A 72,089-nucleotide genomic window follows, 5' to 3' on the forward strand; every position below is an offset into this window, starting at 1 on the left:
ATTTCTCGGTGTACATGCCGCGTCAAATCAGGATAAATCTCCGAGCTTTCGACCACTACCTCCATGGTCGTCGTCAGGGCTAAAACTGACTGTCGTGAACTAGCGAGGTTCCCACTTTTATATCCAAAGGACGGCTTCTTATTGGCTGAAATACGTCAGCGATATGGCGCGTAGCGAAGTGGTGCCCTCTACTTCCATAGATGTAGTTGCTATCCCGCGTTGCTTGCAGCGCCATCCCTTAAATCAGGAGGTAAAGTGCGAGAAGTTTTTCTCAGCGATTTTTCTTTATCCAGTGCACTCTTCCAAGTGTTGCTAAGTGCGTAGCCATTGTCTCTATTAAAGTTATTATCGCTAAGCCTAATTTCGACTGCTTCCCGGATCACAGAGTCCCAGTAATTCGGTGTGTGGGCTATTACTCTGGTTTCTTCAAATAAAATCTTATGCTTGTTAAGCAGGCTATGTTCAGCCACCGCTGATTTTTCCAAATACCTGTATTTCAGGTGACGCTGGTGCTCGATGCAGCGGTCGGCAACGGTTCTTACAGACTGGCCCACGTAATTCTTGCCGCATTCGCAAGGAATAGTATAAATTCCCGGCACTCTTAAGCCGAGACTATCTTTGACTGGTCTCAACATTTCCTTAATTTTCCTAGGTGGTCGGAAAACTGGTTTTATTCCTTGCCTCTTCAGGACTCTGGCTATCTTGCTCGTTGTAGCACCGCAAAAAGGAAGCCGCGCTAAGTGTTGGTCCTCTTCTTGTATGTGGCCGGCATCGTGTCTTACTTTCTTGGACAATACTGATTTAATTTCACCGGCAGAATAACCATTCCTCTTGAAAACAGTCGTCAAATGGTTGATCTCGGGACCGAGGTGGTCCTTGTCGGAAATAGTCCTGGCTCTGTGTACTAAAGTATTCAGCATAGCTCTCTTCTGAGACGGATGATGGAAGCTATGGCTATGCAGATATAAGTCTGTATGAGTTGGCTTCCTGTACACAGAATGGCCCAGTCGTCCATCCGGCTTTCGCTCTACCAACACATCTAAAAAAGGTAACTTCCCTTCCTTCTCTACCTCCAATGTAAATTTTATGTTTGGATGTACACCATTCAGATGTTCGACGAACTGCTGCAGCGTGTCGCTGCCGTGTGGCCAGATTAAAAAAGTATCGTCGACGTATCTGTAGAAGCATGATGGGCGGAGGTGTGCACTGCTCAGGGCTCGTTCTTCAAAGTCCTCCATGAAAAAATTCGCTATTGCTGGTGACAGTGGCGAACCCATGGCTGTTCCATCCGTCATTTCATAATAATTTCCACTGTATAAAAAATAAGTGGTCGTCAAGGTATGCCGGAACAACTTCAAAATTTCTGAGGAGAAATGAGCAGACAACAATTGTAATGTGTCATCCACAGGTACTTTGGTGAACAGAGAAACCACGTCGAGGCTGACCATGATATCACTTGGGCCTATCTTCATCTGTTTTATGATATCAACAAACATTTTTGAATTTTTAATATGATGTGGGCAGTGACCAACTATAGGCGCCAACAGTTTAGTTAAGTGCTTTGCAAGCTTGTACGTAGGAGAGCCAATAGCGCTAACAATCGGTCTCAACGGGACGTTCTCCTTATGAATCTTTGGCAAACCGTACAGTCTTGGTGGCCTAGGTGCTCTCGGCCGTAAGTTCTTCACCAGTTCGTCGGAGAGGCCAGAGTTTTTTAGTAGCTCCCTTGTCTTCCTGCTGAGCGCCGATGTGGGATCCCGTCTGAGAACCCGGTATGTGCTGTCCTCCAGTAATAATCCAACTTTCTTATGGTAATCTGTAGCATTGAGGATTACCGTGGCGTTCCCCTTGTCAGCAGGTAAAACAACTAGATCTTCATCCTTCTGCAACAATTTCAGTCCTTGTCTCTCCTCTCTGCTGATGTTTGACTTAGGCGGCTTGGATGTCGCTAAAATCCGGCTAGTAGCAAGCCTTACGTCATCCGCTGCTTCTTGAGGAAGATGACGAACTGCTTGTTCCACTCCACTAATGATCTCAACCACCGGTAACTTACGTGGAGCTGGGGCAAAGTTCAATCCCTTACTGAGAGCCGAGATGGTAGCTTCATCAAGTTCCTTGTCAGAGAAGTTGATAACAGTGCGGTGAATGCCGTTGGACCCAGTAGTTCCTTGATCACGGTTAAGCCGCTCAAATTTATCGGCCTGTTTCGCCGTAGTCCTGCTTAAATTGGCTCGTTGGTGTGCCGCCAAAGTCATATCCACCCATTCCCAGTCCAATGGTGAGAGGGCTTCGGCCAGAAATAAATGGCAACTAAATAACAGGCGAGCGTTCATGTCTAGTTCATACCTGGTATGACGTATCCTCTCCTTCACAATAGCATGGCTGGTCTTTCGTAAAATTCTGTTTACTGCAGCGCTTCTGATGTGGTGTTTGACGACTGCAAACTTCGGTACTACCTCCTTGTCACAACAGCGTTGTAAAAAAGCCAGATTGCTCAGCAACTGAGACTGTTTCAGGCGCAGCTTCTCCAGGTGACGAACGCTGCGCGCTATGTCCTCCCCGTAGAGGAAACTAATATGGCTACGAAGTCTTTCGCGACGTATTTCCTGAGTAAAAATTTCTCGGTGTACATGCCGCGTCAAATCAGGATAAATCTCCGAGCTTTCGACCACTACCTCCATGGTCGTCGTCAGGGCTAAAACTGACTGTCGTGAACTAGCGAGGTTCCCACTTTTATATCCAAAGGATACAGTGGAAATTATTATGAAATGACGGATGGAACAGCCATGGGTTCGCCACTGTCACCAGCAATAGCGAATTTTTTCATGGAGGGCTTTGAAGAACGAGCCCTGAGCAGTGCACACCTCCGCCCATCATGCTTCTACAGATACGTCAACGATACTTTTTTAATCTGGCCACACGGCAGCGACACGCTGCAGCAGTTCGTCGAACATCTGAATGGTGTACATCCAAACATAAAATTTACATTGGAGGTAGAGAAGGAAGGGAAGTTACCTTTTTTAGATGTGTTGGTAGAGCGAAAGCCGGATGGACGACTGGGCCATTCTGTGTACAGGAAGCCAACTCATACAGACTTATATCTGCATAGCCATAGCTTCCATCATCCGTCTCAGAAGAGAGCTATGCTGAATACTTTAGTACACAGAGCCAGGACTATTTCCGACAAGGACCACCTCGGTCCCGAGATCAACCATTTGACGACTGTTTTCAAGAGGAATGGTTATTCTGCCGGTGAAATTAAATCAGTATTGTCCAAGAAAGTAAGACACGATGCCGGCCACATACAAGAAGAGGACCAACACTTAGCGCGGCTTCCTTTTTGCGGTGCTACAACGAGCAAGATAGCCAGAGTCCTGAAGAGGCAAGGAATAAAACCAGTTTTCCGACCACCTAGGAAAATTAAGGAAATGTTGAGACCAGTCAAAGATAGTCTCGGCTTAAGAGTGCCGGGAATTTATACTATTCCTTGCGAATGCGGCAAGAATTACGTGGGCCAGTCTGTAAGAACCGTTGCCGACCGCTGCATCGAGCACCAGCGTCACCTGAAATACAGGTATTTGGAAAAATCAGCGGTGGCTGAACATAGCCTGCTTAACAAGCATAAGATTTTATTTGAAGAAACCAGAGTAATAGCCCACACACCGAATTACTGGGACTCTGTGATCCGGGAAGCAGTCGAAATTAGGCTTAGCGATAATAACTTTAATAGAGACAATGGCTACGCACTTAGCAACACTTGGAAGAGTGCACTGGATAAAGAAAAATCGCTGAGAAAAACTTCTCGCACTTTACCTCCTGATTTAAGGGATGGCGCTGCAAGCAACGCGGGATAGCAACTACATCTATGGAAGTAGAGGGCACCACTTCGCTACGCGCCATATCGCTGACGTATTTCAGCCAATAAGAAGCCGTCCTTTGGATATAAAAGTGGGAACCTCGCTAGTTCACGACACATCTAGAGGGTTGGATCCCCTCCTTCGAAAGCGTCAGATTGCAAAGCCTGGGCTACTCTCAGGGTGGAATCTCCGTCTTCGAAGATTGTGTGTGTTTGTTTATTTGTTTGTCTGTCTGTCTGTCTGTCTGTGTGTCTGCCCGCTGCTGTCGCTGTCCGTTCGTTCGTTCGGTCCGTCCGTCCGTCCGCCTGCTGGCTGTCCATCGCCGTCGTCGTAACCGTTGCCGCCGCCGCCGCCGCCGCCGCCTGCTGTTCGTCAGTCTGTTCGCCGCCGACGCCGACACCGCCTGCTGTTCGTCCGACGCTGCCCATCGCCGACGCCGACGCCGCCTGCTGCACGTCCGTCTGTCCGTCGCCGTTCGTCTGCAATGAGTACTCCCACCTCCACCGTCATCTACACCTCCCCCTCCCCCTCTCCCACAGTCACTTCCTGGAGTGCCGCCTCTGGCCTCCCTCCTTCCCCCTCCCCCCTCCCCCTCCCTTCCCCCACTTACACACCCCCCTATCTCCTCCCCTGCTGTATACCCACACCTCTACTCCCTTCCCCCAGCCTCCGCACCCTCAACAGCTCCCACTCCTACCCCCGCCCTCACGTACGCATCTGTTGCCGCCTCTGCTGCCGCCCCTCAGGTGGTTGGCTTCCCCTCTCTCACCGACCCCGTCGCTTCGTCTTCTGCATCTCCCGCACGCATCACGTTGCGCCGAGCCACCATCGCCGCCACTGAACCAGCTGCTTCTCCCGGTGCCTCCACTACGCCACAGGGATCTGCCACCCGCCACCTCCCTCTCCTCCCCGTCCCTCTCCCCTCCTCCCAGCCTCCAGTCTCCAAAAAACCCCAAAAGCGCGTCCTCACCGACTCTGCTCCCGCCACTTCCCACAAGAAATCAACGCCACCTCCCCCTCCCCCTGCCGTCACCATGGACACCACCCCTCCTCCTGCCACCCTTACCTTGGCCCCCACCCTCCACACCTTTGTCCTGTCCACTCCCGATCCTAAGTTCCTCGACGCTCGTACCCTCACCAAGGAAATACGAAAGTACTTACCTGGTGCTCCCATCTCCCAACTCATTCCCCGCAGGGACTCAGTCCTTATCAAGTCCCCGTCCCCATCATTTCACACAGACCTCCTGCGAAAACTCCCACGAGTTATGTTTGGCCCCCACGCCTCTCTGACACCCTTCCTTTCCGCTTCCACTCCTCGTCAGCCCCAGCCTCCCCGTCGCCCCTCCACCTACACCGCTGTGATCACCAAGCTCAGCCCGGTGATCACAGAGGATGAAGTGTTGGTAGAACTGAACTCCCACCCGGACTTGGAAATCCGCTCTGCCCGCCGTATCCACAATGCCTCTGGTCCCACCTACCTCATGCGGGTATTCTCCGAGTCTGCCCCGTCCATAGACCATCTCCTCACCCAGGGTGCCCTGATATACCACCGTCGCCACCCTGTTGAATCCTCCAAATCCCCTCCCCAATCCTACCGTTGCCAACGGTGCCTGATGTACAATGACCACCTGACTCCCAACTGCAAAAACCCCCCCACCTGTCCCCATTGCAAGGCCTCCCACTTTCTCAAGAACTGCCCCAACCTCGCTGCTCCTCCTTCCTGTAATACCTGCAATGGCCCCCATCCCACATACTCCCACAAGTGTAAAGCTAAACCCCCTCCAGCCACCCCTGAACTTACAGTCCCAGTTCGTCCCGTCGATCCTCCTGTCCATCCTAACAATTCCCTCCGTCCACCCCCCACGGCCGAGGACATCATCCGGTTCATTACCGTTGTACTCCAAAACATTCACCCTTTTCAGCGCCCGCACACCTTCCAACAAATATCCCTTGCTGCTCGCTCTGTTTTCCACCTGAACACTTTCGCCACTTACTCCCACAACCAAGCCCACTTCACCTTCACCCGCCTCGACACCCTAGTTTAAGTCTCTTCCCTTCCCTCTCTTCCCCCCCCCTCCTTCCCTTCATGGCGCGGCACGAGTCTCGCATCCTCTTCCAGAACATTCGCTCCTTCCGCTCCAACAAATACCTCCTCATGCACACCCTCTCCCACCACCAGGTCGACACCTTCCTCTTGAACGAAACCTTTCTCCAGCCCCACCATTCTATCCGCACCTCCCCCTATATCCTCCACCGCACTGATGCTCCTGGTCCTCGTGCGCAGGGTGGAGTCGCGATTGGCCACCTTAAGCATATCCCCGTCCGGCCACAACCTCTCCTCAATGACCCCACTGAACACCTTATCCTTAGCGTCTTCTTCCCCTCCATCACCATTACCTGTGCCACCATCTATGTCCGCTCCACTGCTCCTCTTCCTTATGACTTCATCTCACACATTGACCGCACCTTCTCCACCTATGTGATTGCCGCCGACCTCAACGTCCATAGCCGCACTCCTGCTGCCCTTCGGCGGTGGCATCAGTTCCTCTCCACAATCCAGGGTGACCTTGTTCCCATTCCCCAGCACACCCGACCCGAAAGTAACACCACCCCCGATGTTGTCATTGCCTCCGCCAACCTCCTTGGGCGTATCACTGTTGCCGTCCTTGACCCCACAGGTAGCGATCACCTCCCTGTCCTTCTCACCATAACGTCTGCCAACCGCCCCCCTCCGGCTCCGCAACCTGCACCCCCTCCCAAGGTCGTCCATGACTATCGCCGTGCCAACTGGGATGCCTACCGGGACTCCATCTCCACCCAGGTCGAAAGCCACCCTCTTACCTATCGCCATCCTGATGACATCGTCCACGCCTCGTCCTTCCTTCAGCAGGTAATTACTGACGCCGTGGAGGCCCATGTTCCTACTAAAACCATCCACCCACACCGTCCCACTCTCCCTCCGCGGGCTGTCCTCCTCCTCCGTGAATCCCGCCGCCTCTATCGCTCCTTCCTCCGCACTCGTGACAGGGATACACTCCAACGCCACCGGCAAATACAGCGACACGTACGGAACCTTATTACAGCAACGAAACGCCGGGACTGGCGCCAGACCTGCACACGACTCAATGCCACCCTCCCTATCAACTCCTCCAAGTACTGGTCTGCCTTCCATCGTCTTACTGGTTCCCTTTCCGCTCCCCACTACCCCCTTCTCCATAACGATCGCCCCCTTCCAGACAACCTCAGTAAGGCCAACCACTTCGCTTCCCACCTTTCCGAGGTCTTCTCCATCCCCGATGATCCCCACTTTGATTATTCTCTTTTCCCCACCGTCATGGCACGTGCTGATACCTCAGTCGCTCCACTTGCTCCTAGTCTCCTGTACTTGGGGCAGTTGCCCCCCTCCGACGTCAACACTCCCATCACAGCACAAGACATTAAACTTCTCCTCCAGTCCAAACGCAACACGGCCCCTGGTCACGACTGTGTCACCTACCGTCACCTTCGAGAAAGCCCCTATTCATTCCTAACTGTCCTCGCCCATCTCTATAATGTCATCCTCTCTACTGGCTTCTACCCTGACCTGTGGAAGACCTCCCGCGTCCTCCTCTTCCTCAAACCCAACAAACCCCCTTCTGCCGCCTCTTCCTATCGTCCCATCTGCCTCACCTCCGTCTTCAGTAAGGTCCTTGAATCCATCCTCTCCCACCGTATCCATCGGCACCTTGCTCAACACCACCTCCTCCCCCTTACCCAGTGTGGCTTCCGACCCTCCTTCTCTGCTGACGACCAACTCCTCAACCTTGTTCACCTTCTATCCCTCCAGCTCAACTCACGTCGCTCCGCCATTTTTGTTTCCCTTGACCTCCAAAATGCCTATGACCGTGTATGGCATCCCGGTCTCCTCTTTAAACTCCAAACCTACGCCCTGCCTATCAATTTTGTCCGTCTGGTCGCTTCCTTCCTCTCGCACCGTCCTTCCTATGTCACCCTCCACAACACCAACTCCCGTATCTTTTATCCCACGGCTGGCGTCCCCCAGGGTTCTGTCCTCTCCCCTCTCCTTTATCTCTTGTATACAGCTGATATGCCCAAGCCACCCCCACCAGTTCACCTTCTCCAATATGCTGATGACACCGCCTTCCTGGCTCTCTATCCTACCCTTCAACGGTCTCAACGTACCCTCCAAACCCACCTTAACCAGTTCACCACTTGGTGTAATCAGTGGCTCCTCCGTCTCAACCCCTCCAAAACCCAGGCAATCATCATAGGCCGTACCACTCGCTCCTTTCGCCTCCAAGATTTCTACCTCACCCTTTATGGTCGTCCTATCCAACTCACCCCCACCCTGAAATACCTTGGCCTCACCCTTGACCGACACCTCACCTGGACCCCTCATCTCCTGACCATCCAGCAGAAAGCCCATTCCCGCCTCCGCCTGCTGAAACTCCTGTCCGGCCGGACATGGGGATTGCATCCTTCTACCATCCTCCACACCTACAAATCCCTCATCCGTCCTATCCTCTGTTATGCCAGCGTCGCCTGGATCTCCGCCCCCACCCGCTTTTACAAGGCTCTCCAAATCCTTGAACGCCATGCGCTCCGCCTTGCCTTCCGTATCCGCCTTCCTTCCCCCACACGGCTCCTGTATGAACTGATCCCCTTCCCCCACCTCCTCTTGTTCCTCCAACATCTCCGCATCCTTTACATTGTTCGCAGGCTTGATCCCCCCCACCCTCTGGTTTCCTCCTTCCTCTCCACCCCCCGCCCGTTGCCGCGCCTCTATCGCTGTATCTCTCCCTCTCTCCACCTCCACACCCTCCATCTCCTTCATCAGGGCAATTTCCAACGCCTTCCCCTCCCGGATGACGAACTTCGCCGTGACATATACCCTTCCTTCCAACTATAACCCGGCCTTGTTCCCCCCCCCCCTCCCCAGGGCCCCCTTCTCCTCCTTCTTCCTTCTCCCAGAGCGGATTTTCCTCCATCCCCCCCCTCCCCTGAGACCCTGCCCCCCATACTTGCCTCTCTCCTTCCCACATCCCTCCCTACCTGGCCCTCTTCCGAGCGCCCCCCATTCCCCTCCCCCATCTCTTCCCCTCCCTCCCTTCTTCAGGTCTCCCTCATCTCCTTGAACCTGGCAGATCCTCTGTATTGCTCATCAACAGTGTGCCACGTCAGTGTTGTGTTTCGTGCTGTTTCCCGTGTGCGTCAAGAGGTGTGATTTTAATTGTGTACTGCCTTGAGGTTCGCCGTCAGTGTTACGCTGTGTGCTATGCCATCCGTCAACACCTTTATGCTCCAGTCATACTGTGCCTTGTGTTCTTTTAATCGTCGCAGTGTGTGGCTTTTTTGTGTGTGCTACTTTTAAACAGTTTTTTATCTCCATTTTACAGTCACCCCGTTTTTTTGTATATTGCCTTCCATGATGTTCTCCCTTTTTATATCTATGTTCGCCTTCTTCTCTCCTTTGCTGTTTTTAAATGTCTTCTCTTGTTTTGTTCTATGTCTTTCGGCTGAAGAGCAGCGCATATGCTGCTGCCAGCCCGCCCCGATGGGGAATTGAAATACAATAAAGAAAAAAAAAAAAAAAAAAATAGTTCACGACAGTCAGTTTTAGCCCTGACGACGACCATGGAGGTAGTGGTCGAAAGCTCGGAGATTTATCCTGATTTGACGCGGCATGTACACCGAGAAATTTTTACTCAGGAAATACGTCGCGAAAGACTTCGTAGCCATATTAGTTTCCTCTACGGGGAGGACATAGCGCGCAGCGTTCGTCACCTGGAGAAGCTGCGCCTGAAACAGTCTCAGTTGCTGAGCAATCTGGCTTTTTTACAACGCTGTCGTGACAAGGAGGTAGTACCGAAGTTTGCAGTCGTCAAACACCACATCAGAAGCGCTGCAGTAAACAGAATTTTACGAAAGACCAGCCATGCTATTGTGAAGGAGAGGATACGTCATACCAGGTATGAACTAGACATGAACGCTCGCCTGTTATTTAGTTGCCATTTATTTCTGGCCGAAGCCCTCTCACCATTGGACTGGGAATGGGTGGATATGACTTTGGCGGCACACCAACGAGCCAATTTAAGCAGGACTACGGCGAAACAGGCCGATAAATTTGAGCGGCTTAACCGTGATCAAGGAACTACTGGGTCCAACGGCATTCACCGCACTGTTATCAACTTCTCTGACAAGGAACTTGATGAAGCTACCATCTCGGCTCTCAGTAAGGGATTGAACTTTGCCCCAGCTCCACGTAAGTTACCGGTGGTTGAGATCATTAGTGGAGTGGAACAAGCAGTTCGTCATCTTCCTCAAGAAGCAGCGGATGACGTAAGGCTTGCTACTAGCCGGATTTTAGCGACATCCAAGCCGCCTAAGTCAAACATCAGCAGAGAGGAGAGACAAGGACTGAAATTGTTGCAGAAGGATGAAGATCTAGTTGTTTTACCTGCTGACAAGGGGAACGCCACGGTAATCCTCAATGCTACAGATTACCATAAGAAAGTTGGATTATTACTGGAGGACAGCACATACCGGGTTCTCAGACGGGATCCCACATCGGCGCTCAGCAGGAAGACAAGGGAGCTACTAAAAAACTCTGGCCTCTCCGACGAACTGGTGAAGAACTTACGGCCGAGAGCACCTAGGCCACCAAGACTGTACGGTTTGCCAAAGATTCATAAGGAGAACGTCCCGTTGAGACCGATTGTTAGCGCTATTGGCTCTCCTACGTACAAGCTTGCAAAGCACTTAACTAAACTGTTGGCGCCTATAGTTGGTCACTGCCCACATCATATTAAAAATTCAAAAATGTTTGTTGATATCATAAAACAGATGAAGATAGGCCCAAGTGATATCATGGTCAGCCTCGACGTGGTTTCTCTGTTCACCAAAGTACCTGTGGATGACACATTACATTTGTTGTCTGCTCATTTCTCCTCAGAAATTTTGAAGTTGTTCCGGCATACCTTGACGACCACTTATTTTTTATACAGTGGAAATTATTATGAAATGACGGATGGAACAGCCATGGGTTCGCCACTGTCACCAGCAATAGCGAATTTTTTCATGGAGGACTTTGAAGAACGAGCCCTGAGCAGTGCACACCTCCGCCCATCATGCTTCTACAGATACGTCGACGATACTTTTTTAATCTGGCCACACGGCAGCGACACGCTGCAGCAGTTCGTCGAACATCTGAATGGTGTACATCCAAACATAAAATTTACATTGGAGGTAGAGAAGGAAGGGAAGTTACCTTTTTTAGATGTGTTGGTAGAGCGAAAGCCGGATGGACGACTGGGCCATTCTGTGTACAGGAAGCCAACTCATACAGACTTATATCTGCATAGCCATAGCTTCCATCATCCGTCTCAGAAGAGAGCTATGCTGAATACTTTAGTACACAGAGCCAGGACTATTTCCGACAAGGACCACCTCGGTCCCGAGATCAACCATTTGACGACTGTTTTCAAGAGGAATGGTTATTCTGCCGGTGAAATTAAATCAGTATTGTCCAAGAAAGTAAGACACGATGCCGGCCACATACAAGAAGAGGACCAACACTTAGCGCGGCTTCCTTTTTGCGGTGCTACAACGAGCAAGATAGCCAGAGTCCTGAAGAGGCAAGGAATAAAACCAGTTTTCCGACCACCTAGGAAAATTAAGGAAATGTTGAGACCAGTCAAAGATAGTCTCGGCTTAAGAGTGCCGGGAATTTATACTATTCCTTGCGAATGCGGCAAGAATTACGTGGGCCAGTCTGTAAGAACCGTTGCCGACCGCTGCATCGAGCACCAGCGTCACCTGAAATACAGGTATTTGGAAAAATCAGCGGTGGCTGAACATAGCCTGCTTAACAAGCATAAGATTTTATTTGAAGAAACCAGAGTAATAGCCCACACACCGAATTACTGGGACTCTGTGATCCGGGAAGCAGTCGAAATTAGGCTTAGCGATAATAACTTTAATAGAGACAATGGCTACGCACTTAGCAACACTTGGAAGAGTGCACTGGATAAAGAAAAATCGCTGAGAAAAACTTCTCGCACTTTACCTCCTGATTTAAGGGATGGCGCTGCAAGCAACGCGGGATAGCAACTACATCTATGGAAGTAGAGGGCACCACTTCGCTACGCGCCATATCGCTGACGTATTTCAGCCAATAAGAAGCCGTCCTTTGGATATAAAAGTGGGAACCTCGCTAGTTCACGACAGTCAGTTTTAGCCCTGACGACGACCATGGAGGTAGTGGTCGAAAGCTCGGAGATTTATCCTGATTTGACGCGGCATGTACACCGAGAAATTTTTACTCAGGAAATACGTCGCGAAAGACTTCGTAGCCATAAAAGTGTCTAATGACGACAACAATTTTTAACAAGATAAAATAAAATAAAACTTATTATACCCATGGCTTCCTTGGAGGACGGTAGGCGGAGCTCTCCTCAGCTGCTACGAAGTCAACTGATGGCTATGAGTGCTGAGCATCAGCTTCGTAGCAGCTGAGGAGAGCTCCGCCTACCATCCTCCAAGGAAGCCATGGGTATAATAAGTTTTATTTTATTTTATCTTGTTAAAAATTGTTATCGTCATTAGACACTTTTCATTTTATTTTAAGACTGGTCTTTAGTATTTTCTAAAATTAATTCACAGGTCTGAAGATGGTTATATAAATATAACCGAAACCGGTCACCTACGTTATTGAGACATAAGTGTTGTGATCAAGACTGAACTTAAGTTGAAATATAACAAATTATGTGACGTATCTTTTGTGCAGAATACTCACTCGTTGGAGGGTCACACAAAATTTTGTTCACAACTGTACGTTGCGTCTGGGTGATAAGTAATAATACATCATACATTAATGTATTGCTGGTAGCATAATTGGTGGAGTGTGGTATGTCCCACCGGTGGTACACACCGGCCTACGAGAGAATCTAGCGTGAGCTACCGATTGTACACACCGGCGTGCAGGTGTTAATCACAGTGCAATGTTACACCACACGTTAAGCAATACCGTAGCACTGAGGAAACCAAACTGAATTCCCACTGAACTCAGATATTTTCTAAGAATTTCATCGATGCTGACAATTGGTTATTAATTAAATCACTTCTGCGGACCTCAACAATCAAACAGAAATCGCTGATTTATACGACGCAGTCCAATCGCAATGCAGGTTGAACAACAAACAGAAACTAAAATGACAAATCGAAGATCTGAATCTAGCGTATCAACACTATCATATTTTACGTAGAATTAAACATAATTCCGTTAATGTGAATAATACTTTTAACAAGCTTTAGATATGAATTTCAACAGCTCAGATGGAAAACCGGTTCTAGTCAAAGAAGGGAAGGCAGAAAGGTGGAAGGAGTATATAGAGGCTCTATACAATGGCGATATACTTGAGGATAATATTATGGAAATGGAAGAGGTCGTAGATGAAGATGAAGTGGGAGATATGATACTGCGTGAAGAGTTTGACAGGGCACTAAACGACCTAAGTTGAAAAAAGGGCACGGGAGTAGACAAAATTCCATTAGAACTACTGATAACTTTGGTAGAGCGAGCACTGACAAAACTCTACCATCTGGTGAGCAAGATGCACGAGACAGGCGAAATACCCTCAGACTTCAAGAAGAATATAATAATTCCAATCCCAAAGAAAGCAAGTGTTCACAGGTGTGAAAATTTTGAACTATCCGTTTAATAAGTCACGGCTGCAAAATACTAACACGAATTCTTTACAGATGAATGGAAAAACTAGTAGAAGCCGACCTCGGGGAAGATCAGTTTGGATTCCGTAGAAATCTTGGAACACGTGACGCAATATTGACCCTATGACTTACCTTGAAGATAGATTAAAGAAAGACAAACCTACATTTCTAGCATTTGTTTGACAATGTTGACTGCAATACTCTCTTTCAAATTCTGAAGGTGACAGGTGTAAAATACAGGGAGCGAAAGTCTGTTTGCAATTCGTACAGAAGCCAGATGGCAGTTATAAGAGTTGAGGGGCACGAAAGGGAAGCAGTGGTTGAGAAGGAGTGAGACAGGGCTGTAGCCTATCTCGAGACAGGGTTGTAGCCTATCTCCAATGTTATTTAATTTGTATATTGAGCAAGCAGTAAAAAAAAAAAAAAAAAAAAAAAAAAAAAAAAAAAAAAAAAAAAAAAAAAAAAAAAAAAAAAACAGAAGAAAAATTTGGAATAGAAATTAATGATGATGAGGTCCCATACTCCGAGAAGCGCAGGGGACGATGTGGGAGAACCGCAACGCTGAACTAGGCAAGCTCCTAGCTGAGGTGGTTTGCCATTGCCTGCCTCCAACCGTAATGGGGATGAATAATGATGATGATGAAGACGACACAACAACACCCACTCATCTCGAGGCAGGGAAAATCCCTGACCTCGCCGGGAATCGAACCCGGGACCCTGTGCGCGTGCAGCGAGAATGCTGCCGCAAGGGATTAAAATCCACGGAGAAGAAATAAAAACTTTGAGGTTTACCGAGGACATTGTAATTGTGTCAGAGACAGCAAAGGACCTGGAAGAGCAGTTGAACGGAATGGACAGTGTCTTGAAAGGAGGATATAAGATGAACATCAAAAAAAGAAAAATGAGGATAATGGAATGTAGGCGAATTAAATCAGGTGATGCTGAGGGAATTAGATTAGGAAATGAGACACTTACAGTAGTAGATGAGTTTTGCTATTTTAGGAGATAAATAACTGATGATGATCGAAGTAGAGAGAATATAAATTGTAGACTGGAAATGGCAAGGAAAGCGTTTCTGAAGAAGAGAAATTTGTTAACATCGAGTATGGATTTAGGTGTCAGGAAGTCTTTTCTGAAAGTATTTGTTTGGAGTGTAGCCGTGTATGGAAGTGAAACTTGGACAATAATTATTTTGGACAAGAAGAGAATAGAAGCTTTCGAAATGTGGTGCTACAGAAGAATGCTGAAGATTAGATGGGTAGATCACATAACTAATGAGGAGGTACTGAATAGAATTGGGGAGAAGAGGAATTTGTGACGCAACTTGACTAGAAGAAGGGATCGGTTGGTAGGACATGTTCTGAGGCATCAAGGGATTTTCAATTTAGTATTGGAGGGAAGCGCGGAGGGTAAAAATCGTAGAGTGAATACACTAAACAGTTTCAGAAGGATGTAGGTTGCAGTAGTTACTCGGAGATGAAGAAGCTTGTGCAGGATTGAATAGCATGGAGACCTGTATCAAACCGTCTCTGGACTAAAGGCCACAACAACAACAACAACAGATAACTGTAAAAGTGACAGCTTTCCAGTAAAAGTGGAGAGTTCGACAACCGTGCAAGTGTCATCTAGCAATGAGAATTACTCTTTGAATAAGGTTGTGTTATAATTAGATAGAAAAGAGATACTTAATTTCATTGATTTTGTACTCAAGACTGAAAAAAACTGTTCCATCGGGAAAACCACCAGGATAATGATTGGGCGCAGTCATCGAAGAAATCTAATTATGTACTACATCCACGTGAAAGAAAAGCAAACCGCGTGATCCGCTGGGTGTGTGTAGGGTGCCCATAAAGTCACCTTGTCAAAATCTTAATTTAGGAACTACTACAGATGATGTGCTTTGTTGTAAAACGTTTAGAATCTCTCAAAGTTTCGTTACTTCGTACTTTGTTGCGGAGTCTACTTAGAATGCATTAAAATGATACCAGGAGAAAGTGCAGTTTGTCATCTGCAAGCTCCATTTCAACACAGCCCCATGAAGTCTGTTCGTTATGCAGCACATGAATTGCAGGAAGCAAGATCAACTGTCCACAAAGTGTTACATAAGCGATTACACCGTTATAGGTTTTTTTATTGAGTCATCAGTTTTCTGACTGGTATCAAGTGGCCTGTACCAACCTTCTCATCTGAAAGTAGCACTTGCAACCTACTTTGTCAATTATTTGGTGGATGTATTCTAGTCTACGTCTTTTTCTACAGTTTTACTCTCTACAGCTCCCTCTAGCACCATAAAGTTATTCCCTGATGCCGTAACAGGTCCTACCACCCTGTCCCTGTTTTCCGTGTATTCCTTTCATCGCCGATTCTCCGTAGAAACTCCTCATTCCTTACCTTATCCGTCCACCTAATTTTAAACACTGTTCTGCATCTTAAATACTTCGGTTCTCTTCTGTTCCGGTTTTCCCATAGTCTGTGTTTTACTGCCATACAATGATGTGTTCCAAACTCACATTCTCAGAAATTTCTTCTTCAAATTAAGGCCTATGTTTGTTGCTAGCATACTCCTCTTCGCCAGGAATGCCCTTTTAGCAGTCGTAGTCTACTTTTGATGTCCTCCATGCTCCAAATGTAAAGGATTATTTTGCTTCTTAGGTTGTAAGATTCCATAGCCTCACCTGCTTTGTGATAAGTTCTGATGTTCAGTTTCTCACCTCGTTTCTGCCGCTTCTCATAACTTTCGCCTTCGATTTACTCCTAGTCCATATTCTGTAATCATTAGATTGTTCAGTCAATTCACCAAATCCTGTAATTCTTCTTCACTTTCACTCAGGATAGCAATATTGTCAGCGAATCTTATCATTGATATCCTCTCACCTTGAATTTTAATTCCACTCTTGAACCTTTCTTTTATTTCCGTAATTGCTTCTACGATGTGAAGATTGAACGATAAGGGAGAAAGACTACATACCAGTCTTATACCCTTTTTAACGCGCGCAGTTTGTTCTTCATCTTTCACTCTTATTGTTCCCTGGTGGGTCTTGTACATATTGTATATTGCCCGTCTTTCTAAGCTTTTCCCACTTTTCTCAGAATTTCAAACATCTTGCACCATTTTACATTGCCGAACTCTTTTTAAAGGTTGACGAATCAAATGGATGTGTCTTGATTTTTCTTCTGTCTTGCTTCCATTGTCAACCGTAATGTGAATACAAATTTGTGTGAGCCTTCAACGAGAGAGTTTTCTGGTGCCTTTACGTTTCCTAAAGCCAAACTGATCGTCTTGTACCACTTCTTCCATCTTCTTTTCCATTCTTCTGTATGCTACTCTTGCCAGCAACTTGGGTACATGACTTGTTCAGCTGATTATGCGATAATTCTCGCTCTTTTCAGCTCTTTCCATCGTCGGAGTTGTGTCTGTATGCGTAGAAAGTGCAAATGGTTGCTAGCACTGCTGCCAAACGGTCGCAGAGGGTATTCATTCGGCTGTTTCACGCCAGCCACTGATGCTGACAATGACTACCTTCAAAAGTGCCCGTTTTCATATGAAGCAACGTTCCACATTTCTCGACGTTTGAATCACCACAATATTGGGATTTGGGACTTCGTAAATCCACACAGCACATGTGAACACATCCGTGATAGACAGAAGCTTAATGTTTAGTGTGCATAATGGTTCAAATGGCTCTGAGCACAATGGGACTTAACTTCTGAGGTCATCAGTCCCCTAGAACTTAGAACTACTTAACGTAACTAAAGTAAGTACATCACACACATCCATGCCCTAGGCAGTATTCGAACCAGCGACCGTAGCGGTCACGCGGTTCGTGACATAGTGCCTAGAACCGCTCGGTCACACCGGCCGGCAATGTGCATAATGCACAAGACGGTGTAGGTCTGTTTTTATTCGCAGAGAAAACCATAACAGAAAGTGTTCACCTTGACATGCTCGAACAATTCCTCCTACTACGAATCGAAGAAATGCAGCCCTCCATTGTCTTCCAGCATGATGGTGCACACCACACTGTAGTTCGGAAGTGCAGGGTGTGCTGAATGACACTTTTCGAGAAAGGTGGTTGAGTCGCATGGCCCAAGCGGTCTTCCGATGTCACGCCATTGTACTTCTTTTTGTGGGGTTACGTCAAAGATCACATGCATTCAACACGTCAATGACATTGCTACCCATCGTGCATGAATCGACGAAGTAATCAGAACTGTAGAGGCTGCAATGCTAGTCCGTACATGGGCGGAACTCGAATATCGCACTGATGTTCTACGAGCGTAGAGTGGGGCACACATTCATAGTTCGGCATAACTGAAAAGAAACTTTTGACACCTGCTAACAGTTTTCAACAAACCGCAGAGCTCTTTCTCTGATAGTTGCTGCTATATTTTTTTATGTGTTTGACATTGGGTCAACTGAGCTACCCAAGCACGACTCACGCCCCCTCCTCACAGCTGTACTTCTGCCAGTACCTCGTCTCCTACTTTCCAAACTTTACAGAAGCTCTCCTGCGAACCGTGCAGAACTAGCACTCTTCCAGAATGAGAGTTTCACTCTGCAGCGGAGTGTGTGCTGATATGAAACTTCCTGACAGATTAAAACTGTGTGCCGGACCGAGACTCGAACTCGGGACCTTTGCCTTTTGCGGGCAAGTGCAAGGTAGGAAGGCAGGAAGGTAGGAGACGATGTACTGGCGGAAGTAAAGCTGTGAGGACGGGGCGTGATTCGTGCTTGGGTAGCTCAGTTGGTAGAGCACTTGCCCACGAAAGGCAAAGGTCCCGAGTTCGAGTCTCGGTCCGGCACACAGTTTTAATCTGCCAGGAAGTTTCATATCAGCGCACAATCCGCTGCAGAGTGAAAATCTCATTCATCGAATACACTGTTCACAGATCACCATATGAGGGTATATGCTTGCAAAAGGCCTAGAGTCAAGTGAAGATTTCAGAAAGGTTTGAAGTTATGTGTAAAGATTAGTTGGAAATGATGAAGTGCTCTCATTCTCAAATACTGGATGAATATAATGTGGGTAGTTTGTAACCATGTGTTACGCTGCCCCAAGACCTATACACTGAGTTTCTAAATTTAGAACTTGATATGTTGCGTTAAATCTTTAAAATAAGAATAAACGTCTTAAAGATTAGATTATTACAGCATTTAAAATTTTAAATTCGGTTAATCGTCATACAAAATGCTCAAAATCAAACATTTGTTGCCCTTGTATGCCGTTAGATGGGCAATCTGGAACTGAGACTGCGTGAGTTTAGCCGTTTAGTAATGTAGATGAAAAGTAGGCTGCATCTGATGACAATCGTCCAAAAGAAACAGTGGGATACTGAAGTACTAAGGAATGCTGAGATGCGTCTGCAGTCCGCTAACGATATAGACGTTGCTGCAATGTATCCAATAGGCAGTCCAGTTGAAGAAGAACGGACATCCTTGAAAAAAGCCATATCGAAGGTGGGCAGAGAAATACCGTAATTGTAATGGTACCTTGGGTAATAGATGAAAAACTTCAAGCACCAAAGAAAGAAGAAAGCACAAACCGTTCGGAAGACACAGAAATACAACAATGTAAGTCGCTTAAGAATGAAATAAGTAGGAAGTGCAGGGAAACCAAGATGAAATGGCTGAATGAGAAATGCGAAAAATAGATAAAGAATTGTGTCGTCTGACTCAGCATACAGAAAAGTGCAAAAATCTTTGGTGACCCAAAAACAAAGGCGTCAACACTACGGCTGCAAAAGGAATTCCACTGTTAAACGCAGAGGAGAGAGCGGTTAGATAGAAAGAATACACTGTCGGCCTCCACGAGGGAAAGAAAGCCTCATGACCTGATAGAAGAAACAGGAGTGTACATGGAAGACTTGGGGGGATTTATTGTAATTATTTAACAGAGCTTTGGTAGAGTTGTTATCAAATAAAGCAGAAGGTATAAATAACATTCCTTCAAAATTTCTAAAATCATTAGGGAAAGTGTCAACGAAACCACTACCTAAGTTGATACGTTGAATTGACGAGTGTGGAGACATCAGACTTTCGAAAGAACATTATCCATATAATCCCGAATATGGTGCCAATCATGTTGTTTTGCTACACGAAGAAGTGGGTACATAAAATGCTGATTGAAAATACCAAGGAAAGCATTTCTGACGGAGAGAAATTTCTTAAAGTTGGATATTAAATGTTAGGAAGTCTTTTCTGAAGGTATTCATACGCAATGGAACGTATACGATACACAGTTCAGACAGGAAGAGAACACAAGCTTTTGAAATGTGCTGCTACAGAAGAACGTTAAAAATTAGTTTGGTACAAAGAGTGGGAACAAACGGAATCGCAATGAGGAAAACAAATCTGTGGCACAACTTGACTAAAAGTGTCGGTTGACAGGACACATTCACAAGTACCAAAGAAACCCCAATTTGGTAATAGAATGTAGCGTATTTGTGTTTGTGTATGTGTGTGTGTGAGGGGGGGGGGGGTGAACTGAAGAGAGGAGCAAGTCCGAATGTAGTAAGAAGGTCCGAATGGCTGTAGGGTGCAGTTGCTGCGCAGATATAAAAAGGTTTGCACAGTATAAACACGCACGGAGAACTGCATCCAACCAGTCTTCAGACAACATGCCGTCACTGCAGAAACAGACCCATGTCTAGTCAAATGTTTCACTTAATTAATTCTTCGGAATCCTTCTTCAACTAGTGGACATTATGGTCCACTACGAGTTCAGTTTTACATCCTTGTATTTTGTATCTCCATATTTCTTCTTTGTCCGGAGTGGTAACGGAACATTATTGCAGTCATTCCTTCACTGTGCATTCTCTGCAGGTGATACCATTATTCGTTTCTTCCAAGCTCCAGTTTCACGTCTACGGTCGCAAGTAGTGTTGTCAGTTATGCGGCTTGAGCCGTATATGTCCAGCCAAATATACACAAGTCCGGTCTGTCTGGATTTTGTTAGGCTTTATAGCGATAAAGTAGAGAACGCACAACTAAGGCCCTTTCCAAGTTAGTGATGAAAATGCGAGGATTAAGAGGACTAACGAGATACGCAGTAAGGATATACAAATACATCAGCCATTGTTATTCTTATGTCCTTGCCCCTCGTGGGTCGAAAGAGGCTAATACAAAATATCACAAGCACGCTACACACAGAGTGCGAGGCAAAGTACGGGGTGGTTATGAGTAAAGTGGAGCTACTCACAGAGGTCCAGTGTGGGGTGTAATTATCGTACGGCAGCGAAACTTGGTAGATATTCCAATACTTAATTTGGAACCGATTTAAGCTGCGAAAAAAATTAGTTCCAATTTAGGCCACCAGGTGTGAATCTTATGCTGTTAATGCAAGAAAGGCGTTTAGAAATGTTTGCATATGTAATGGATTAGGAACTGGACGTGAACACGAAAGGTAAAAGAAGTGAGACAGGCCTAATGTTATGGCTACGAAGTTTTTCAGAACGGAGTCCTTGGATAAAAATTTCTCGGTTCACTTCCGGCGTCAAATCCGGATAAAATTCCGAGATTTCGATGGTGTCCTCGCTCACCTTCGTCAGTGACAAAAACTGACACCATCCTCTATCATCTTCGTCAGTTTTAGTCCCTGATGTGGATAAAGGAGGATATCATTTGAAGCTTGGAATTTTATCCGAATCTGACGCGGCAAGTGAACCGAGAAATTTTTATGAAAGGCATAATGTTATTTTATTATTAACCGCCACTTACACAATTTATTCAGTATGACAACCGAAGACGTCGACGAGATGTTACATCCGTAAAACGACGTGATCAACAATTGTTCGCAGCAGCTACGCTGGAACCTGAGCAACGTGTTTGTGTACACCGGCGTTCAGATCAGATAGAGACCAGGTGAATGCGTTGTTTTGGATACACCCAGAGCCAAAAGCCACAGGGATTCAGTTCAGGTGATTTCGTTGGCTATGCGTCTGGAAAACCTCTGGAGATAACACGTTCGTAGAAGGTTGCATTAAGGAGGTTTTTCACTGGGAGAGCAGCAGAAACTACTGATATTTTATCCAGAGGAAAAATAAACTTACATGATAGTAAATACTCTGATTAGTGGCAAAACTTCACGAAAATCATGTAAGAAAAAAGACGACTCTGCCTTTAAAAAGATTTTTGTGCAAGAAAAGTGGACAGCTTATTTCAGATCACAGAAGAATGAAGATGTTTGCTCTGAAAAATTCAAATTAGCAGAATATTACTTTGCAATTCATATCATAATATCGATTTCTGGAGAGTATTCTTCTTCACAGACGAGCAGTGGACAAAGGCCTCAATATAAAGCAAGCCGACACAATCGCAAATATGACGTTGTTGTTCTGTAATTTAAAATTACACTGCCACGAGTTCCACGAAATGATTCCAAGAAAAACAACGCTCTTCATGAAGTGGGTTCAGATGATAAATATCGACACCAAACTGCAAATTTGTTATATCCTAGCCAGTAATGCCACCCGAGCCCGCTGCCAAAAGGTTGGCAGCATCAAAGTCCGGACGCCGTCCGCATAAGCAGCGCCAGCGAGACAGGAAATCGCCGCAAGTCTGCGCGCGCCACCGCTGGCTTCTGGTTTCTTAAGCGCTGGAGTCGCGAGCGCTAGGACAGTTCTGTATTCGCCGCTCAGTTGTATACTCGCCACCGAATTGTGTACTTGCTAGTCAGTTGTGTGTTCATCGCAGCAGAGTTGTTGTTTGTCGTCAGCCGACGCTGACCTAGCCGCTCCGACTCGAACTAGACAGATTTCTGTAGACACGGAGTTCACTACTGTGTTTCTGTATCTTCGTTAATAAAGATAAGTACCGACTTTTATTTAATCAGAGTGTTTGGGTTTTCATCTTTCTGTTCACTGTTCCAGCGGACCGGTCGGCCCGCTATTAAAAGTGTGGCGGTGACTTCGTAAGCCGTTTCTACAGCGAATTGTTTGTCGCTACGAACGCCGCCACAAAACTGGCGACGAGGACTTCCGAACTCATGTGCAGGGCTGGTTCAACTTGTTTCTGGTTATACTAATTATAGCGATAAAATTTTGGGGGCTGGTTTAATTTGTGTTCACTATGTCTGCCGACTTACAACAGTTGATCTTGTTACAGAGTGAGCAAATACAAAGTCTGGTGGAAGCAATCGCCAAACAAGCGGCTAATCCTCCAACACAAAAGGAACAAGCACAGGCAGCACCACCTTTCCGTGCTTTTGATGCATCAAGAGAAGAATGGCGAGAATATTTCGCGCAGTTGCAGGCGCACATGACAGTCTACAAAATCAGAGGTACTGAGCGGCAGCTTTATTTAATTTCCACTGCAGGCGTGGAAGTCTATCGACTACTTTGTAAGTTGTTCCCGGAATCCCAGCCAGAAGCTTTAGACTATGACGTTGTTGTTAACAAGCTTGCTGAGTATTTCGAGTCGCGAGTTCATGTGGCAGCAGCCAGATTCAAGTTCTTCAGATTAAAGAAACTGCCACATCAATCTAATAAACAGTGGTTAACAGATTTACGGGGCCTCACCCGTCAGTGCCGATTTAATTGTGTGTGTGGAGCTTCCTACAGTGATGTCATGTTACGAGACGCTATTACTCAAAACATTGCAGATTCTCGTATTCGTGCTGCTATCTTAAAGTTGCCTGACCCGTCATTAGAGACTGTGATGAACATCATTGAAGCCCAAGATACTTTTGACTATGCTGAGTGTGAGTTAGATCAGCCATGTATTTCTCAAATTGCCTGTGCTAAGCCAGTTATGTCACGCCCGCTGCCCCACCGGCAGAGTCAGATTGTAAACACTAGCCGGCCGCGTCATGTTAAACACATTCGTCAGCCGCGTGTGCAAAATGATAGAGTTAAGTCTTGCCCTAAGTGTGTTCTTGCTCATCCTCGTGAACGTTGCCCGTTAAGAAACGCGGTTTGTCACTTTTGTCAAAGGAAAGGACACATCCAGACTGTTTGTTAGCGTAAACGCAAGAACAATTCTAGTGCTGCCCAGCCCATGGATATTCATGTTCTTCAAAGCCAGCCCGCCCAGAAGGTCGCGTTTAAAGACTCTTCCACGGTTCGTGTGGGTAATAAACTTGTTCGCAATAAGCCACCCACCCAGCCCTCTGCTATGCGTCCCAAGCGTAATTCAAACGCTGTAAAAAGTAATGTACAGACTGCAAGTGAAGCGGGAGTTGTTGTTCCACCCGCCCACCCCACGAGTTGTCGTAAGCAGCGAATACGCGCTAAACGCGCTGATTTTGTGTTTTCCGCCTCCACTGCACCGATCCAGAGACAGTGTAATAAACTATTTGTGAAGCTACGCATCCAGGATAAGACCTTCAATTTTCAGTTAGACACTGGTGCGTCTGTGACTCTCATAAATAGTGCTACGTATGCGGCTATCGGCCGCCCTAAACTTTCAGCGGCAAAACATTCTTTGGCTACTTATAGTGGAGAACAAATTCCTGTGTTAGGTGTATGTAGCGTGCCAGCCACATTCCGTGGCAATACAAAAACAGTTTCATTCACAGTGCTCCGCGCTACAGACAGTGTAAACATTTTCGGATTATACTGTTTTGACTTGTTTGGCCTGTCTATCCAAGACAATGTGTTGCAAATTAATTCTGTTGTTGTTCCTCAAGACAGCATAACCGAGTTGTGTAAACGATACAGTGACATATTTAAAGACGAACTAGGTTGTGCTGCGAACTTTGCCGCTCACATTACGTTAAAAAATAATGCTCAGCCTCGATTTTTTCGTGCTCGTCCAGTGCCTCACGCCCTCCGGGCACCTGTAGCAGATGAACTTCGTCGTTGGCAAAACAACGGCGTTATTCAACCCGTTTCAGCGAGCCAGTGGGCTTCTCCCTTAGTTATTATAAAGAAACCGTCTGGCAAGTTACGTTTGTGTGCTGATTTTAAGTCGACAGTTAATCCTCAGACTGTCATTGATTCTTTTCCTTTGCCTAGACCGGACGAGCTGATGGATAAGTTAGGGGAAGCTCGTTTCTTTTCCAAAATTGATCTCCGTGAAGCATATTTGCAATTGCCCCTCGACGAGCAATCACAACAGTATTTTGTCATAAACACGTCGTTGGGGTTGTTCCGTTTTCTGCGTTTGCCTTTTGGTTGTGCGTCAGCTCCAGCTGTTTTTCAGCGTTTTTTGTCACAACTTCTGGCTAATGTGCCATCGTGTTGCAACTATTTAGACGATATTGTTGTGTCCGGTCGGACGCCTGCTGAACATTTCCGTAATTTGGAGTGTTTGTTTACAGTGTTGTCTCAGGCAGGCCTACGTTGCAACATCGATAAATGTTCATTTTTCCTTACGGAGATGGAGTATCTGGGACATGTTATTAATGCTCAAGGCATTCATCCCTCCCAGTCACATTTAGCAGCTATTCGTGATTTGCCCGCCCCTCGCAATCTGCATGAATTGCAAGCAGTTCTTGGCAAATTGACATATTATATTAGGTTTATACCTAATGCATCACAGATTGCTGCACCGTTGCATCGTCTCCGCCGTAAGAATGTTCCGTTTGTGTGGTCAGCTGATTGCCAATCAGCCTTTCAGCAGCTTAAAGAGGCTTTATTGAATGATCGTTGTCTGGTCCATTACGACCCTAACAAGCCTCTGGTGTTAGCTTGTGATACCTCTTCTTTCGGCCTCGGTGCTGTGTTGTCTCACCGAGTCGGTAACACCGAACGTCCTATTGCGTTCGCATCTAAATTGCTAAACAAAGCTCAGTGTAATTATAGCCAATTGGACAAGGAAGCGTTGGCTATTGTGTTCGGTGTCACAAAATTCCATCACTACCTCTATGGTAGACCATTCTATTTAGTAACAGATCACAAGCCCCTGACGTCACTGTTTCATCCGTCTAAACCAGTTCCTCAGCGGACAGCTCAGAGACTACAACGTTGGGCTCTTTTGTTATCACAATACCAGTATGAGATACTGTATCGCCCTACAGCTCAGCATGACAACGCTGACGCGCTTTCTAGATTGCCGATTGCTGCGGATGATGTCTTCGATTCCTCTGACGACTCTTGCCATCAGATTGACGCCGATGAGCATCAATCCCTCCGGGATTTTCCGATTGATTATCGTCAGGTGGCACGTGAGACAGCTACGGACTCATCTGAGTTTACTATTACGCTTGGTTCAACGTGGTTGGCCGTCCAAGGCAAAGGACATATCGGATCCTGTGGTTCGTCGCTATTATCCGCAACGTCATCTGTTGTCTGTTTCGCACGGAGTTTTGCTGTTACGCACCGACAATGACCAGCTTCGTGTAGTGGTTCCCCAAATGCTCCAATCCCAGGTCCTCGACTTGTTGCATCAAGGTCATTGGGGAGTGGTCCGCACCAAGCAGCTTGCCCGCCGTCATTGTACATGGATCGGCATTGATAAGCAGATTACGCAGATGTCTACAGATTGTTCGACGTGTGCCGAACACCAAGCTGCTCCGCCTCAACGCTATTTTGAGTGGGCACGCCCTGCCGGTCCCTGGCAGCGAGTACATATTGATTTCGCTGGTCCATATTGGCATTCTCGTTGGCTCATCGTGATAGATGCATTTAGTAATGCATGCAGTCTACAACGTCTGCATAAACTATACAGGCGTTGACTTCAATTTTTTGTATTGAGGGTCTTCCAGAAGTTTTAGTGTCTGACAATGGTCCACAATTTACCTCTGCTGAATTTGAAAGTTTTTGTTCTGCCAATAGCATTCGCCATGTTCTTACTCCGCCGTTCCACCCTCAATCGAATGGTGCAGCGGAACGTTTTGTACGCACATTCAAGGATCATATGGACCGCCTTCGTGCTACGCACTCTCGTCAGCAGGCCCTCATCACGTTCCTGTCGTCGTACCGGACCACGCCACGCGACGGCCCTTCGCCTGCGGAGCTTCTCCACGGCCATCGTCATCGCACCCTACTACGGTTGTTGCACCCCCCGGATCGACCCGCCGCTTCTGAGCATCGCACACGTTTTCAGCGCAACGACGCCGTTTTTTTCAGAGTTTATCAGGGTCGCCGTCGTTGGGAACGTGGTACCGTGATAAGTGTCTAGGGTCGCGGTTTTTATACTGTTCAAGGTGCTACTGGGGTGCACAGGAGGCATCAGAACCAGTTGCGCCGCGCTGGCCGCCCGGATTCTGCCGCTCGCTCTTTGTCCACAGATTTGGTCCGCGGCGGGTTCCAGCCGCGCCTTCCGACTTCGCTGCCGCCCCCAGGGCAGCAGCAGCAGCCGTCGCAGCTACCACGCCGACAGCCCGTCCCGTTGATGCCTCCCGCGCAGCTTCATCCGGGAGCGCCCCAGGTGGTCGCTCCGGCGCCTGCGGTCCCTCTTCAGTCGCCACCGCCTTCGGAGCTGATGGACGTCGACCCCTCAGCCGGGCCGCCTTCCCAAGCGGTGGCTGTGCAGCCTGTCCTGCAGCCGCTTTCCTTGGGCACCCCCAAGGAGTCTTACACCGCAGCGCCTTGTCCGGCGCCCACTCAGCAGCCGTCGACGCAGCGTCAGGAGACGCTGCCTCTCTTAGTGGGTCCCGACGCCCCGTCGCGTCCAGTACCAGAAGCTGCGCCCGTGGTCACAGGCGTGCACCCTGCCCTCGGTTTTCAGTCGGTGTTTCCCGAGGCCCCGCGCAGCCAATGCTGGGGTGCGGACCGGGGACTGCCACCGACAACAGTCTCCGCCCCGGTCTCTTCTGCTACGCCTGCGGCCAGACCCCTCCCCCGCCGTCGACGCTCGCCACGTCATTACTCAACGACGGTGCGGCGATTTGGGGGGGGGGAGGAGTGTTATATCCTAGCCAGTAATGTCACCCGAGCCCGCTGCCAAAAGGTTGGCAGCATCAAAGTCCGGACGCCGTCCGCATAAGCAGCGCCAGCGAGACAGGAAATCGCCGCAAGTCTGCGCGCGCCACCGCTGGCTTCTGGTTTCTTAAGCGCTGGAGTCGCGAGCGCTAGGACAGTTCTGTATTCGCCGCTCAGTTGTATACTCGCCACCGAATTGTGTACTTGCTAGTCAGTTGTGTGTTCATCGCAGCAGAGTTGTTGTTTGTCGTCAGCCGACGCTGACCTAGCCGCTCCGACTCGAACTAGACAGATTTCTGTAGACACGGAGTTCACTACTGTGTTTCTGTATCTTCGTTAATAAAGATAAGTACCGACTTTTATTTAATCAGAGTGTTTGGGTTTTCATCTTTCTGTTCACTGTTCCAGCGGACCGGTCGGCCCGCTATTAAAAGTGTGGCGGTGACTTCGTAAGCCGTTTCTACAGCGAATTGTTTGTCGCTACGAACGCCGCCACAAAAAAATTATTGTTATTTCTTTACAACCCTAATTAAAATGACCAAAGCTATTGAATATGTTTTCGCTTTCCGTCCGAGAAGAGTAGATAATTGTTTATTTTGTTCAAGGAAGAATATTCAGTTTATTTTGACATAAGATTATCTTAGGAACAAGACTGAGCAATTAAAAAGACTGAGCCCTTAGCTGCTGTCATAACGGACAAATTATGAGGTTCTTCACCATGTTTTAGTTTAAGCGTGTTTAAATTTGATCTTGCAGAAAACTGAATGCAATTGATTAATGACTCTATTTCTATTTTGAATACGTTGTCCACCATTTAGGATAAAATATCCGGCTAAATACAACGCCAAGTGCGGCTTCCCTATTTTTGGACCTAGCAACTGTAGTCGTACATTTCTCAATCTCTCTCTTCTTATGACATCTGGTTCTTACTAAAAAGCACGATTCTTCCTGTTTTTCACAATTTTCCCTTCTCTTATATTGTCCAGTAGTTACTGTCTTGCGTGCAACTCACATTAGCCATTGAATGCATATTTTCTCAATGTTGTTCTAAGGGTTTCATAAGAAATTAGATATTTTTCTACTTACTTCTTGGATATTGGCATTCAGCAGCTCATGAAGTTGAATTGGTTAACGTATTCAGAAGTGCTGGTTCTGGGACTCAGTAATGAATTGCAGCTAACATACTGCCTATCTACAGACAACCTATTAATACCATTCAGGTTTCAATAAGTACTGCAGCACAATATATACAAAAAGTACAGACGACCTGGAGTTTGCCATAGATGAACAAGAGGCAACTATCATATGCTACTTAGACTTCAGCAAAGCCTTAGACGATGTCGAATTCAACATTTTACTTGCCAAACTTAGCAGCCTAAATTTCTCACCAAATGCGGTCCAGTGGTTCATACCTCACGTCTCGCCAGCAGTGTGTCATGTCCATCACCATAAAGTTAAAATGGAGGTAGTATCAGTCGTCCTGCAGGGTTCGGTATTAGGTTCTATACTCTTTTCATTGCACGCAAATTATGCGTTATTAGTTTTGCTCTGCTCCAGATACCACATGTAGGCTGATGACCTCCAGGTGTATCTAAGTGAAAAACCAATAAACCTGAGTGCAGCTATCGAAGAACTCTTTACCAACCTTTTTGCACTATCAAAATGGACACAGAATATAGGGTGAAAGTTCAACGCATTTAAAATCCAAGTGGCACTCGTTGGTCATTCTAGGCCCATTAGCCCAAAATACCAGGAATCCCTATCATCTTTAATCCAAAACATCAATTATTCTCTCTTAGGAAAGAGTCTAGGAGTAAAAACAGATGAAAATCTAAACTGGATTGAACGCGTAGCTGTAATGTGCAAGAAGGCGTCAGTATCTCTCCATTCCCTTCAAGAATATAATCTCTTCCGTTTTGACCTGGAAAATAAACTTTTACAAACACTTATACTTCTAATTATTGAATGCAGCGATGCGATTTTCCAAGGCCCTTCTCAGGAAAGCCCCTGGGACACGGAACTAATTATGGATGGTTTTGGTCGTTATTTTCGACTCTTTGACCATTCTGAACAATCATATGCACAGCTATCCTTATTGCGTGCAGAAAAGTGTAGAAATTTGTCTTCTCTCCAGTCTTACGAACCAACACTTTCTCTCATACCTCTCCTTGAGCTTAACGCTCTTGTCTGAACGATATGTCTGAGCATAATCCCTTCTGTCCCACTCCATCGTTCAGCCACTTCTCAGTACCGGAATAGCTTCCCACATTATATGGTTCAAATGGCTCTGAGCACTATGGGACTCAACTGCTGAGGTCATTAGTCCCCTAGAACTTAGAACTAGTTAAACCTAACTAACCTAAAGACATCACAAACATCCATGCCCGAGGCAGGATTCGAACCTGCGACCGTAGCGGTCTTGCGGTTCCCACATTATATTAGATAATTGAATAACATCTCCATCTTTAGAAGACAGTTAATGACTTATCTTCTAAAGTAACAATAAGAATCACCATTGTCCCTGTACACTCTCGTTACCATTGTACATCCTTCTTTCCTGTCAGATCTTCCTTATTTTAGCTGGTGCAGTCTCCTTAAATTTCGTTTCCCTGTAATGCGCTACATCAGAAAACATCTATCAGCTGCCTTGTACACTTGTAAATTCTTTTCCTACTGCCACTGTCACTATTGTTATTATTATTATTGTTACTAGTATCACCATTAATGGCAGCTGCTGTAGTACAGGTACTGCCAGTATTAACTTCATTAGTTCATAGTCAGTATTATTCACTCATATTGCCACTTCAGACACTCAAATCATTTTAATACTCCGGAATGAGATTTTCAATCTGCAGCGCAATGTGCGCTGATATGAAACATCCTGGCAAATTAAAACTGTGTGACGGACCGAGACTCGAAATCAGGACCTTAGCCTTTCGCGGGCAAGTGCTCTACGAACTAAGCTACCCAAGCGCGACTCACGACCCGTCCTCACAGCTTCAGTTCCGCCAGTACCTCGTTTCCTACCTTCCAAACTTCACAAAAGCTCTTTCTTCCAGGAGTGCTAGTTCTGCAAGGTTAGCAAAAGAGCTTCTGTGAAGTTTGGAAAGTAGGAAACGAGGTGCTGGCGGAATTGAAGCTGTGAGGACGGGTCGTGCTTGGACAGCTCAGTTGGTAGAGCACATGCCCGCGAAAGGCGAAGGTCCCGAGTTCGAGTCTCGGTCCGGGACACAGTTTTAATCTGCCAGGAAGTTTCATTTTAATACTATTTGTCATCATGTGACGTAAAAAGTGTACTGTACTTATGACAGCCTGGTCGCATCTAAGAGAGGGCCTGATGGCGCTAATGAGATCAGATTTAATAAAGAATTCAATAAATGTATTTTATGTTGAATTTTTGGTTTTAGGTATAGAAATTTCAGATTATAATTATGTCCTTGAGATACGAAATTTACTTCGCCACTACGAGGCAAATTTTGTGTCTACCGCTTTGAATTCCGTTATAAGCTGACACACATTTATTACTGATGGTCTGCTGGGTCTTGGTCGACTTTTAAACTGAGGCGACGAGCAACGATATTGGAAGCAAGCGACCGTGAGAGCGTGGTGACCTTGCACGCGTTCACATGCTGCCCATCCCGTCAGTCTCGCTTAATAGTCAAATTCAGCCATGCTGAACAGCAACGAAGTGGATTGATTTTCGTATTTACAGGGTGGTCCATTGACCGTGACCGGGCCAAATATCTCACTAAATAAGTGTCAAATGAAAAAAACTACAAAGAACGAAACTTGTCTAGCTTGAAGGGGGGAAACCAGATGTCGCTATGGTTGGCCCCCCCTAGATAGCGCTGCCATAGGTCAAACGTATATCAACTGCATTTTTTAAAAATGGGAACCCCCATTTTTTTATTACATATTCGTGTAGTACATAAAGAAATATGAATGTTTTAGTTGGACCACTTTTTTCGCTTTGTGATGGATGGCGCTGTATAGACACAATTTTGGACGAACAGTCGGTAACATGTAGGTTTTTTAATTTAAAATACAGAACGTAGGAACGTTTGAACATTTTATTTCGGTTGTTCCAATGTGATACATGTACCTTTGTGAACTTACCATTTTTGAGAACACATGCTGTCACAGCGTGATTACCTGTAAATACCACATTAATGCAATAAATGCTCACAATAATGTCCGTCAACCTCAATGCATTTGGCAATACGTGTAACGGACATTCCTCTCAATAGCGAGTAGTTCGCCTTCCGTAATGTTCGCACATGCATTGACAATGCGCTGACGCATGTTGTCAGGCGCTGTCGGTGGATCATGGTAGCAAATATCCTTCAACTTTCTCCACAGAATGAAATACGGGGACGTCAGATCCGGTGAACGTGCGGGCCATGATATAGTGCTTCGGCGACCAATCCACCTGTAATGAAATATGCTATTCAATACCGCTTCAACCGCACGCGAGATATGTGCCGTACATCCATCATGTTGGAAGTACATCGCCATTCTGTCATGCAGTGAAACATTTTGTAGCAACAACGGTAGAACATTACGTAGGAAATCAGCATACATTGCACCATTTAGATTGCCATCGATAAAATGGGGGCCAATTATCCTTCCACCCATAATGCCGCACCATACATTAACCCGCCAAGGTCGCTGATGTTCCACTTGTCGCAGGCATAGTGGATTTTCTGTTATCCAATAGTGCATATTATGCCGGCTTACGTTACCGCTGTTGGTGAATGACGCTTCGTCGCTAAAAAGAACGCGTGCAAAAAATGTGTCATCGTCCCGTAATTTCTCTTGTGCCCAGTGGCAGAACTGTACACGACGTTCAAATTTGTTTCCATGCAATTCCTGGTGCATAGAAATATGGTACGAGTGCAATCGATGTTGATGTAGCATTCTCAACACCGATGTTTTTGAGATTCCCGATTCTCGCGCAAGATGTCTGCTACTGATGTGCGGATTATCCGCCACAGCAACTAAAACACCTACTTGGGCATAATCATTTGTTGCAAGTCGTGGTTGACGTTTCACATGTGGCTGAACACTTCCTGTTTCAAAAATGGTTCAAATGGCTCTGAGCACTATGGGACTCAACTGCTGTGGTCATAAGTCCCCTAGAACTTAGAACTACTTAAACCTAACTAACCTAAGGACATCACACACATCCATGCCCGAGGCAGGATTCGAACCTGCGACCGTAGTGGTCGTGCGGTTCCAGACTGTAGCGCCTTTAACCGCTCGGCCACTCCGGCCGGCACTTCCTGTTTCCTCAAATAACGTTAACTATCCGGCGAACGTTCCGGACACTTGGATGATGTTGTCCAGGATACCGAGCAGCATACATAGCATACGCCCGTTGGGCATTTTGATCACAATAGCCGTACATCAACACGAATCGACCTTTTCCGTAATTGGTAAACAGTCCATTTTAACACGGGTAATGTATCAAGAAACAAATACCGTCCGCACTGGCGGAATGTTACGTGATACCACGTAATTATACGTTTGTGACTATTACAGCGCTATCTATCGCGAAGCGAAAAAAGTGGTCCAACGAAAACATTCATATTTCTTTACGTACTACACGATTAGGTAATAAAAAATGGGGGTTCCTATTTAAAAAAACGCAGTTGATATCCGTCTGACCTATGGCAACGCCATCTAGCGGGCCAATCATAGCGCCATCTGGTTTCCCCGATCAAGCTAGACGAGTTTCGTTCTTTGCAGTTTTTTCGTTTGATGCTTATTTCGTGAGATATTTGTCCCGGTCACTATCAATGGACCACTCTGTGCTGTATATGCTACGGCGGCAAATTAGCTGCTGATGGCCGATGTAGAGAGGATATACAACACGAAGACTGGCAATAGAAACCAAAGCATTTCTGAAAAAGAAGAACCTGTTAACATTCAGTAACAATTTAAGTGTCTGGAAGTCTTTTCTGAAGATATTTTAAGTGTAGAGTTCTACGGAAGTGAAACATGGACGATAAGAAATTCTGACGGAATAATAGAAGCTTTTGAAACGTGGAGCTGCAAAAAATTAATATATAAATAAAAAGTAGAAAGATAAACGTCCCTGTAATATCAAGGTCATTGGAGATGGAGCATGAGCTCGAATTAAGGAAAGATTGGGAACAAAATCGCCCGCGCCTTTGTAAAGCGATTTAAGGAAATCACGGAAAACCTAAATCAGAATGGTTGGCGAGTATCTGAAATGTCGTCCTCCTGAATGCAAGCCTTGTGTATTAACCACTGCACTTCCTTACTCGGCCGTGGTGCTACAGAAGCATGCCGAAGATTAGATGGGAAGATCGCATTAAGAGAGGAGTTGTTGTAAAGAAATAGGGAGAAAAGAAATTTGTGACACAACTTGACTAAAAGAAGGGATTCGTTGATAGAAATCATTCTGAGACATCATCATCAGTTTACCAGGAGCGCTCGGTAAGTAATACAACACTTTTTTTCGGCCTGTTTCGGTTGAAAATGTGGAAATTTTTTGTGGAACATCGTGGAATATTCCCGCTTCAGCCCGTATAGTTCCATGAAGTTGCGATAGGTATCTGTGCTACAAGTAGCGTTCAATATGGCGTCTTACAGCAGTGAGCTCTCATTGAGTTTCGTTTTGCGGGAAATAAGAACATCGTAAATATTCATAGGCTCTTGCAGAATGTCTACTTAGACCTGGCAGTGAACAAAAGCACGGTAAGTCTTTGGGCGTGAACAAAAGCACGGTAAGTCGTTGGGCGAGGCGACTTTCATCATCGCAAGATGGTCACATAAATCTGTCCTACGTTCCGCTTATTGGTCGGCAGCACACAGCTGTGACTCCTACAGTGTTGGAACGACAGACACTCTCATTTTAGGTGATCGACCGATCACAATTAAAAACTCAACTGGACATCTCTATTGGTAGTGCTGACAAGCTCGTCCATCAGTTGCCCTCTGGGTTCCTCGTCGCCTAACGGAAGACAGAAGACCTCGTCACCACAAAAGTGTAAACGAACTTCTCCTTCTCCATGAAAGTGCAAGGCGTCACAAAAGTCTGCGCACCTAAGAGGAACTCACAAAACTTCATTGGAATGTTCTTCCTCATCGACCCTACAGCTCAGTTCTAGCACCTTCCGATTTCCGTGTGTTTGGCCCAAAGAAGGATACACTTCGCCGGAAACGGCACGTGGATGATGGGGAAGGTCTTGATGCCAGCAAGACGTTGGCTCTGACTTCAGCTACTAGAATGGTAGAATGGTACCACGATGGTATATAGGCCCTCCTAGTAACGTGGCATAAGGTCATCGCAATGAATGGAGATTGTGTTGAAAAGTAAAGTTTTGTAAGCAAAGATGTGGGGAATAATAAAATGTGTTGGAATCCTGACTAAACCCAATTTGCTTCCTGAAAAAAAAAAAAAGTGTTGCATTACTTACTGAACGTTTCTTGTAGCATCAGAGGGAGGTTTTGGGGGGAGGGGGGGATAGGGAATAAAAATTGTTGCAGAAAGAGGCCAAGAAGGACAAAATAAAGTGAGTAGGTTCAAACGGATGCAGATAGCAGTACATATTCAAAAATGAAAAGGCTTGCAGAGAAGACAGTAGCATGAGGAGCTGTTGCAAACTATACCTCGGACTGAAGCCCACCACAACAAAGTCGTAGTTCCAGTTGTGGCGTATGAATACTGCTGAGCAAATAAAGAGTTTAGGGACGATGTACCTATTAAAATAAAAGTGCTGACGAAATTAGATAAATTACTTGGTAAATGTACCAAACAGAAACTATCCGCTGTCAGAGTTCGCCAACACCAATAGATGCAAGCAGAAATAATAGTTTCTGCGAGCAAGGATCATTCAAACAGCCAACAACGGCAAGCAAGTTTCTCGAGATAAAATGGAAAACTGAAATGTGAAATTACTGACCGCGAGATCGTTACAGTGAGAATGTATACCTTAGCATCAAAAGTCACCAAATATAAACGGAGAAGTATTCTATTGATCGCTTCCTAAAAGACAGGCACCTTTCTCTCCATACTAACTTTGTAAGCGTCGAATAAACGTGGCTTAAATTCAAGGAAATAATGTTGACAGCAATTGAGAATTTTATCCGAAGTAAATTAATAAGAGAAGGAACAGAGACCACGCGGTAAACAAAACAGCTCAAGTCACACTTGCAGAAGCAACGAAACCAGACTGCCACATTTAAAACAACGCAGAATCTCCAAGATTGGTAACAGTTTGTATATGCTCGAAACTCTGTGCGGACTTCAATGCAAGATGTTACTAACAGGTTCCACAACGAAACTCTGTCTCGAAACCCAGTTGAAAATCTGAGGAGATCCTGATCGTATGCATAGATAACATCAAGACACAATCAATACCTTCAATGAGTGATAGCAATGGTAATGTTACTTACGAGAACGCCTCTAAAACGGAGCTACTAAACACAGTTTTCCAAAATTCTTCCACCAAAGAATATATAATACATATTTTGAAATTGGAATCAAAAACAGCTGCTTCAACATGAGTAATTTCGGTAAGATACCCTCGGTGTAGCTAAGCAACTTCAATCACTTAACAAATGCTAGATTTCCAGTCCGGACTATATGCCAGTTATGTTGCTTTCTGAGTGTGCTGATGAAATAGCTCTGTTTTCAACAATCATGTACGGCCATTCGCTCGACAAAAGATCTGTACCTAAGGAAGTTGCACAGGTCACATCAATTCACAAGAAAGAAGTAATTCGGTGAGTTATAAACCCATATCACTGAGATCGATTTCCTGTATGATTTTTGGAAATACACTGTGTTCGAACATTAAGAAACAGCTTGAAGAAAACGATATATTTACACGCAAGAAGCTCACATTCACAAACCAGTCGTTGAGAAAAGAAAAATATTTCAACTTGCGATCTTGCCTGCAAAAATTATTTATAAGTAATGATCAGATCGCTCCCAGCAACATGTACAATTCATAAAATACCGTTCTTGTGAAACACAACTGATTCTTGTTTCACACTATGTGAAGAGTGCCATCGACAAGCGCTCTCAAGCTGATTTCAGATTTCTAAATTTCCAGAAGGCTTTGCACACCGTTCCTCACAAGCAGTTTCTAATCAAAATGAGTGTCTGTGAATATCGCCTCAGATGTGCGCCTCGATTTATGATTTCCTGTCAGAAAGATAACTGTTCGTAGTAACTGACAGGAAATCGTCTTCTGAAACAGGAATCTGGAGTTCCCCTGGGACGTATTTTACGGCTTTTGATGCTCTCAGTCTATACAAACGATTTAGGAGACAGTTTGAGCATTCCTCTTAGATTGCAGACGATGCTATCGTTTACCGTCTAGTAATGTCATCAGAAACGAAAACGGATTGCAATTAGATTTAGACAAGTTGTCTATACGGTGTTAAAAATGACACTTGACTCTAAGCGATAGAAAGTGTGAGGACCTCCATACGAGGACCAATAAAATTCCGTTAATTTGCGGTTGCAACGATAAATCACACAAATTTCGATGATGCACATTTAAATATATATCTAGGGATTGCAAATAAGAACCGCTTAAACTGGAGCCATCACATAGAAAATGTTGTGCAGGATGTGACAAAATACATAGAAGATGCAGCAAATGTACTAAACAAACTGTCTACACTACACTTGTCCGCCTCTTCTGAAATATTTCAGCTTGGTGTGAGATCCTTACCGGATAGGATTGACAGTGGACACGAGAAAGTTTATAGAAAAGCAGCTCGCTCTGAATCATCCCGAAACAGGGGAGACAGTATCATGGTTATGATACGCGGGTTGGGGTGCCAATCATTAGGACAATGCCTTTATCTCTGCGAAATATCTTTTCACGGCATTTCAGTGACCAATCTTCCAGCCGAATTCTAAAATGTTTTGTCCACTGGCCCTTCCAAAGGAATAAATGACCACCGTAAAAAAATAGGAGAAATCTCTTGGAAAGTTTCACGGACTCATTTTACCCATATGCTGTTCAAGAGTGGAACGACCAATAGTGTGATGGTCGTTCTGTGAATGACAGAGTAATCTTATAAATGTAAATTATTATTAACAAATGTAGTGATATTACATGTGAATGACAGAGTAAGATTACTATTGATAAAAGTAGTAATATTAAATGTGAATGACGGAGTAATCTTGTGGATGTAGATTATCATTAGTAAAAGTAGTAATATTAGTTTTATATTGTTATAATTAAATGTTATTATTGTTTATGACCCTAACATATTTATTTTAAGAAATAAAATATGAGGTTAAAATTCAAGTTACGGGAGTTACACACATTACCGTTTCGGCAGAATACATGGCCTGAAGTGGAACCTGTGTTTCAGGTTTTCTAGGAAAATGAAATAAATAAGCAGTGTGATGAATAGTAATGCCTACAACACGGTACTCCAGATACAGATGTGACAGTATTATCCTACTATAAATCCCTAAAACCTGTAAAAAGTTGATGATGTACACACATGAAAAACAGTTTTGCATCACCTCGGTTCCGAGAGTCCCGGAACCTGTACAAAAAATTGGAATAGAGATCAACATAAACATCATTTACAACCTCTTTATTGCTCATGAAAACCACACATTGCATTTTGTGCCACCATACAGTGGGACCTATAAAGGTGGTGGTCCAGATTGCTGTACACACTGATACCTCTAATACCCAGTAGCACGTCCTCTTGCATTGATGCATGCCTGTATTCGTCGTGGCATACTATCCCCAAGTTCATAAAGGCACTGTTGGTCCGGATTGTCCCACTTCTCAACGGCGATTAGCCTTAGATCTCTCAGAGTGGTTGGTGGGTCACGTCGTCCAAACAACCCTTTTCAATCTATCCTAGGCATGTTCGATAGTCTTGATATCTGGAGAACATGTTGGCCACTGTAGTCGAGCGATGTTGTTATCCTGAAGGAAGTCATTCATAAGATGTGTACGATGGGGGCGGGAATTGTCGTCCATGAAGACGAATATCCGCCAACATGCCGACGATATGGTTCCACTATCGGTCGGAGGATGGGATTCACGTATCATACAGCCATTACGGCGCCCTCCATGACCATCAGCGGCGTACGTCGTCCCCACATAACACCACCCCAAAACATCAGGAAACCTCCACCTTGCTGCACTCGCTGGACAGTGGTCTAAGGCGTTCCGCCTGAACGGGTTGTCTCCAAACACGTCTCCGACGATTGTGTGGTTGAAGGCATATGCGGCACTCATCGGTGCAGAGAACGTGATGCCAATCCTGAGCGGTCCATTCGGCATGTTGTTGGGCCCATCTGTACCGCGCTGCGTGGTGTCGTGGTTGCAAAGATGGACCTCGCCTTGGACGTCGGGAGTGAAGTTGTGCATCATGCAGCCTATTGCGCACAGTCTGAGTCGTAACACGGCGTCATGTGGCTGCACGAAAAGTATTATTCAACATGGTGGCTGTCAGGGTTCCTCCGAGCCATAATCCGTAGGTAGCGGCCTAAGCGAGGCATGTCATCGACAGTTCCTGTCTCTCTGTATCTCCTCCATGTCCGAATAACATCGCTTTCGCACATTCCGAGACGCCTGGACATTTCCCTTGTTGAGAGCCCTTCGTGGCACAAAGTAACAATGCGATGCGATCGAACGGCGATATTGACCGTCTAGGCATGGTTGAACTACAGACAACAGGAGCCTTGTACCTCCTTCCTGGTAGAATGGCTGGAACTGATCGACTGTCGCACCCCTTCCGCCTAATAGGCGCTGCTCATGCATGGTTGTTTACATCTTTGGGCGGGTTTAGCGGCATCTCTGAACAGCCAAAGGGACTGTGTCTGTGATACAATATCCACAGTCAAAGTCTATCTTCAGGAGTTCTGGAAACTTTTTTTGATGTGTGTATTACGTTAACTAACTGTAAAAACACAACCGGAGTCTTCCTTCTTGATTAGTAAGCCACTGAGTGGTGTATACCTTGATTAGTAAGCCACTGAGTGGTGTATACACTTGGCGGCGTTCATTCACTATCATTATGCCACAACCTTGGTCCTGGCACAGTATATCTTTGTTTTTCTTTCGAGACAGCCTACCATGCAATTTGGGACGTTTGGTACAGACGGCAATAATACGTGCTCACATGCCTAACTTAAGGCTGCTGAAGCCTTATTTCGCCTTTCTTTCCCCTCGCCTGAAACTTTAACCGCAATGCGTCACACTTCCGTTTAAAATCCCGTTACTGTGCCGTCCATAAAGCTTTTGCCTTGAACGTAATACGCGGTACTGTTTTGCCAACGCACCTTTCTATTTCTCGCTGCCTTTGGTACTCAGGATACTGTATAATAATGACCCTAAAGAAGTACTGCATAATTACGACCTTAAAAGAGATTTGTTTTCCCCTTTTCGTGCATGTGTAATGTTTAAATAGTCGTCAACATCTTCTGCTTTCTCTTATGAAACTTCTTTCATACGCTTTTTGGTCTATGTTTCTTTGTCTGCTTGTTTGTATTCGTATACAAAGTATTTTTTGTAGTCTCACATCCTCCATCCCACTGATGTGCTGTTTCCATTAATTCCTCTAATCTATTTTTTCATTTATGGATATTAATTCCAGTTTTACATTTATTTCTATACTTCGGTATCGATCTTTGCATCCGTTACAGATCTAAGAAATCTCATTTCTGAAATTTACTTTCTTAGTGCGTCGTTTTCTGTTGTTATCCAGGTATCGCTTCCGTGCATTAAGTTACATTTCTCTACCTTCACTATCTTCACATTTATTACAAATTTGGATCTAATTTCTTTTTCCTCATAAAATGCCATAATCATCGATTCGTTATCAAATATCTGCAAGCTGCATGACTGTTTCTTTCTAACTGATATGCTGCTGTTTGTAGATTATTCTCAATGCCAGCAAACGGAACGTCTTTCTTTGGTACAGGACGGATATTGCTAAGTATCCTCAGTTCCAGGGGAGCCCTTAAGAGGGAGGGGAAAGACGGAGCTAGATTCCACCTTCTAAGTTTTTAATGGTGCTGTTACAACAGAGTAACCGTAGTCCTTGTACATGTTGATATCATTGTACGTCATTCACATCGGTTGAAAGGCACTACGTAATTGATCTAATAAATAAACACCGTCTGGATCACAAATTTTTATTTACCGGCAACCGATTTCAATCTGTGTTGCATATCATCTTCAAGACTGAAACGGCAAAGCGCAGTTTGTCGACGTTGCCTCAAACTCCACTTAATGGCGCCGGGCCTGAAGATGCTATGCGAAGCAGATTGAAACTGATTGTTATTCAGAGGGTGTTTGCTTATTTATTACAAAAAATTGGTCACGGTTCCTATGACATGGCGTTAATTATGAAGACGTAACTGATATGTTACGTTGGTGAAATATTTTACAACTGAAAGAAGCATAATCATCCTGGTGGTCTGCTATCCAACCAACCACAATAATTTTAAACGCATTTTTGAAAAATGACATCCAAATATCCGCAGCTCCTGCTAGTCAAACTCATCGACTGTACAGTCCTGTAGGTGCTACTGAGTAGTCCTCTTTATGCGTTACTGAGAATACACATAGAAATAAAGTTTAAAAATCGGCAGATGTCTTGGTATCCAACACTCGTTCTGAGGTAAGTTCAAAAATGGTTCGAATGGCTCTGAGCACTATGGGACTTAACATCTGAGGTCATCAGTCCCGTAGAACTTAGAACTACTTAAACCTAACTAACCTAAGGACATCACACACATCCATGCCTGAGGTAGGATTCGAACCTGCGACCATAGCGGTCGCGCGGTTCCAGACTGAAGCGCCTAGAATCGCTCGGCCACAACGACCGGCTGAGATACGTGAAACATGCTGATTCAGAATTGACTCACATAACACACTGTGAGTGTGTGGGTTTTATTTTGTCAAGTTGCGCAATGGATTGATCCAACAAGTATCTTAGGCTCACGCAAGAAACAGTTTCCACCTCATAGCCGGCCGAAGTGGCCGTGCGGTTAAAGGTGCTGCAGTCTGGAACCGCAAGATCGCTACGGTCGCAGGTTCGAATCCTGCCTCGGGCATGGATGTTTGTGATGTCCTTAGGTTAGTTAGGTTTAACTAGTTCTAAGTTCTAGGGGACTAATGACCTCAGCAGTTGAGTCCCATAGTGCTCAGAACCATTTGAACCATTTTTTTCCACCTCATACTACTACAGAAGTCAAACAGACGCTCCTAATGTACCAACAAGAACTGCTTGAAAAACATTCAGCAACAAATATCTTCTGGAGTTGTCCGCTGTAAGAAAAAGACACAAAAATATTGTATATTCTTATATAACTAGTGGAATACTTGGTTATTGGAGTATTGCTAGTTAGTGTAAGAAAAACATTAAACGAACGAACAATACTATTTACTGCAAAAATTTCTGGGAAATCAAGTGAAACTTTTTCTTATAAAATAACAAATTTCCGGGTTCTTTTCGGAACAGTAGATTGCTTCTTATGGATAGGAATGCTATTATTTTACAAAGTATGGAAAGGTTCTTTTCTCCCTTTTCTTTAAGAATGATATTTACTCAGCAGAATGGCTGAGAGCCAAGCCTACACAACTTGAATAACTTTTATAGGTATGGTCGAGGCTGTTGCATGAGAAATGTAATCGAATGTACTGTTATGGAGGACAGATGGGGCTCACATACGCTGTAGCGCACAATACCGTGAGTTGCGACCACTGCAGCCTGCGTCGCTCGCTGCTGACAAATAGCACAACTATCTCTTCCTATCTGGATTGACCTTTGCCAATCAAACTCTCCCTACGCCATGATGAAGACAAGGACTCCTATCCGCCTCTAGTCCAACTATTGGCATTGGTACACCGGTCAGGTAACCAGTCCACCACGATGCCACTCAAAATTCGCTGGCAGGCGTTTAACTAGTACTCTGTCCATGTTCACAGCGCACAATAAGTGTGGTGGCCAACACAGTGAACAATGCTTAATCGCGAGCGACTCAGTACAGAGTATCACTCCGATTCGCTAACGACAGAGGTGCTCTCCCAGTGAAGTACTGAGGAGAGACTTTGTTCCTGGCATTTTGCGTACACGTATGAGCGCACTCGCTCTCGTTAAGTGTTCCCGCTCCAAGAGCGACAACTGAACGGCCCCTTTTTCTGGAAAAGTTGCAGGGGTATATCATTCACTGACTTCCCTCACTCCTCTGATTCTTTCCATCAGAAATATTCCGCCAATCAGCGTTGCTCTTTTAAATGGGAGAATGATGTTTCGACCAATGCAGAAATACGTAGCATCTCTATTAGGCGTATACTGTCCTCCTGTGAGAACTCCGTAGCTAAGCAGTCGATCCATCAAAAAATGCGTCTTCTGGGTGCTCCCACACAATGTAGAGGAATTTGCTTTTCAGTCGAACACGGGGGTCGTTATCCCTTTGCTCTGGCAAAAGCTTTCCTCTCTCTGAGCGGTCGCTCTGGCTGAAGTAGGTTTGTGTTGACTCATCCCTCTGAAGGGGTGGTTGCCTCTTTAGAACGAAAATTCCTGTGGCTGTCATGTTGTGTATGCCAGCCTCGACTTTTTCCACCACGGTACGCACTTGCGATTTACTTATTAGATTTGCATATCTCTTACATGAATTCATACAAAATTGACTCTACCTTATCAAGTTTGGGTTCGAATGAAGCGTCTTGATGTGCAGAATACGACTGCGAGGACGGAATATGTAAGAAATGAAGGTTAGGAGACCATGCCACCTTACAACATATACAGGGTGAGGCATAACATCGCGCGATTTTAAACAGTGCACGAATCAGGAGTCAGAAACAGGTGGAGGGGACAGAATCAGTAACGTTTGGCGCGAAATAGCATTCAGTCATAATGGAGCGCTGAAGCCCACAGCATCGTGAGTACGCTGTCAAAGCATTTGATCCAAACGATAGTTCGTGCCCGCTAGCATTGTCGGGCATTGCAACCGCTTCAACATTAATCAGAAGCGGCTGGTGCCATCTGCCTGCACAATTAAAAAGTAGGTTGAGGACTTTGAGGACACGGCTTCAACGACAAAGAAGAAAACTTGGAGACCAAATACTGTGAGCACACCTGCAAACATCGAATGTGTACATCTACATCTACATCTACATGGATACTCTGCAAATCACATTTAAGTGCTTTGCAGAGGGTTCATCGAACAACCTTCACAATTCTCTATTATTCCAATCTCGTATAGAGCGCAGAAAGAACGAACACCTATCTCTTTCCGTACGAATTCTCATTTCCCTCATTTTATCGTGCTGTCAACAAAATATTTTCGTATTCAGAGGAGAAAGTTGATGATTGGAATTTCGTGAGAAGATTCTGTCACAACGAAAAACGCCTTTCTTTAATGATGTCCAGCCCAAATCCTGTATCATTTCTGTGCCACTCTCTCCCATATTTCACGATAATACAAAACATGCTGCCCTTCTTTGAACTTTTTCGATGTACTCCGTCAGTCCTATCTGGTAAGGATCCCACACCGTGCAGCAGTATTGTAAAACAGGATGGACGAGCGTAGTGTAGGCAGTCTCCTTAGTAGATCTGTTACATTTTCTAAGTGTCCTGCCAATAAAAGGCAGTCTTTGGTTAGTCTTCCCCACAACATTTTCTATGTATTCCTTCCAATTTAAGTTGTTCGTAATTGTAATACCTAGGTATTGAGTTGAATTTACGGCTTTTAGATTAGACTGATTTATCCTGTAACCGAAGTTTAACGAATTCCTTTTAGCACTCATGTGGATGACCTCACATTTTTCGTTATTTAGGGTCAACTGCCAATTTTCGCACCATTCAGATATCTTTTCTAAATCGTTTTGCAATTTGTTTTGATCTTCTTATGACTTTATTAGTCGATACACGACAGTGTCATCTGCAAAAAACTTAAGACGGCTGCTCAGATTGTCTCCCAGATCGTTTATATAGATAAGGAACAGCAAAGGCCCTACAACATTACCTTGGGGAACGCCAGAAATCACTTCTGTTTTACTCGATGACTTTCCGTCAATAGTACGAACTGTGACCTCTCTGACAGGAAATCACCAATCCAGTCACATAACTAAGACGATATTCCAGAAGCACGCAATTTCACTACAAGCCGCTTGTGTGGTACCGTGTCAAAAGCCTTCCGGAAATTCATAAATACGGAATCGAACTGAAATCCCTTGTGAATAGTACTCAGCACTTCACGTGAATAAAGAGCTAGTTGTGTTTCACAGGAACGATGTTTTCTAAACCCATGTTGGCTATATGTCAATAGACAGTTTTCTTCGAGGTAATTCATAATGTTTGAACACATCCAAAATCCTGCTGCATCTCGTCGCTAACGATATCAGCCTGTAATTTAGTGGATTACTCCTACTACCTTTCTTGAATATTGGTGTGACCTGTGCAACTTTCCAGTCTTTGGGTACGGATCTTTCGTCGAGCGAACGGTTGTATATGATTGTTAAGTATGGGGCTATTGCATCAGCATACTCCGAAAGGAACCTAATTGGTATACAGTCTGGAACAGAAGACTTGCTTTTATTAAGTGTTTTAAGTTGCTTCACTACTCCGAGGATTTTACTTCTCCGTTACTCATGTTGGCAGCTGTTCTCGATTCGAATTCTGGAATATTTACTCCGTCTTATTTTGTGAAGGCGTTTCGGAAGGCTGTGTTTAGTATATCTGCTTTGGCAGCACCGTCTTCTATTGTATCTCTATTGACATCGCTCAGAGAAGGCATTCATTGTTTCTTGCCGCTAACATACTTCACATACGACCAGAATCTCTTCGGAATTTCTGCCAAGTTTCGAGACAACGTCTCGTTGTTGAAACTGTTATAAGCATCTCGCATTGAAGTCCACGCTAAATTTCGAGCTTCTGTAAAAGATCACCTATTTTGGGGATTTTGCGTCTGTTAAAATTTGACATATTTGTTTCGATGTTTCTGCAACATTGCTTTAACACGATTTGTGTACCAAGGAGGATCAGCTCTGTCGTTTGTTAATTTATTTGGTATAAATCTCTCAATTTCTGCCGATACTATTTCTTGAATTCAAGCCACATCTGGTCTACACATATATTATTAATTTGGAATGAGTGGAGATTGTCTCTCAGGAAGGCTTCAAGTGAGTTTTTATCTGAATAGGTATATTTTTCCTTTATTTTGGAGGATTTGGAGATTACAATATTCAATCTCGCTACGACAATCCTATGTTCAGTTAGCCCTGTATCGGTTTTGATGCTCATTGTTAACTCAGGATTCATTCTTTTTTTCTTTTCCTTGTGCCTTTGTCCTGCAATGATGCAGGGTCGGCATGGTTAATCGGGTTTGGCAAGGTTAATTTAGGGGGTGGCCAGATACCCTTCCAACTGCCACCCTGTACCCCCCAGTACGGAATTAGTGTTGCCTAGCTGTCTGTGTCTAGCGTAATCCATGGAATAGTGCGAATGTGTTCAGATGTCTGCGAGCCGTCTAACTGAGGCGGGACGTGGGGACAAGCCCGGTATTCACCTAGTGGGATGTGGAAAACCGCCCAAAAAGCACATCCAGGATGGCCGGCACATCGGCCTCCGTCGTTAAGCTGCCGAGCGGATTTGATACGGGGCCGGCGCGCCCACCCGAGTCCAGGAAGCAGCGCATTAGCGCTCTTGGCTAACCTGGTGGGTCGTTATTAACTCAGGATTATTTGTTGCTAAGATGTCAAGTGTGTTTTCACAACCGTTTACTATTCGCGTGTTGCCATTGAGAGAAGCCGTCGTCGCTCAGCTCGCCTGCACAGTGCTGTATGGGATTTCAAACACAGCGGTAAGAAGAATTTTTCACCAAGATTTGCACTTTCACCTCTATAATATCGAAACAGTTTAGCCCCTTAAGGAGGCTGGTTCTGCGTAGAGTTTTTGGACATGATTAATCATGATGTTGTCATTGTAAACCTTTAGGGATGAGTGATGAAGCTCACTTCCACCTCTCCGGTTATGTGAACAAGCATAACTTTCGAGTATTCAGTGACGTTAATCCTAGAGAACTGCATCAGCAACAGGAAATTGTTCATATCCCACTGACAAAACTGCGCAATGTGACGAGTCTCTTCAAGATCCGGGTGGAGAATGTGTGCGTCCAATCGGACGCCATCTTATCGGAGTTATCTTCAAAAAGTAAACAATGTTTTACTGTTGCTGAAAGTGCTTTTTCATGTATTTTGAGATTATGAAATTAAAGAAAATTTAACAAAGAGTTTTTACCTTACAGCCTTTTAAAAATCACTCTTTATTATAAATTACAGTACCTACCTTAGCGCATAATTCACACATACAGACTGAAAATACTCGCTTAATCCAACGTGTGTTTGCTTCGAATTTCTGTAGACTTCCTTTTGTGCAGCAGTCCAGCAGCGGTGAACTAACACTTTCATCGACCGTAGTACCGGTATGTCCTTGTGTAAACGGTCACCACTTTCGTAACTGACTGAAACTGGGTTTTCGGAGAATCGAGGATATGAATTTTGGGGGACATGTTGACACCTAGCTGTTTGTATGCACTGATACAGTTCTTCACAATATTTACAGTTATCTGATTGTTTAATTTCCAAGGATATTGCGTACAGCTAACTTGAACGCCACCCTGACAGTGTCATCCAGTAAGTCTTGGAAGTGGATCTCAACAATTACCGTCCTTATTTGTGTACCTGGGAACAGATTGTCTTTTACTTTCGCATAACTCAGCTCTCGGAACTCGTTGCACAGGTAACGAAAAGCATTTGAGTCGTTGACTGATGACTTCTCGAAATGTGAAGCTGTCAGTCAACGGCTCACAATGGACACACCGGGGTGTGTAAGGTACATACAGTGTCCCCACAGATCTGACGAATTGTAATTTTCCGATGATATCCCAGAAGGGCGCATCGCATCAATAAAAGTATTGTTTCCCCTGCAACCAAGACTGTTTTTCTTTTGAAATACTACCCACGGTTGCTGTACTAATACGCTGGGTAGCTGGAAGAACTGAATTTATCACTTCCTGGTTGCATTCTACACACCAAAAAAAGTTTTGCATCACCTCGGTTCCGAAGGTTCCGGAACCAGCACAAAAAATTGGAATAGAGATCAACATAAATATCATTTACACTCTTTTTATTGCTTATGAAAACCACATATTGCATGTTGTACCATCATACACCGAGACCTTCAGAGGTGGTGGTCCAGATTGCTGTACACACCGGTATCTCTAATACCTCTTGCATTGATGCATGCCTGTATTCATCGTGGCATACTATCCACAAGTTCATCAAGGCACTGTTGCTCCAAACTGTCCCAATCCTCAACGGCAATTCGGCGTAGATCCTTCAGAGTAGTTGGTGGGTCACTTCGTCCATAAACAGCCCTTTTCAATCTATCACAGCCATGTTCGATAGGGTTCATGTCTGCAGAACGAGCTGGCCACTCTAGTCGAGTGATGTCGTTATCCTGAATGACGTCAGTCACAAGATGTGCACGGTGGGGGCGCGAATTATCGCCCATAAAGGCAAATGCATAGCCAACATGCTGCCGATATGGTTGCACTGTCGGTCGGAGGATGGCATTATGGAAATGGAAGAGGACTAGATGAAGATGAAATGGGAGATATGATACTGCGTGAAGAGTTTGACAGGATATTGAAAGACCTAAGTCGAAACAAGTTCCCAGCAGTAAACAGCATTCCATTAGAACTACTGATAGTCTTGGGAGAGCCGGCCTTGACAAAACTCTACTATCTGGTGAGCAAGATGTACGAGACAGGTTAAATACCCTCAGACTTCAAGAAGAATATAATAATTCCAATCCCAAAGAAATCAGGTGTCGACAGGTGGGAAAACTACCGAACTATCAGTTTAATAAGTCATGGTTGCGTAATACTAACACGAATCCTTTACAGAAGAATAGAAAAACGCAGAAGTCGACCTCGGGGAAGATCAACTTCGATTTAGGGGAAATGTAGGAACACGCGAGGGAATACTGACCCTGCACCTCCTCATAGAAGATAGGTTAAGGAAAGGCAAACCTACGTTTCTAGCATTTGTAGGCTTAGAGAAAGCTTTTGACAGTTTTGACTGGAATAGATTCTTTCAAATTCTAAAGGTGTCAGGAGTAAAACACAGTGAGCGACAGTCTATTTACTATTTGTATAGAAACCAGATGACAGTTATAAAAGTCGAGGGGCACGAAAGGGAAGCAGTTATTGAAAGGGGTGTCAGACAGGGTTGAAGCCTATCCCCGATGTTATTCAATCTGTATATTGAGCAAGCAATAAAGGAAACAAAAGAAAAATCCGGAGTAGGAATTAAAATCCATGGGGAAGAAATAAAATCTTTGAGGTTCGCCGATGACACTGTAATTCTGTCAGAGACAGCAAAGGGCCTAGAAGCGCAGTTGAACGGATTGGACAGTGTCTTGAAAGGAGGATATAAGATGAACATCAACAAAAGCAAAACGAGGATAATGAATGTAGTCAAATTATATCATGTGTTGCTGAGGGTATTAGATTAGTAGTAGATGAGTTTTGCTATCTGGAGAGCAAATAACGGATGATGGTCGAAGTAGAAAAGATATAAAATGTAGACTGACTCTGGCAAGGAAAGCGTTTCTGAAGAAGATGAATTGGTTAACATCAAGTACAGATTTAAGTTCAGGAAGTCTTTTCTGAAAGTATTTGTATGAAGTGTAGCCATGTGTGCAAGCGAAACGATGGACGATAAATAGTTTAGACCAGAAGGGACTAGAGGGCTTCGAAATGTGGAGCTACAGAAGAACGCTGAAGATCAGATGGGTACATCATGTAACTAATGAGGAGGTACTGAATAGAACTGGGGAGAAGAGGAATTTGTGGCACAACCTGACTAAAAGAAGGGATCGGACACGTTCTGAGGCATCAAGGGATCATCAATTTAGTATTGGAGGGAAGCGTGGAGGGTAAAAACCGCAGAGGGAGACCAAGAGATGAATACACTAAGCAAATTCAGAAGAATGTAGGTTGCAGTAGTTACTCGGAGATGAAGAAGCTCGCACAGGACAGAGTATCATGGAGAGCTGTATCAAACCAGTCGCTTGACTGAAGACCACCACAACAACAACAGTCTGTGAGGACGGCGCTGGTGCCCGATAGCGTGCCACATATGTTCTATCACGTTCATATCAGTCGAATCTGCTTGCCAAGACTTCAACTTGAGTTCATTACCGCGTTCCTCAAACCTCTTTAACACGATTCTGGTCTACTGCAAGAGGCCATCGCCGATGGGGGAACACATCAGACATTAAGGTATGCTGGTGAACTGCAGTAATACACATGTAGATTTGTCAGTGTGTCACAGGTGGAATGGAAACCGATGTAAATTTCCCTAATAGCGTAATACTGCTTCCATCGGAAAGTGTCCGTAATGCGGTGCATGTCTCGAGCTGCCTTTCTCTTGGATGACAACCTATCCTGATACCACCATCGCATTTATGTAAGAAGATAAGTGTATGATCCGACCAGGCCACAAGTCTATATTGGTCTATGATCCAATTTAGAAGATCCCGTGTCGAGTGAAATCGTAGTTGGCGATGTCGTTGGGTTAACATGGGAACACGTAGGGATCGTCTGCTGCAATGCTGTATGTTCTATACAATGTGCACTGATCGTGTGTTCCCAAACATGCGTGCTTACACCAGCATTGTATTCTGTCGTCAGAACTGCCACATATCTCCGTCTGTACCGCTTTACAAAGCGGGTAAGTCTCCAAGTCAACGTTTGGTGATGATATTTGGACGTCCGACACCTCGTCACCGTGCTACGAATCTCCGGACTTCACTCTATGCTATACAGACTCGCTGCTGTATCGCGTTCCATTACTGTTAAGCAACTGTTCATAGTATTTTTGTCTCATCAGTCTTGCATTCTTATTTAGAAACAGTGATAAATCCCCTGTTACATGCTCATTTGATTCCGCGAAAAGCTAAATACCCTCACCAGGCTAGCTTGTAAGTGGTAAGACACTTGTCTCGAATGCTAGATGACTGTGGTTCCAATCCAGTTCAGCCATTGAGATTTACCATGATTTCCTTCAGTAAGTTAACGCGAATGTCTGGATGTTTCCTTTCCCTATCAGAGCTTTCACGTCACCTCTAATGATCTCTTCGCTGACAAGACGCCAATTCTAATCATTCTTCCATTGTGTGCTCCCATTTCCCTTTCAGTCCTGTTAACTGCCTGACGAAAATAATGAAGCACGCAGAAGACATGGATAGATGTCAAGGTAATTTCATACACATCCATTCCATCAGCGAGTGTGTAAACGATGAAAGTTGCGATTCTCTGTGGCAGGTAGACTGGCCACCAGAGTACATTATTATTATTTATGTTTAGTGCTGTTACCAGGCCTGGTAGGGTATGCAAGAGGTGTAAAATGTTTAGTGATCAGTGTGAAGGACATGGAGATGCGGCATACAAGTGTGATATAGCGTTATCATCACCTGAGTGAATTTGAAAGGGGCTCAGTGTGAGTCATCATTTGGCTAGCTGGTCGATCCTGATGTGTGGAGCATTCAGATGTGACAGCGACTCGAAGATGAACTGTATGGGACCGTAAGGGCCGACTTACTCGTCGACAAGCTTCCAGTCGACCACATCTGACCACCATAATGGACGATTCCCATACTGTGCACCAACCACACTATAACACTGCATCACTGCGCCTGCTCTCAGAGAACTAGATATGTACTCCCTGCAACCCTCTCTGTAATCCTGCGTCTTTGGTGAGAGATTACCAGCAGTCAGACTATGGAATCACTGCCCCATACGACGGCTGCAGTTAACACTACAACACAAAAGCATCAATATGGGGTGGTTCTATGGCCAGGTAGGATGGACTGTTGATGAGCAGCATCACCTTGTGTTCCGTGATGAATCACGGCTTGTTCTACACTGACCCAAATGTCCGTCTTTTCCGAGTATGGTCTCAATCTGGGAAGATGTCCCATTCTGCCAGTGTTTTGGAAAGGCACTGCAGCATCACTCCATGTGTCATGGTCTGGGGAACCATCAGGTATGACTGCATGCAGTTGAAACGTCCCCTTAAAAAAATTTATACATGACTGTGCTGGTAAAACCTTTTACGTTATTTGATTTTCAAACAGCTGAGCAAATCTATCACTAAACTGACACACAATATTTTTAGCGCAACGCAATCTGACTTTCAATAATCCCTACAAAAGAATGGCCCTCACAAAAATCTTCGTTACTCGAACTACTGCAATACAGTGAGCGCCAATACTGCTAGCTAAATGAAAGATTCTAACTACTAAAGGCACTAACTACTGGTAGACATAGTTAGCAAATAAAAGATTTTGATGGAGAAGAAACAATGTATGTACCTTAATAATGTTCAAAAGTCATGATATATATCTGTCTATCAATTCATGACATCCATCTTCACAAATTTCCTTTTTCTGGCGGACACACGTCCAGATCGTCCGCTTACAGTGACCTCTCGAAACTCTGGCATCTCTCTCTCCACATCCACCACTGATGGTGGCTCACTTCCACCTAGTGATGGGGAGCTCGCGAATGAGTCGTTCAAATGAACGCTTCACTCCAGTGAAGTGTGAACTAACCACTCAATTTCAATGAACTGGTACTTCAAACTCTTCACAGATAACACACTCCACACTTTTTTCTAGTTCACTCACTCTCTTCCCCTCTCCCTCATCCCATTACATCGGCGCTACGTCACTCATTCTCCCCTCTACTGCCAGTCGACGAATCGCGCTGCGTTTGTGGGAAACGATACGTTTGCGATGGGTTGTGGATGTGAGGGGCGAGGGGAAGGCAGCGTCAGCTGCTTCCTGCAGTGCTGACATCATTACCCGTGACTATTTGTGCAGTTCAGTTATTCTTCGCGTGTACCGGTAGCCTACCGTTGGCAGCGCTTGCGGACAAATGAATATTACAGATACAAATGAAGAGGCTGGCTGTGTGAGCACGCACAGCCAACATGAAAATAAAAGGTTTGTTAATAACACTCAAAGAGGGATTTTACCTGAAATCGTGCTAATGACTACAGGTGACAGTTTACGTTTTGAATCTGGAGGGTTATTATTCTCAACAAAAATAAAATCTACAGGAAAACTTCTGAATCATTACTTAACGTAGATATATAGACTTTGTGACAGTGGTAGACATACTCATTCTATTTTGGATTAAATTTTAAAAGGAACATAAAATTGGACTGCATTTCGTTGGTAGCCATAGTTTTCAGTCCATGAATACAACAAATAATGTTTCACTTGGCAGATAAAGACTTTTTTGGGCGCTTCATGAGAAAATGTCGAGCAAAATTAAATGTAATACCTTCTTTATATGTGACAGGCTTCTCTGTTTATCTTTCCTTTGTCCCCTTCGACCATGCTCTATTTAAGTTAGCTCAGACTCTTTAAGAGTGTAAAACGTTGCGTGCACGTTAGTGCATAGTTCGGCCATCTGTTGGTAAAATTATGAAGTATTACGAAGCTTTATTGTACGAGCGAGGCGAAGCGAGCGTAGCCGCGGCGAACTGGGCAACTTCGCCAGGCTTCCGTACTTCATGAATGAACTACTTCATTTGAACGCTTCACGGCAAAGAGTGAAATGAATCAAGTAGTTCACCTCCACGTGCCCAACACTACACAAGCGAATATCCCAACAATGAGTCCAACCAGCCACAGACTGCACACAGCGCAGTCAGCGATTTTCATACAGAGCGCTACGTGGCGTTACCAATATAAAAACCTAAACAGCCTACTTACACAGTGTCTGAAGAGACTCTGATGCCCAACAGTATGTCACTGACATCGAGCGTCCCTATGCCTTACCTGTCATGCGACCGTACCATCGTGCAGTTTTTCAACGGCACAATGTTCATGCAGACATCGCAAGTGTCTCTATGAACCGTCTGCATGATGTTGAGGTACTCCAGCCAGCAAGAACCCCAGATCTGTCCTGACAGAACATGTGTGGGTACAGCTGGGACGTCAACTCCTTCCCAGTGCCACTATCAAGGATATCGTGGACCACATACAACTGTTGTAGGCCATTTTACCTCAGGAGAGGATGCAACAGCTATATAACACCCTTCACAACGGGCCAGTACATGCATCCAAAGGAAAGCGAGTGCAGTATCATACTGATAAATAGGCTCATACTGCCAGGTTCTTCGTAAATTTGACTTGATGTTGTAATCACTGAAATAATATCACATAACTTTTCCTTATCGAGCTGTCAATTTTTATTTTGTTTCCTCATCCTGTTCTGAGTACTTTACTTTTTTTTGTCAGTCCGTGTATTTGTCTCCCATTTTTACTCATTAAGGACCTCAAAACTTGGAACTTAGTGCATTTATTGGCTGTAAAATCTTTAGTTCTCTTTTCACGTGATATGGGCCCAATATCAAAATCTGTAACTATCTTTTCCTGTGACATCGAGTATCCATGTACAGGGCAATCACATCTCACACACAATTGGCATTACACACTGCTCTGGAAAACTTAAGAACGAGCTGGGTAAATTAATGTAACATATAAGAGGCAGTCAAGTAAAAATATGATAGATGGAAAAAATGTAAGTAAACTGTTTATTATTTCAACAGTAACCGCCATAACTGTTAATACATTCATCCCAATGTGAGACAAGATGGTAATGCCTTCATGAAAAAATGTTTGCGGTTTCCTATGAAGCCATGACTGCACTGAGAATGTCATCATAACCTAACCAGAGCTTGTGTGAACAGCTTTGGGTATCTTTCGTTGGGGGATGTGGGATGTTTCCACTGCTGGCTTTGCCCTAATCAGAGCTTGTGTGAACAGCTTTGGGTATATTTCGTTGGGGGATGTGGGATGTTTCCACTGCCGGCTTTGCCATTTGCCCTCGGGCTTGAAATGCTGGCACCACATAAGGTCATGATGACCTTCTTCTTCAACTGCGGCGGCCTTTCGTGCAACGAGCTCCTCGAGTGTGGAACTACAGTCAATGCGCAGCACTACGAAGACACTTTGCAAAAACTGTGACGCACCAAAAAGCCAAAATGACTAGGAATGCTGTCAGATGGATTTATTTTGTTGCATGATAATGTCCGCCCCTACACTGCCAATCAGCAATTTGGATGGGAAACACTGTCGTCTGTACAGCTCAGATCGTTCATTGTGTGATTTTCACATTTTTGGTGACCTGAAGAGAGACGTGCATGGACGTCGGTTTCAGTCACACAAGGAAGTGCAAGGGTGGGTGTAGTTTTGAGTCCATCAATGGCCAATCACATTCTACAAAACAGGAATTGATCGTTTCGTCTACAGTGGGATAAATGTCTTAAAACATGTGATGACTAGTTTTGAATGGAACCATTCAATGGTCCCCTCATTGTGACTGTTTGTTTTTCACTTGACTGGCCGATATATTTTAATGCTCTCAGGCAGCACACTAACCTCGTCATTTTCGAATCTGTCATCACCCAAGCGCTCAACGAGGAACTACGCGTCATACCCACTCAATCTGTAGAAGTAAATAAGTATATGCACAGCAGTTGGTATTGCTTGCTGCACTGCGAAACGTCCTGATTAGATGACAGTGGTCTCTACATAGAGCATACCCTCCTGCGATTTAGTCATGGGAATGTTGGCGTGATAAATCCTGTCAAAATACTTTGCAAGCCATTCGAACTGAGAGAGCAATCATCTCACAGGATTGTCCCTGACATAAGAAACGAAATGGTTAAGATTATAGGTATATGAGTACACAACTTGACACGCCAACAGATATGGTACGTGCCGCTCCTTGAAGGTATTAAGGGAGGCTGTGGGATCACTCTTACAGAACAAGATATAGGAAGCACTCGAAGTTAGTGTATATGACAAAAGGGCGACAGTCCTGGTGGTGGACATATTTAAATTTTAAGAAACTGTCTGCCTCGGTAGGCATTTTCAGATGTACCAGTTCCTTTGCTGAGTGCTTTCCTGAAGTAAATGTATTGAGACATCTAGGACAATAACTCTGTGCACCATTATATTTCGACAAATGAAATGAAAGAAGATGGGACATGTTTTTGAGCCATACGTAGTGTTGATGCTTCCCCTGAGAGAAAGGAAACAAATTTACGTACTGCTTATACTGAATGACTGCTTGGTAAATGTAGAGGGACCCGACAAATTTACGCTTTCCCTCTTCAGTTTTTTGCACATCATGCTCTTGTTCTGGCTTGCATCCTTCTTCCTCCATTAGGCCATAAGATGAGCTTATATATTTTGATTATACCTCTCAAATTTAGGTACATCCTGAAGTTTACAGGTTGTTTTAAGGCCAAAAGTCTATGTTGAACAGGTAAGGAACTAGAATTTCCAGATCTAATGATAATCATTAATGTGTATAATTAAACTATGTATCACATGTATCCACGTGGGAGTCAGAAACAAATATAAATAATAAAAAATAATACGAAAAAATTCATTTAGATTTTAATTGATATTGCACATCATGACAATGTTTTTTGTATGACTAGTACCTTTATTATTTCCAGAATCAGTTAAACGGAAGTGTGCCCGTCTGTGTTTCCATTAATGATATATCTTAACCACACAATGTAAATGGTTTGTAACTGAGTTATTGATGTTGTAACATAATAATTGCATTTTATGTTGGTCATTATGTGTACTGGAAAAATTTACATATGTGGTAATGACAATAGATCGAATCGGTAGTTGGTATACCATCACAATGCCTGAAATGCTCCACTGAACAGTCTTTGACTCTTTGACCTACTCTGCTCAGAGCATGGATATAACACGCACACAAATGAGGTTAAACGGACGTAATGGTAGTTACATACAGCTACTACCAGTGATGGGACAATGTAAATCCGATAACTGTTATTCCAGTTCCGCAGAAGCAAAGCTAAGATGTTTTTGCAAGTACTTTATTACAGTGATGTAAGATGTAATGTACATATTTAATATTGTTTCACACGAAAGCTGCATACTTTGATGTTACACACTTTGCTATATGTGTTTTTGTTCTTCTTTGGTACAGTGAACCTTATGATGGTCTGATCCTAGACCGAAATCGAAAATGTGCTGTTACAGCTGTGTGTTGCATAATGCAATCCTTAATATTTTACGTGGCTAACCTACGTTGCGCTGGCGGCTTGTTTTGCAGTTTCTATTATATAAGTATTAATCTTTGTTACCCTTCACTTGCAGAAAACTTTACAGTAAGATCACATCATATTTGGTATCTGTATAAATTTCTACTGTGTAGCTTTCTTCTAAAGGCAGTTTTGTTGCGTATTTTGTATGATGTAATCTGTTAATATTTCGTGTACTGTATTATCTGATCCTTACTTCAAAAATCTTTCTTCTGTGAATTATTCCTATATCACGGGCTGCCCTCTGTGATACATTATCGTATCCTGTGACTCATTACGAACAATTTCTGTAATTTTGCCGTTGTGACTGCTTGGTGCATACTGTTTTGGTGTTAAATTACCTTTGTTAATTCTAATGTTATGCAAACATGCTTTCCCATCACATAATTTCTAATCGACATCATGTATTGCACATCACCATCTGGTGGTACATCTTAGCACTTAGCATTTCTGTTGTATTCTAGGTATAGTCATCAGTTACTCTGTCGTAGCCAACATGGCCTTAAACCGTGAATCCACAGTGCGTGGCTTGTATCTGTTTTGTTCATGCCACACAAGTTCTAAGTTGTACATACATTATGGCTGCACATCTGGCATATTATTGTAATGCCTCTACATTCTCCTGATATTTTTATTTAATTTTAGTTATTAGATGTATTCAATAGTGTATTTTTACTTTGGACTGCATTCGTCCATAGGAATAGAATTTTGTGAGTTTTATTATCTTACAGTTCATTGGAATGTCTCCTGGAGACAGAGTAGCGTAAATCATTGTGTGATGTAACTACCACTGCCCAGTTTTATAAGTACATAATTTTCTTTCATAGAATTTTTGTATCTGCCCTACTGTATTTATATACTGCTTTAAGCAAGTAACCTCAGCATATTTTCTTCTACAGATCTGGAAATGGCAATTAATATTGTCAAAACTAGTAATCCTCTAATTGTTAACAAGGCAGGTTTGGCAAATAAATAAAAGTTTTCATTAGAACACTCGTGTATAAAACATAAGCGATAGCTAGCAATTCCCAAGTAAGTGTTATAGGCCCTCTGCTGTTCCTAATCTATATAAACGATGTAGGAGATAGTCTGAGCAGCCTTCTTTGATTGTTTGCAGCTGATGGTGCCATTTGCCATCTCATAAAGTCATCGGGTGATTAAAACCAATTGCAAAATGACTTAGACAAGATACGTGTATGGTGCTAAAAATGGCAATTGACCATAAATAATGAAAAAGGAATAATAATAAAAGGAATCCACTTAATTTCGGTTACACGACAAATCACACAAAGCTGAAGGCTGTCAATTCAGATACATAATTAGTGATTACAGTTATGAATAACTTAAACTGGAATGATAACTTTGATGATGTGGTGAAAGTGAACCAAAGACTGTGATTTATTGGCAGAACACAGTAGATGCAACACTTAGTACATGCAACAGGTCTACTAAAGAGACTGCTTACACCCTGCTTATCCGTTCTCTTCTGGCGTATTGCTGAAACCGTGATGAATCAGCACAATATAGTGTCGACGGAGAACATGGAGGGATTTGAATGAAGGCCAAACCGTTTTGTATCATCGCGAAAAAGGGGAGAGAGGAGCAAGTATATGATATGCGAATTGGGGAGGCAATCATTAAAACAAAGGCATTTTTCGTTGTGGCACTATCTTCACATGAAATTGCAATCACCAACATTCTCCTCTGAATGCGAAAATATTTTGTTGGAGCCCACTTACATAGTGAAAAATAACTATTGTAATGAAATAAGGCGAACTAGAGCTCGCACGAAATGATTTAAGTGTTCATTTTTCGCGTGTCCTCTTAGAGAGTGGAATGGTAGAGAAATGTCTTGAAGATGGTTCGATGAACAGTCTGCAGGCACTTAATTGTGAATTGCAGAGTGTTCATGTAGATGTAGACGTGGATGACGCTGAACCTTCCATTATGACGAACAGAATACAAGTAAAGAGAGAAAGAGAGAAGTTTCGGAGATGGTGGTGGATAAATGTAGCTGATCTCATTTCTGTAGCCAATAGGAAGAATTTCACTGCCTTTTTTAAGCCACATAATTAGTCTAGAAATGTGGGGGATGCTAAATACGTCGTTTGCATTCCCACAACCAAGAGAATAATATGGCATCCACCTGTTTTGTGTTTTTTTCCGTTACTTTGAAGTTTTACAACAACTGGCGTAGAGACGTGGACAGACATGTGTGTGACGGGTAACGTTGACCTACGCCAGTATGACATGACCTTAATTTTAAAATCGTACAATTGCCTTACAGGCAGTGACCTTGATGCATATCAGAGGGTTGACCTTTATCTGAAAAGTTCGTGCAAGGATGAAACCACCTACTTTGCGTGATACAGGAAGATTTTATAGATCAGTTTGACTTGTATTGTAGAAGAATCTTTGAGAAACGCATTGTCTGCCACTTGCATCATGAAGAAATTTTGTTTATAAAAAGATGGTTTGTTGACCACATTTGTAGTGTATCGATATACTGTAATGTATCAAGTTGCTGTGACATAATTTCCCATAGCACACCTTTATCAGTCATTTTTGTAACAGACTGAGCGCAAAGACTTTAATTTAGATAGATATATTTGCTGAGCTTGTACACGTTGAAGGACACTTTATCTTTGAGTATCAAGAAAAGTATTGTTGAGTAAAATAGTGCACGACAGGGAGAAGAGTAGTAAAGAGGAGAGCGAGTCACAGTCGAGTCCTGGGCGAAATGTGACAGTGACCGATTGGCTTAGCTGAGGAGCTCCGGGTCAGAACAAGTCGTTCGCTCTTGAAGATGAGAAATTTTGAGAAGGGGAGAATAACTAAGAATTGAATATTCTTGGAGAAAAGATTTTTGACGAAGAAACAACTCGGTAATCAAAAGGGATCTGTCGCATTGCTTTGCGTGCACTTAGTGGTTACCGTGGTTTGTTAATTTTAATTGTTCAGCGGTTTCAAGTGTTACGTAAAGGGGACGGTTATTCAGTCACCGAGCGAGGTGGCGCAGTGGTCAACACGCTGGACTCGCATTCGGGAGGACGACGGTTCAATCCCGTCTCCAGCCATCCTGATTTAGGTTTTCCGTGATTTCCCTAAATCGTTTCAGGCAAATGCTGGGATGGTTCCTTTGAAAGGGCACGGCCGATTTCCTTCCCCATCCTTCCCTAACCCGAGCTTGTGCTCCGTCTCTAATGACCTCGTTGTCGACGGGACGTTAAACACTAACATCCTCCTCCTCCTATTCAGTCATATGTCCACGGTTTTAGTAGGTTACATCCACTTCTGTCGATTAAAAGGAGATTTTGATTTAAGATCGAAAAATAAAACTGATAGCAGTTTTATACTTCAGTAGCTCTTGGTGTCTGTGATAGGGTTAATAAGAATGAGTAATGGAGATTAAATGTTATACTTGCAATTCTGAAAAAAATTAAATAAATTCTGGTTGCATTTTTTTGCGCTTATAATCGTCATATCTCTTTTCTTAAATGGCATCCCTTTTGAATACATTTTGAATGCAATGAGAACTAAGAGCATTGTTAGCAAACGAACAGAACGAAGAGTGGATGGGTGTTGTCCTCTCTGACAAGCGACAAATTATAGCATGCAGTTCAGCGCTTTTCACTTTCGGCTTATTGTGTTGCAACAGCATTGTCTTCGGCAGCTACACCGATACAGAACTGAACCGAACATCTGAGCGAGCATTCGTTGCAGGTAAGACTTTATCGGGGACTAACTACAGAACTACAGAGGAGATTTCCTCGTCGTGTGCTGTGAAATAAATTAGCCGTTAACACATTCTCGAAAAGTAATGTGTAGCGACTGTGAATGAACATTTCCGCGAAACGGTTAATTTCATTCAAGACTGTCAGTGTTCAGTAGGATAGTCCTTATTTTTCAGGTTTCAAAAAGTTTTGCTTCCATACCCTATTTTGTTCCATAAAAAAATTAAAGAAAAATGAATGTACAAAATTTCAGCTCAACCAACCACAAGTTTTGATTTTCTCCCATGTGAATTTTGCTACACAGTTTCACATTATCATTATTATTAAATTAAGTCTTATTGTTACAGATACCTATTCTTAATAATTCTGCTTTAAGACATATTAATATGTAATAATATCATAATTTAATTAATATTGAAATATTAATAGTGTTACTAAAGACGGCTGCAGTCATACACGAGTAAAAGTGACATTTTCCGTTTATTGATTTGGAGAGTACTGCAGCCTAGTGGTGAACACTTAAAAACCAAGCCAAGAGACTGCTGTGGTATTGTTATTGCCTGTGTTGCACTGGGATGGAAAGTTGCTCCCGGCTCTCAAAGGTGCTGAAAAGATAGACAGACTGGCAGTGCTAGTAACCTTTTAAGGCAAGGAACAATTGCTGGGAGTCCCTGAAACCCCAACATCTTCCGGAGAACATCAAGCCATGGCTGTTCACCAGGCGTCAGAGAAGTGGGTACAGCTGACAAAAGTTCAGGCACTTTGTTGTGATACGGCAGTAAGCAATACAGGTTGAGTAAACAGCAGCTATACAAGTCTACAAATATTGCTGAGCTGTGACCTGCTATTCTTCCTTGCTGTCATGACATTTTTGAAATTGTGTTGAGGATGTGTTTCGACTCACTGATTGAGGCAACTTCTGGCCCAGACACGAAACTTTGCAAGAAATGTAGAGTAACTGGTCGAAAGTCCACAAGAAGATTTACGTAACCGGTAGCAGTGAAGTACCTGATGACTTGCGTTCTGTTATTCTTGGATTTCCCAAATAAATAAATAAATAAAACTATTCTTGGATTTCCAAAATAAATAAATAAATAAAACAAGTTCCTACGCAGAAACAGCAGTGATAAATCTTCCTTGGCGGCATTTCAAAGAATGGGATATCGTTTCGCATCCCAGGAACTGTATGTCATTCTACGTGGATGGCAAAGGCCATATATGCAAACAAGTTATATGTTTCAAGATCAGTTTCATTTATCTGGTATGGAGCAGAACTCATTAACAAGAAGATGTAGTTTTCCGGGCTTGATTTCAGTCAACACAAGCAATTATAGCATCTTACCATAGTTTCCAGTTTATGAGCAAATTGATAAATTACTGGAAAAGTGACCCAACTGCAAGAAAATCTTCAAGTCACCTCTGGTACTTAGCTGCAGAAACTGTGGCTTTAAATTTGTTTGATGAAAATGTTCCGACAAAGGTCAAGTCAAATATAGCTACAGTTATCTTGGCAAAATATGAAGAGGAAGAAGAAAAAAATCATGTGGAAAGGTATATTACACGCAAAAATTATCTTTCTTCTTTTACGAATATTGACTTTCGTCTTTTTGTAACACATGTTACGAAAACTTCCTTCGTGAGGTTGTCTATCAATACCGATGTTCTCCACAAAGACCCTTCAACATGAAGAGATAAGTAACGTTACAATAGTGCAATTCAGAAACTTGAGGAGATGGTTGTTGTGAGTGGTGTTGCAGAAAGAGGTGCCGAACTCACTCAGGACTGCAATAACATTCTCAGAAAAGACGAAACTGAAAAACAATTCATTTTACAGAATGCCCTGCTGCTGCCAAGTCTTCTCTTAGGAACAAATAACGTTTAGTAATAATTCAACCAAATTATCGTTTGGTTCTACAGAAGTGAATGTTGTAATATCATTATTGTAAATAAAAAAGTTTCTCAAACTGAAAATGCGTGTATTATAGAAAGTGAACGGGTTTTAACGGAAGTAGGTCATGCGGATGCTATGTTCCACCTTCAGGGCGTTTGAGGGTCACTTAGAATTCTTGGATTGAGATGAAATTTTTCACACACTGACATTTTTTTCTTTCTTTCTTTCTTTTGTCAATTGGAACAGAAATGGGGCATGAGAGAAGCAAAATTCTAATTCTCCAGAAGTTACATATAGCTAAGGGCCATCCTAATGTTCAAAGTTCCTTTCATTAGAAATTTCCAAATTAAATAATTTTTATTTCATTCGATACTTTCTGCAATTTTCCATCATTAAATATTTTCCATTGCCTCTGTGTGTGTGTGTGTGTGTGTGTGTGTGTGTGTGTGTGTGTGTGCGAGAGCTTGCGCTAGAAACTTACGGGCTCTCAACGACGAGCTTAGCAGCACGGGCGTACTCACTTTGATGCACTACTGGTCTAGTCACAGAGGGAGTCATTGTCATCAAATACCATGAAACATTAAACATTGTAAGGATATTAAATGTAGCTATACAATTAGCACAGTGTAATAATAAACGGAGTAGCAGAAATGAGAAGGGTTGTTCCATTTGGAGATGTGATATGTATGACATCTAATGGATGTGGCGTAGACGCGAGTGTAGACACGGTATCGGAACAGTTTGCTACAGATTTCAAATGGCTCTAAGCACTATGGGACTATCTGAGGTCATCAGTCCCCTAGACTTAGAACTACTTAAACCTAACTAACCTAAGGACATCACGCACACCCATGCCCGAGGCAGGATTCGAACCTGCGATCGTAGCAGCTGCGTGGTTCCGGACTGAAGCGCCTAGAACCGCTCGACCACAGCGGCTGGCTCTGGTACAGACAGGCATCTGATGAACGCGACAACACGTCGTCAATTAAACATCCCTACAAGTGCGAAAATAATCGTTAAAAGACACATGCAGTCTAACAGCCGATAGCCCAAGAATTCGAACTTCCGGCTTCAACAGTGGTGAAGGGTGGATTTTGCATTCCACATGCATAAACCGCCACAGGGGCAAACAACAGGTGTGTGACAAACGAACGTCACGTCGCTACAAATGGTTCAAATGGCTCTGAGCACTATGGGACATAACTTCTGAGGTCATCAGTCCCATAGAACTTAGAACTACTTAAACCTAACTAACCTAAGGACATCACACACATACATGCCCGAGGCAGAATTCGAACCTGCGACCGTAGCGATCGCGCGGTTCCAGACTGTAGCGCCTAGAACCGCTCGGCCACTCAGGCCGGTCACGTCGCTTCCGCAGAGCTACACGAGGCGACTGTAGGTCTACTCTGGGCTGGATGTATGTGGGGCGTCAGGAACCCAATTACATCAGGACTGTTCAGATACAAAAGCAACGCGGAAGCTTCAGCAGTCGACGGCCGATTCGAGTTCCTCTACCTTCCCATGACTGTTAGTCAATCAGACCGATATGAAAGCACGTTCGTCATTAGAAAATCAAGATATATTTGCATCCTAAAGCATACAAATGAATATTATGCTCTTTCCCAACAAGCAACAGCTACTTTAGGGCGATGGAATAACTGGGCTACTCGGAGTACGACTTTCTAGAACAACCACCATATTTTGGCTATCTCCGACCACCATGTCCATGTCGAGAGAAATTTTTGTCTGGTTAACATTCAAAGACAAATGGACAGCTTATCAGTGTCGTAAATGGTTATTTTGCAGACCTTCCACAACAGAACTTCAGGAATGGAATCAACTAATTGGAAAACATTAGGTAAGTACATTAATATCAGGGAGCACTATGTCATCTTGCCATAGTATCTAAAATTGTTAAGCATAAAACACATTCTCTTGAGACGTACCAAAAAGGTCAACTTCACACTCTTAATACGGGGGCTTTCTTTCTGAATGTCAGTAGAAAATCTCCACTGGGAAGCCAAGAGTGAATGACAATAATACATTTTTTGTGTCCTGAAAACGAACATTAAATATAATATAAGTAGAACCGTAAACGGTTCTGAAGTCTGGTTCTATTTAAAATGTAATAATGAACTTAGGAAGCCATACTGAAAAATATCACTACGATATCCACCATATTTTCATCCATTTGACAGAAAACTAAGGATTTGTCGCTGTCTTGCTGAAAAAAGAAAAAAAAAAAGAAAAAGGGTTTGTTGAAGTTCCAAAAGTAGAATCTTTTCTTCCAACATTTCATCCTGGCAGACTCAATCATCTGCAGTGGTCCTGTGCCTGCTGGCTAGTTCATATGTTCATACATGTTTAGGGGAGTTCGTGAAATGCCAATATGTTCTGTTGATTTTTATGTCATCAATCAACTGTACGCTTCTTCCGACTCCACGCGAAACTTCTATTTTAACCTCCTAAAATGTCTTGGAGAAAACCTTTGAAATAAAAATGAATATCCTTTTCGATTTGCTCTGAAAGGTACTTGAGAAAGAGATATTTTCTTACCAACCCATTTCAGAAGTATGTCTGCCACTTGCATCGGTTTTATCCTTCTGGGTTACCATACCTCATGTCGCACTATGCATTTCTGTTATTTATTTCTTGGGCTCAGCTCTGTGGCCCATGCAGCGCTACCCTTCATAAGCAAAGATTAACCACTTGTTTCTTCAGTCCAGTGTTAATCTTAATAATCAGAAGAGATCTTCCTTTTGTCACTTCTCTTTTACCATAATAATATGACAAGGAATGTCATTGTTACAGAAGGGCCGCATGCCAGTAAGCTGCCCAAATATTACAGATGTTTTACCTCTTCCAGATAGTTTCATCCTACCCTTGTACTGAATGGTATTCGAAATATTCTCTTGATCTGCGACTTTTATGTATTATTTTTGATGACTTCTCTCGCAGTCGCAGATTCTTAAAAAAAATGTTGCCTTCTATTTCTCTATTTTGGCTTCCTGTACTGCCGCATCTGCTAATTTTAATTAATGTACACTACTGGTCATTAAAATTGCTACCCCAAGAAGAAATGCAGATGATAAACGGGTATTCATTGAAGAAATATTTTATACTATAACTGACATGTGATTACGTTTTCACGCAATTTGGGTGCCTTTATCCTGAGATATCAGTACCCAGAACAACCACCTCTAGCCGTAACAACGGCCTTGATATGCCTGGGCATTGAGTCAAACAGAGCTTGGATGGCGTGTACAGGTACAGCCGCCCCATGCAGCTTCAACACGATACCACAGTTCATCAACAGTAAGTGACTGGCGGATTGCGATGAGCCAGTTGCTCGGCCACCATTGACCAGACGTTTTCAGTTGGTGAGAGATCTGGAGAATGTGCTGGCCAGGGCAGCAGTTGAACACTTTCTGTATCCAGAAAGGCCCGTACAGGACTGCAACATGCGGTCGTGCATTATCCTGCTGAAATGTAGGGTTTCGCAGGGATCGAATGAAGGGTAGAGCCACAGGTCGTAACGCATCTGAAATGTAACGTCCACTGTTTAAAGTGCCGTCAATGCGAACAAGAGGTGACCGAGACGTGTAACCAAGGACACCCCATACCATCACGCCGGGTGATACGTCAGTATGGCGATGACGAATACACGCTTCCAATGTTCGTTCACCGTGATGTCGCTAAACTAGGATGCGACCATTATGATGCTGTAAATAGAACCTGGATTCATCCGAAAAAATGACGTTTTGCCATTCGTGCACCCAGGTTCGTCGTTGAGTACACCATCGCAGGCGCTCCTGTCTGTGATGCAGCGTCAAGAGTAACCGCAGCCATGGTCTCCCAGCTGATAGTCCATGTTGCGGCAAAAGTCGTCGAACTGTTCATCCAGATGGTTGTTGTCTTGCAAACGTCCCCATCTGTTGACTCAGGGATCGAGACGTGGCTGGACGATCCGTTACAGCCATGCAGATAAGATGCCTGTCATCTCGACTGCTAGCGATACGAGGCCGTTTTGATCCAGCACTGCGTTCCGTATTACCCTCCTGAACCCACCGATTCCATATTCTGCTTACAGTCATTGGATCTCGACCAACGCGAGCAGCAATGTCGCGATACGATAAACCGCAATCGCGATAGGCTTCAATCCGACCTTTATCAAAGTCGGAAACTTGATGGTACGCACTTCTCCTCTTTAAACGAGGAATCACAACAACGTTTCACCAGGCAACGCCGGTCAACTGCTGTTTGTGTGTGAGAAATCTGTTGGAAACTTTCCCATGGTAGCACGTTGTAGGTGCCGCCACCGGCGCCAACCTTGTGTGAATGCTCTGAAAAGCTAATCACTTGCATATCACAGCATCTTCTTCCTGTAGGTTAAATTCCGCGTCTGTAGCACGTCATCCTCGTGGTGTAGCAATTTTAATGGTCAGTAGTGTACTTAAAACATAATTTTTAACGTTTTTGAAAGTTTTGATCCCTGACACCCTCCACAAAATAATAAAAGGAAAAAGGTTCATCCCCTCTACATTCCCATTGTTCATACAGTAAAAGTTCAGCACCAGGCATGACGTTTTTATTTATTTCTTCTTTACTACGAACTCTACTTAATACATTTTCCAGACGGTATCCACATAAAACACTGCAAGTACCTGCAAAATCATATCGTAGTACGACACATAACACTGGAGGTGTCATAAACATGAGATGCGAGAAAAACACTGGAATTCGATTCAGAATTGTGGTGGTGAGTGGGGGGAAAGTTTTCTGGTTAATAAGAAGGCTGTTGTCTGCAAATAGGCAAGAATGATGCTCATTTCAGGAAATTTGTCTTAATCGGACTAAAGAAATTCCTCTCACTGTTCGGAATGCAACTGTTGCAATACTGAAGTAGTGTAGACTTAAGCCGCTATGATAAGTTTCCTCATCTTGAGTAATAGCCATAGTTGTTCTGTGCTGTTATAGGTAAGTGGAAAGTTTAATCAGAAAACATATCATAGGTTAATTATAAATCTACCGCTCGTTTCTCGCAATGTAACCAAACGGGCGACCGCTGAGATTTTACGCGCGACAACAGCATCGTGCCTGACATTGAAGTCAAATTATCTCGTGTTACGTATCTCCCACAGGCTACCGATTCGGATCTAATGAAAAATTATATATTCTTAATATTTTCGGCACAAAATGTATTCACCTAAATTCAACAGCAAAAACCTTTCCCCAGATGTCTAATATTTCGTAACTTCGTCGGGAAATACATTTTCGTAAATTTTCCCTATATCGCGTTAAAAATTTACTGTTGCAACTCTTCTAGAAGACTCTGATACCTATTCCATCTTTGTACATCAAATAGTTTGCCAGTCTGAGCGACTTGAATGGAGTGGAAGATTAACCGCGCATTCTGTAGGGGGTGTGGCAACCGCCCTCCGAGCCTCCACGTGTTCCTTGCGAAGTGTCAGTCCTAAAGTAGTCTCGACCAGACTATAGGCTGGCCACTGGCCAGTACAAATTTTACTAGTGCGAGGAAACGTTCATAGCGTCTCAAGGTCGATTATTTCGTGAAGTCATCGATGGTATAGTATGTGGTCGTTAAATAGATGAGTCCCGATAGTTGCACACTATAACTGGTTCTAGTTCAATGCCTACAGCTATGGCAGCAATATTGGTAGCATCATTTTAATATAATTAAACTTTATTTACGACACAGTGTGGATGGCTGAGTGACACAGTATGCCTCCCAGAGCCGGTGCCATAAACCAAGTTAAAATCATGCATTTGCTGTCATTTTCTTTGGTGAGGACTGTTTCCTAGTTTACTTCAATCATTATGACATCAGTACAGAGCCTGGTGGAGGCCGTTTTAAAGTTGTGAAGTGTGAGTGTGTGAAGTTTTCAGAAAGTTGCTTTCGGCTCAATCCGCTCTATTTAAGTAACCGTCATTTCCAAGTGAACGTCTTAAAAGCATTTCGAAGGTGAGCCTTACGTCTGCAAGAAGACATTTTTTTAAGAAATACGGATGCTGTGTCATGCATCTATTCTTGGCTGGGAAAGCGGCCACCTTATCAGCACCAGCGTGGGTAATGGTGCGTCCTTGTTTGTCTCTTGCGAAAAGGCTTAAGGCTTACGTCTACTGCACAGTGCAAGTGTGAAGTACGATGTACTCTGCTTCCTCAAAGCAAGTTATTTATGGCCCCTCTTTGTGGTGCAATAAATCTAGGAAGCGTTACGGAATAGGTTTGCACACCCGTGCTTAACATTATGTAGTCAGATAAGTGTAACACAAGCACAGGGTTAAGAACAGAGATTCTTCGGCGTGATATGGCACACATTTCAAGCGTAGAAATGAGACACGTTCTAAGTGGCAAATCCGGCATTTGTCACGAGAATGTAAAAAAAAGCAATGTATCTGTTTGTACATCACTAATTTGCATCCAAACAATTGAAAAAGTATTCAGATAACACCGAATTATGCTTCAATTGCATCACCGCAAAAAGTAATAGGACAAATTATAAAATAAATTATTAAAAACGCTTTGAGTGCCATACCAGAAAACTGACTCGTTCTATTTGCCAATAAGATGATTTCTGCAAGCTGAGTCTTGCAAAGAAGAAAACAAGAACCAGCCACTGTTAACAGCGCTATTTATTTCCACTGAAGAGCCAAAGAAACTGGTGCGCCTCCCTAATCGTGTAGGGCCCCCGAGAGCACGTGGAAGTGCCGCAACACGACGTGGCATGGGCTTGACTAATGTCTGAAGTAGTGCTGGAGGGAACTGACACCATGAATCCTTCAGGGCTGTCCACAAATCCGTAAGAGTACGAGGGGTGGAGATCTCTTCTGAACAGCACGTTGCACGCTGTAAGGCATCCCAGATTTGCTCAATAATGTTCATTTCAGGGAGTTTGGTGGCCAGCGGAAGTATTTCAACTCAGTAGAGTGTTCCTGGAGTCACTCTGTAGCAATTCTGGACGTGAGAGGTGTCGCATTGTTCTGCTGGAACTGTCCAAGTCCGTCGGAATGAAAAATGGACATGAATGCGTGCAGGTGATCAGACAGAACGCTTTCGTACGTGTAACCTGTCACAATCGTATCTAGACGTATCAGTGGTCCCATATCACTCAACCTGCTCACGCCCCACAACATTACAAAGCGTCCACCAGCTTGAACAGTTCCCTGCTGACATGCAGGGTCCATGGATTCATGAGTTTATCTCCATACCCACACACGTCCATGCGCTCGTCCGACTAGGCAACGTGTTTCCAGTCATCAACAGTCCATTGTCGGTGTTGACAGGCCCAGACGAGGTGTAAAGCAGTGTGTCGTGCAGTCATCAATGATACACGAATGGGTCACCGACTCCGAAAGCCCATATCGACGACGTTTTGTTCAATGGTTCACACGCTGACACTTGTGATGACCCAGCTTTGAAATCTGCAGCGATTTGCGGAAGGATTACACTTCTGTCACGTTGAATGATTCTCCTCAGATGTTCCGTCCTTGCAGGATATTTTTGTAGCCGCAGAGATGTCAGAGATTTGATGTTTTATCGGATTCCTGATATTCACGGAACACTCGTGAAATAGTCGTACGGGAAAATCCCCGCTTCATCTCTACCTCGGAGATGTGTCCCATCGCACGTGCGCCTACTATAACACCACCTCCAAACTCAAATCTTGATAACCTGCCATTGTAGCAGCAGTAACCGATCTAAGAACTGCGCTAGGCATCTGAAGTGGCTCTGAGCACTATGGGACTCAACATCTTAGGTCATAAGTCCCCTAGAGCTTAGAACTAATTAAACCTAACTAACCTAAGGACATCACACACACCCATGCCCGAGGCAGGATTCGAACCTGCGAGGGTAGCAGTCCCGCGGTTCCGGACTGCAGCGCCAGAACCGCTAGACCACCGCGGCCGGCCACCAGGCATCTGATGTGTTATATAATCGTTGCCGACTGCAGCGCCGTATTCTGCCTGTTTACATATCTCTGTATTTGAATTCGCATGCCTATACCAGTGTCCTTGGCACGGTATTTGTTTTCGATATATTGGAAGAGAGAGACTTGGTAAAATCTCATCAAGCTCCCTGTCAGATGAAGATAGCGGAGCTATTATAGTTCGTAGTTTCTCTCTTTTGGATGATTCAAAATAACGATGGCAGAATGTTCGAGTGAATGACGTGAATGCATCCTGAGGGACGCAGATTTACTTCAGTCTGTAGTTCCTGTATGTAGTTTGGAAACATATCGCAGCGCTGCAGCAAAATTGTCGTTCTTCTTCCATTTCATGTATGATGTGGAGTCTTCTTAATTTTCCTGATAAGAAACACCACCGTAACTGTTCGTACTGTCCTTTACACTACGTCATGTTGCAGGAGAAAGCTTCGTTTCGTCGCTGACGATAGACATCGTACACCGTTGGCGGAGCTATGACATGTTCCCATTTCCATCGAGTGCTCAAAACACGGTCCTACAGCATTAACTCAGCTTATCTTGTTTCTACACGGGTTGCAGAAGGTGGTAGATATAGCACTCTCCGACTTGTGCTCAGTTCCGATTTAAATTTTAACGAAAACATGCGCAGAACTGCGGGGGTGGCGGAGAAAGAGGAGCATTTACATGATGCATGGGGGCTATCTAAAACCATTCTGGAGTTTTACTGTAGCAGGTAGGCTAGAAAAAGGAGATTCGTTTCAACATCTGAGAGTGCCACCAATATGAATCACTAGTGGCTTAATCATAAAAAGACATCTCCATAGCATTCAACGCAGGTATGTGGTTGAATGGAAAGACTTGATTCCAGATCGAATACAGCTTTTCTACCAGAAAGCCTAACACTAACAGCGACTCTTGTGTGTACCTGTGGAGGGAAGACCATTTTTTTTATGAACCATGATGGTAACATAGTCTTTGTGACCGTGTATTTAATAGCGCGGTCCTTATGCGTAATGTATGTCGCCGGTGGTAGAATCCGTCCGTGGTCAGCTTCATTGGTGGAGCTACAAAAGATGGTCCTGTTGCGTTAACTCAGCTCAACCTGTTTCTACTCGGATTGCAGAAGGTGGTGGATATAGCGTTCTCCAACTTCCGCTCAGTTCTGACTTAAACTGGGATGATCACCTGGACGAAGCTGCAGGGGGGGAGGGGGGGGGCAGAGGCTGAGGAACAGTTACAAGATGCAGAGGAACTGTTTAAAACCACATTGGAGTTTTCCTGTAGCAGATATATTCGGAAAAGATGACTCGTTTTGAGATACGGGAATGGTACGAATATTATTCACCAGTGGCCGTATTCATTAAAAGACGTCTCCATAGGATCCAACGCAAGTATGTTGTTGAATGAAGAGATTTGATTCCAAATCGCTGCAGCATTTCTACCTGAAAGCGTTTCACTATTAGTGAGACTGCATTTTGTGCAGAGTGGCAGTAACATAGTCATTATGACCGTGTTTTTAATAGCGCAGTCCTTACGCGTAATGTATATTTCTGGTGGTAGAATCCTTCTATGGTAAGCTGTCTGTTCTCAAGAGTATTCCTCGAAAAGAACATTGTCTTCCCTCCATAAATTCCCATTAGAACTACCCGGTGAGTGTAATCAAACTACTGAAAAAGAAAAATTGCTGGCCATGCAAAGTGACTCACATGATCAATTTAATTAATTGCCCTGTTAATTTGATATCAGTGACATGCCACCTGGCGGGTGTAGGCAACGGCTAGGGCACCACGAATATGATTCTCACTTGATGTTTTTCTTCGTTGCGGCGATATCTTTTAACGATATTTCAGTCGTATACCTATACAGGGAGAGACAACCTTCATAATAAAATCACAATGAAATGGATACCCCTAGCTGCATACAGG

This window comes from Schistocerca serialis, chromosome 2 (genome assembly GCF_023864345.2).
Source record: "Schistocerca serialis cubense isolate TAMUIC-IGC-003099 chromosome 2, iqSchSeri2.2, whole genome shotgun sequence".
NCBI lineage: Eukaryota > Metazoa > Arthropoda > Insecta > Orthoptera > Acrididae > Schistocerca > Schistocerca serialis.